Source organism: Spermophilus citellus (genome assembly GCF_964194105.1).
Source record: "Spermophilus citellus genome assembly, chromosome: 17".
Classification (NCBI taxonomy): domain Eukaryota; kingdom Metazoa; phylum Chordata; class Mammalia; order Rodentia; family Sciuridae; genus Spermophilus; species Spermophilus citellus.
The window spans coordinates 14,906,653-14,978,457 of NC_138199.1; the positions used below are offsets into that span (position 1 = coordinate 14,906,653).

Sequence of the window (71,805 nt, forward strand, 5' to 3'; positions counted from 1 at the left end):
TTCTGGTACCAGTACCATGCTGTTTTTGTTACTATTGCTCTGTACTATAGTTTGAAATCTGGTATCGCTATACCACCTGATTCACACTTCCTGCTTAGAATTGTTTTTGCTATTCTGGGTCTTTTATTTTTCCATATGAATTTCACGATTGCTTTATCTATTTCTACAAGAAATGCCATTGGGATTTTGATTGGCATTGCATTAAACCTATAGAGAACTTTTGGTAATATCGCCATTTTGATGATGTTAGTTCTGCCTATCCATGAACAGGGTATATTTTTCCATCTTCTAAGATCTTCTTCTACTTCTCTCTTTAGGGTTCTGTAGATTTCATTGTATAAATCTTTCACCTCTTTTGTTAGGTTGATTCCCAAGTATTTTATTTTTTTTTGAGGATATTGTGAATGGAGTGTTTTTCCTCATTTCCGTTTCAGAAGTTTTGTCGCTGATATACAGAAATGCCTTTGATTTATGTGTGTTGATTTTATATCCTGCCACTTTGCTGAATTCATTTATTAGTTCTAGTAGTTTTTTTGTAGACCCTTTTGGGTCTTCTAGGTATAGAATCATGTCATCTGCAAATAGTGATAATTTAAGTTCTTCTTTTCCTATTTTTATGCCTTTAATTTCTTTTGTCTGTCTAATTGCTCTGGCCAGTGTTTCGAGAACTATATTGAATAGAAGTGGTGATAGGGGGCATCCCTGTCTTGTTCCAGATTTTAGAGGGAATGCCTTCAATTTTTCTCCATTCAGAATGATGCTAGCCTGAGGCTTAGCATAGATAGCTTTTACAATGTCGAGGTAAGTTCCTGTTATCCCTAGTTTTTCTAATGTTTTGAACATAAAGGGATGCTGTACTTTGTCAAATGCTTTTCCTGCATCTATCGAGATGATCATATGGTTCTTATCTTTAAGTCTATTGATGTGGTGAATAACATTTATTGATTCCCGTATATTGAACCATCCTTGCATTCCAGGGATGAATCCTACTTGATCATGGTGCACAATTTTTTTGATGTGTTTTTGTATTCGATTCGCCAGAATTTTATTGAGGATTTTTGCATCTAGGTTCATTAGAGATATTGGTCTGTAGTTTTCTTTCTTTGAGGTGTCTTTGTCTGGTTTCAGAATCAGGGTGATGTTGGGCTCATAGAATGAATTTGGAAGAGCTCCCTCTTTTTCTATTTCCTGAAATAACTTGAAAAGTATTGGTATTAATTCTTCTTTAAAGGTTTTGTAGAACTCCACTGTATACCCATCCGGTCCTGGGCTTTTCTTGGTTGGAAGTCTTTTGATTGCTTCTTCTATTTCATCTATTGATATTGGTCTGTTTAAGTTGTGAGTTTCCTCCTGACTCAGTCTGGGCAAATCATATGACTTAAGGAATTTATAGATGTCTTCACTATCTTCTATTTTATTGGAATATAGGTTTTCAAAATAATTTCTAATTGTTTTCTGTATTTCTGAAGCGTCTGTTGTAATATTGCCTTTTTCATCCCATATGTTAGTAATTTGAGTTCTCTCTCTTCTTCTCTTCATTAGTATGGCTAGGGGTCTGTCGATCTTATTTATTTTTTCAAAGAACCAACTTTTTGTTTTGTTAATTTTTTCAATAGTTTCTTTTGTTTCAATTTCATTGATTTCTGCTCTGATTTTAATTATTTCTTGCCTTCTGCTACATTTGCTGTTGTTTTGCTCTTCCTTTTCTAGGGCTTTGAGATGAAGTGTGAGCTCATTTATTTGTTGATTTTTCCTTTTTTTGAGGAATGACCTCCAGGCGATGAATTTCCCTCTTAAAACTGCTTTCATTGTGTCCCATAGATTCTGATATGTTGTGTCTGTAATTTTCATTATCTCTAAGAATTTTTTGATTTCCTCCTTTATGTCTTCTGTAACCCATTGATCATTCAGTATCGTATTGTTCATTGTCCATGTGATGTAGGATTTTTCCTTCCTTCTTTTATCATTGATTTCCAGTTTCATTCCATTATGATCTGATAAAGTGCATGGTATTATCTCCACCCCTTTATATTTACTGAGGGTTGCCCTATGGCATAATATATGATCTATTTTTGAGAAGGTTCCATGTGCTGCTGAGAAAAAATTTTCATAAAAGTTTTCATGTTAATGCTAATACTTTACAAAGCATTTTAAAATAACTAAGGAACAAGCCAGACATATAATAAAACAATGTCAAAATTGTGTGACCTTTTTACCACAAGTTAATCTTGGAGTCAATCCTAGAGGATCGATACCTAACCATATTTGGCAGATGGACATCACACATTTGCTAGAATTTGGAAAATTAAAATATTTGCATGTTACAGTTGATACTTCTTCTGGATTTTTGATGGGCTCCCTTCATGCTGGAGAAAAAACTAAAGATGTTATAGCTCATTGCTTACAAAATTTTGCCACTGTGGGCGTTCCTTAACAGTTAAAAACAGATAATGGTCCTGGTTATACTTCTACCTCTTTTAAACAATTTTGCTCATCATTTGGTATTACTCATATAACAGGAATCCCATGCAATCCACAAGGACAAGGCATAGTTGAAAGAGCTCATCAAACTATTAAAATGTACTTATTAAAGCAAAAAGAGGGAATTGGAAAGGGGTATATATATCCCCCAAAGATAAACTTAAAATAACCCTTTTTACTCTAAACTTTCTAAATTTGGATTCATCAGGACTTAGTGCTGCAGAAAGACATATGTATCCGAAAAATGTACATAAGCCTAAGGTACTTTGGAAAGATATTCTAACAGGACAATGGAAAGGTCCTGACCCAGTTATTGTCTGGAGTCGGGGTTCCATTTGTGTTTTTCCACAGGGAGAACAGCAGCCGATTTGGATTCCAGAGAGATTAACTAAAGCAATTTCTACAGAAAAAGAAGATGATTTGACTCAAATCCATAACAGCTGATATCCAGAGCTCCAGCTTGGCTATTCTTACATCTGCAACAGTGATTAACCAGGGTGCTTTTTTCAATATCTATTTTATTATTGCATTTTTCCCACATCATAATGTTCTATTTTATTTTTGAGCTCATACAAACCTAGGTTAATGTTTTTCTGATCAGTTTTATTTTTTGACTGTGGAGTTTTTAAACATTGCAATGGAGATTTTACCTAGGTAAAGCTACAAGGCCTTTACTATTGTCTTATGTGTTGTATGTTACGTGTGCACACTTCTGTTTTGTGTTGTATGTCTGCATGTGTGTATGTCCATATTTCATATATGAGGAGCGCTCATGAAAAAATGGATCCAAATTTTTTTTTTATTCATGTGATTTAAATGGTTTAATTTAAATTAGGTAAACAGCTGTTAAGGATTGTTTTTAAAGGAGGTTAACAGATCTGTTTGTTTACTTTCACCTTTCCTTTTCATTATATTTAATAATTCTGTTCAGGATAATGTCTCTTTAGCATCATTGCCAGAATTCCCATCTCCATCCCAGTGCCGGTGAAGACTAAGATAAAACCAAACTACAGCTTCTATGATAGCTATCACAGTAAACTGTATAAACTGATGCATCAATAAATATAACTCAACAAGTAATGCTCAATCAAGGATTTACTTTGGGAGGAAATGGACATATTGATAGACTCCTCTGCTTTGAACTGCTTGCAGAACTTGCCTGGACTATATATCACTTGTATGCATTGTGAAATATCGTTTGGTGCAGCGAATTGTGGTACTGCTGGCATATCTTTGCTTATGGTGTCACCAGTGATGCAATTTTTCCAAAAGAGCCATCAATTGGCTTGGTGTTGTGGCATTTCTGTATCCTCCTCCCTTCTACTAGTGATGGTCTAAAATTTGGGGGCCAACAGACGTGAGGCAAAGAACCTCACCCCCCCACTGGCACCAAGGCTAAATTTGGGGGCCAACAGAGGTGAGGCAAGAACCTCACCCCCCCACTGGTGCATAGGCCTATCCACAAGTATGGCTGAATGCTGGACCCGTAGTCAGTGACGGGTTGATCTAATTGCAGTGGTATCAACCTAGGACAAGAGGCTGACGCCTAGAGGTCAGTTTTCCCATGACGGGTAAGAACCATATGTTGAATTGGACAACCTACCAGGCACGGTCCTTAAGCCACATTGCTTGTTGTTTAATTAATCAGAAGGGGGGAGATGCTGAGGGCCATTGCCAAGTAGGAATGACGCATCGAAATTTCCTTGCCAGCGTACGTACCCCATGTTGCTTAGAGGACATTTGCTGTGACATTGCATGTATGCTTTAGTAAGGTGACCTTGCTCAAGGACCAGGGCAGATCCAGGTTTGGAGCTGATCAGGTTTTAGGGAGTATCCCGTCCTTGGGTTTAGGGAAGTTCCAGGTTTAAGGTGTACCCTGCGGGGGGGGGGGGGGGATAGGGCGTATCCTGCTGCCTCAGGCACACCAGATCCTTGAGTTCCCCTTGAGTTCTCGTGGAATTCAGAAAGTATTTGGGACATGAATTGTGCGGCAGAACTTGGATTTTCCCCAGAACGTGTGTAGAGGCCAGTGTGAGTTTGGGAATAAAGAATTGCTGTTTGAATCTACAAGGTCTGTGGTGGCTCGTGATTCAGTGCCCAGCCAAGACTATGGCAGAGTTTGATATTTGATTATCATTGCAGATATTTCTTTCCATGTTTCTATTCAAACAGAAAATTTCCGATAAATAAAAACTGAAATGGAGAGTGTAGTTGATGTAAAAGATAATCTCAATGACCTGATGGGAAGGTGTCCTGTTTGTTAATTCTAGCTAACCTTGAAGGCATAATTTAAATTATTTAATTGAAGTTTCTGTCTGAAGCTCTTAAACCACTAATTTATCATGTGTTCCTCTTGAAAACCATAACTTGGCTTTAAATGATAGTCTGTTCTCCCAGGTCAATGCTAAGATTCAAACAACTCTGGTCAGCAGTCACTCTTGTACATTTAATTTTTCATTTCTAAGTAGAAATCTCTATCTGAGCAAGTGTTTATATCATTCTCAACCATTTTACTTCTCTTTTCTGCTCATGTCTGCATTTTCCTTCCTTTTTACTTGATGTGTATTTAACTGCACATTATGTTTACCTTCTTATAGCAGTTTAATTTGTATTTGTTGGAAACTAAGTCCTCTTGGGGCCCTAAATGTTGTTGCCTCAAGCATGGTCGAGGAGGCCAGAATCTGCTTTTCAACCTCCCTCTTTAAGGATCACCTTTCTTTTCTTGGTTCTTTAAGTATTCCATAAACTTTACTTCCATGATCTTATGTAACTCCTGTGATGATTCCATGAAGGTGACAAATTATGATGAATTATGACAAATTATGAAATTATGATGTCAGAGTTTGAATAGATGAGATGGACATCATTACCCTAGGTACATGTATGACTGCATATATGGTGTGATGCTTCATTGTGTGCAACCAGAAAAATAAAAACTTGTGCTCCATTTGTGTACAATGAATCACAATGCATTATGCTGTCATATATACCTAATTAGAATAAATAAATAAATATTTTAAAAGATTGAACAATGTAGAATTTGAACATGCCAGTGTTCCACTATGTGTCAGTACTGAACCTATTTTAAAAACCACAGATTATTTTATTGTGGGGGTTCTTCTCACCTCCCCCCACCTCAGAAATAGAACATGCAGCCTTACATTTTTTTTCTGTACCAGGGATCGAACCCAGGAACACTTAACCACTTAGCCACATCCCCAGCACTTTTTATATTTATTTGGAGACAGGGTCTCACTAAGTTTCTTAGGGCCTCATTAAATTACTGAGGCTGGCTCTGAACTTGTGATCCTCCTACTCAGGCTCCTGAGTAGCTGGTATTACAGGCATATGCCACCACACCCCGGCTCAGCCTTACATTTTTCAGTGTGAGCTGTGTGTGTCATTGTCTAAGTTTCCATTCTTGGTTATTAGCTTCCTTGTCCCCTGCAAGTGATGACAACAAAATGTGTCATTTCAACTTCTCTTAAATGGCACTGACCTCCACATCTCTGCAGCCCATTTCATAGTTTTGCCCTCATTTTTCAATAGATATCTTCACTTGATACTTTCTGACACACAAAGTTGAACTCTTTATTATCTACACACATACGCTCTTTGTCCTACATTCCATTTCTTGATTCACATTACCTTCCAAATAGCTACCTAATAAGCTGTGCATGTTTGTGTAATTATGGGTATATGTTCACAAAAAGGATTAACATTCTCAGTCATATGGAAAAGGATCATGTTGGGTTCTCATCTTACACCCTGTACTGTTACAGGATAGGGAGATGGCAAAAAGAGAGCAATGTGGTTGTGGCTATTTCCCTAAATTAGTGTTGCCACATTACATTTAGCTTTCTAAAAACATCATTTTCAAGTGCTGGTGACAACAGACCCAGGTAATTGTTAGCATAATTGCAACCATCTTCCTTTTCCCCCACGCCCACTTTATGAATACTGTTCTTATTCCCAAGATAAAACTTACTGGTCTGGAGACGTGCCAGTCTCCCCCTGTTTTCTCATTGAGAGATGGGAGGCAACTTTCCAGCCCTTGAGATAGGGATGTAGTGATTTCCCTGTTCTCTCCTTGAGAAGATAAAAGGACATGCTGGTTTTCTTGTCCCCCACCCCCCACATTCAGAGAGATAGGGAAACTGCCTGTCTTTGTTTCCAACAAACAAGACTTGCCTTCCACAAGATCAGGGGATACTCACTATGTCAGTCAAAACTAAACCCGCCCCTAGCCCTGGCCATGATTCTAGTAACATTCCAAGCGGGAGTCGCTGCTGCTGTCCCTGCTTACTGCTGCTGTCCCTGCTTACTGCTGCTGTCCCTCTCTCTGTGCAGAGCAGCCTTGTCAGGCTCCTGACAATAAACCCACTTTTTTATCCCAGATGTGTGTATGATTAGTCCTGTGCCACTTTTCTTTCAGTAATAGTGTACTTAATTTGGCTCATGGCTTACTATTTCCTCCAGTTCTTACTCCTTAACATTTGGGGGGACATCAATGAGGCTCTGTGTGCCTGCCATTTTCTCCCCATCCTTTTCAGGAGAAATAGATGTGAATCAGTGCATATTTTACCCTGTGGCTTTGAACTAGTAGAAGATTCCAGCAAATTGATGAACATTTTTCAAAGTTTCGGGGTAATTTGTGGTCCTCTTGAATTCTTACAACTTAGTTATTGATTTCAGGAGTGATCAGGTGATGAGAAATGAATTAATTTCCAATCAATGTCATGTACATAAATTTCTTAAGGATTTTTGGGATACTTTAAAATTATATTCAAAGATAACTTTATATTTTTTCTACTTTATAATTATCTTTACTTTTAATGCTAGAAAAGAAAATACATCCTGAAATAATGTACTATTTATTAATTTTAATTAAACAAATGCTTTCATTATGGTTATATGCAAGTTGAAAATATAATTAAGTTAATATAATTAAGTTAAGCTCTTAGTTTGCATGGTCATATGTATGAAATTTAAAAAATGTAGCTTCTGAGTTTTGCATAAATTTAAATATTTTCTTGTATAAAATATTTTTAAAGATTGTAGTTAATATTTAGTGCTTTAGCCATCTAAAATGCACTTTCATTATGTGAGTAAAGAATTCATTTAGTATTTTACCATGTCAATTATTCCAGTACCATTTTTAGGTACTGCATTCTTCACTACATTTAATTTAAATACCATATTCATCATAAAACAATCCCCCCATAGGACTATTTCTTCAGATACTTCCTCATTTCTTGTAACTTTTTTTCAATTCCTATACAAGTGTATACTTGTATAGGAGTTTTTTTTTAAGATATATATATATATATATTGATATTGCTAGGCATGGAACCAACTTACATTTCCAGGTTTTCAAATAGTTCTTAGAAATTTTACTTATTTTCTCTTTCATGTAAATTTAAGTTTAAGCTTTTTCATTTCCATAAAAAATAATTCCAGTTGGCATTTGGCATGAATTTCATCAAGTGTCCTTGAGAACTGAAGTTGTTCAAATCTCATCAAATTGTAGATAGTTTTGATCATGCTGATTACGAAACCCACCGTCTCATGTAGGCTAGGCAAGTGTAAATTGTAGAATTTTGAATTGATTGGCTTTATTATATCAAAATTCATCTGCAAAAGCTGTTTAAAATGACTATTCTTCTGATGAGAAATTCTTAGACACAGATTCCTTAATACTATTGAATCATGAAGAAATAAAAACCAGAACTTACCAATAATAAGTAGCAAATTAGAACCAATAATAAAAAGCCTCCCATCAAAGAAAAACCTAGAACATAGGTGACTTAACTGTTGGGTTCTACAAAATAGTTGAGAATGATTAATTCCAATTTTCCTTATGTTATTCAAAAAAATTTTTCAAAAGTAATTCTTCCAAACACATCCTATGAGACCAGCATTAACCTGATGCCAAAATCAGTAAGGAATGAAAATCTCATGCTAATATTTTTATGAACATATATGCAAAAACTTCTCAGTAGAATAATACTTTGCTGAATCCAAAACCACATTATAAAGATTTTCATCATGATAAAGTGGGATTAATCCCTGAGATGCAAGAATGGTTCAAAATACAAATCAATAAACATGATACATGACATCAATAGAATGAAAGACACAACCCATGATTATCTCAATAGATATGGAAAATGTATTTGATAAAATTTAAAACCTCCAAAAAACCCTCAAGAAATCCTTCATAGAGGGAATGTACCTCAATATAATAAAGGTCACTTACAATAAGCCAACAACTAAAATTATGGGTACAGCTGAAAGCTTTTGCTCTAAGCTCTGGAAGAAAAGGATGTTCACTTTTACAACTTTTATCCAACATAGTGTTGGAAATTCTGTCCAGAGTAACAGGCAAGAGAAAGAAATAAAGGGCATCCAAAATACAAAAGAGAAGTCAAATTGTTTGTTTGAATGACATGATCTTACATCTTGAAACCCCCCAAATTCCATAAAAACATTAAAATTAACAAATGAGTTTAGCAATTTTTCATGGTACAAAATAAGCATACAATTTTATACCAAAAGTGAATTATATGAATTGGAAATCAAGAAAACAATCCAAATTACAGTAGCTAAAACGTTAACTAAAATACCTATAAATTTAACCAAAGAGGAAAAAAGATCTCTACTATGAAAATTATAAAATATTGTTGAAAGAAACTGAAGAGGACACACACACCCAAAAAAAGAAAGAAAGAAAGAAAGAAAGAAAGAAAGAAAGAAAGAAAGAAAGAAAGAAAGAAAAAAGCATCCCATATTCATGGATTGAAAAATCAATATTTTAAGTGGTCCATACAGTTTGTGATTAAAATACATACATTTAAAAAATAGAAGTCCATAATACCCAAAGTGATATATGGGTTCAGTTTAGTCCTAATTAAAATGTCAATACATTCCATCAATGCAATTTCTACAAAAATACCTATGACATTCTTCACATAACTAGATAAAACAATTCTAAATTGTTTAGAATAAAAGGAATAGCGAGGAAGTGAAAGAATTGCTGGGAGCTTTTGAGAAAGTTCTGGCATTCAGATAGTTGTGGGGTCAGCAGATTTATGAACGGAGGAAAGAAATGGGTTTGAATGCCATCACCTACAGGATACAACTAAGGAAACAAATAAATGAAGAATGGAAGCCCATGCTATAGAGAGCTGAGTTAAAAAAAAAAAGATTGGGTACTCCCCTCTTTTGGAAGTGGGAGAAAATCAAAAGAAACCTTAGAATCATTCTCTGATTTTGCATAGGCTGAACAACTGATTTTCTGGATGACATGGAAAGTCAATGAATTTCCTATTTTGCAATCCCAAACAATGAGTATCTTTTCTACTTCCTTTGAACTGTCATGAGTGTATAATAAAAATATACATGTCAGGAAATTTTGCGAAGTCAAAATACCAAGCAAAAAGACATCCTTTAAAACTGAACCAATCTCAAGCTTCCCTGCCCAGTCCTGGAGAAATAATTTATAGGGTTCCTGCCTTATGTAATTACAGATAAAGACAGAATTATCAGCATTACAAAAAGGGTTAGAAAATGTATTTAGGGTCAGGGAAGGGCAGAAAAATTAACATAGACATGAAAATAAATCAGGGATGTAGGAAAGCTAAGTGATAGAATGATGTCAAAATTTGTGCAGAAAAATTATGTAGGAGATATTAGAAGGAGCCTGGGATTTTGAGATAATTAAATGTTATTGGGCAACGACCTAAGATTATGAAGCACTGTTTAAAAATTATGCCATATTCAAAGCATGTTTGAGACAAGATAACAAAATACAGGGGTATCTTAAGAATGTAAAGAATGGAAATCATAAAACAGTAGCCCTTACCCTGTGCTTTCCCAGGATCACCAAGAAAAGACAAACAGGAAGGCATAGCCAGGTTAACAAGACCTCCTTCCAACTAATCAGCTAAATTTTCTCTTTTTTACCTGTTGAAAAATTAAGTGATATGCTACTTTATCAGAAGTTACCATGATGTGGGAAACAATCTAGAATAATATTTCAATATTAATATCAACAAATTTACTGGATAAAATGATGTAAAAGCCCCAATTATTTCTATCATACACAGAAGGGAATTTTCTTCTGACAAAAGACTCTTCCTAGGGCTCCCTTCATGTCTCTGTTCCTCAGGCTGTAGATGAAGGGGTTCAGCATGGGAGTGACCACCGTGTACATCAGAGACATGACAGTATCTTTCACAGTAGAATTACTAGCTGATGGACATAAGTATAGAATTATGACTGGCCCATAGAACAGCGACACCACAGAGAGGTGGGAGCCACAGGTGGAGAAGGCCTTACGGATACCTTGAGCAGAAGGGACCTTGAAAATGGAGGACACTATCTTTGCATAGGACACAAGAATGAGTAGGAATGGGAAGACAAGGAAGAGTCCTACCACAATAAATATCACCAACTCATTGACATGGGTGTCAGAGCAGGCCAGCTTCAGCATAGCAGACATGTCACAGAAAAAGTGCGGGATTACGTTGTCCACACAAAAAGAGACTTTTGCCATGAGCAGGGTGTGCAACAGGGCATGGAATGTGGTCAGCACCCAGGACAGCACCACCAGGGAGAGACAGAGCTTGGGGCTCATGATGGTGGTGTAGTGCAGGGGGAAGCAGATGGCCACATAGCGGTCATAGGCCATGGCCACAAGGATGAAGTTCCCAAGGTCTCCAAAAAACAGGAAGAAGTATATTTGTGTCAGGCAGCCTGCATAGGGGATGGAGGAGACTTGACTTTGCATGTTCTGTAGCAATTTGGGCATGGTGACAGAGGAAAAGCAGAGGTCAGAGAAGGACAAGTTGCTGAGAAAAATATACATGGGAGTGTGCAGATGGGAGTCCAGGCAAATGAGGGTGATGATGAGGAGATTTCCCAGGACAGTGGTAAGATACATGGCCAGGAACAGGGCATAGAAGATGTTCTGGTACTCTGGCTGTATGGGCAGGCCCAAGAGGAGGAACTCTGAGATGAGAGTTTGGTTTTTTCCCATTATTATTTGTTTCCAATACCTTTAAGAGAAATAAAAAGGCCCTTTAAAAACCCAAGTGAAAATGATCATTTTTTTTCTCATACACAGTGTTTACGTGTTCTACAATAGATGATCCCACCATCACAATAAGTATAACCTTACAAGTGTCTTTAATCTCTATGATCATTTATTACTTTTTCTCATCTTCTTTTGAACATGTTTCAGTAGCCCATTCTTTCCTAAGTACTTATCTGTTAGCTTCTGTCACAAAAGGAGTGTTGGATTTTCTCTTCCCTGCCTGACTGGTCATTCTTCGCAACTGTAATTGGTTTCTCTCTCTCTCTCTCTCTCTCTCTCTCTCTCTCTCTCTCTCTCTCTCTCTTTCTCTCTCATACACACACACACACACACACACACACACACCACTTTTTTTGGGGTAACCTTGATTGATAAAGCTCAGTATGGTTGGGCACAATGGCATGTCTCTGTAATTCATCAGCTCAGGAGGTGAGGCAGGAGGATCACAAGTTCAAAGCCAGCCTCTGCAACTTGGCAAGGTACTAAGCAACCCAGTGAGACCCTGTCTGTACTAAAACATAAAAAATGGGCTGGAGATGTGGTTCAGTGGTTGAGCTCCTCTGGGTTCAATCCCCAGTACCAAACAAACAAATAAAACCCCAATCTGTCTCCAAGACATCAAAAATGCAGAGGAGGAACATTAAAAGATGTGGGGAACTCATTCACTAACTGATATGAATGAGTTCTACTGCTGGGAAGTCCACCCCACTGCTGATGGTGTTTAACAGAACTGCATTAACAGTTTGTACCTTTGGACGACACCATATGTTGGCATCATAAAGGGACAAAACATGAGGAGAAAATCATGTACCTGGTTTCTCAGCCTGTTTCTTACCTTTTGAGTTTGTGGGACTATCTTTGTGTCTAGAAGCTGTGCAGGGATCACAAAACCAGAGATAGCAGCTGCAGACGTTTTCATAGATGATCCACTGAGCTTCCTCTTCTTCGGCCATTAAATCCAATATCCTCACTCTGGGATGCACACAAGAATCATGTAGGGCAATGTTTCTACACTTAACACACATGCAAATTACCTATCATTAAGACATTCGTTCTGGTGCTATAGCTCAGACTCTACACTTTAAATGAACACCCAAGTAGGGGTGTCAATACTGTGATCACTGGACTGCACTTGAGTAGCAAATACACACATTGCCGTTTAACTCAGATTACTGAGCACCTTCAGGTAACTTAACTGGAATCTCTGTGAAGTGGCTTGTGCAAAGCTTTTTAAACCTCCTTAGGTGAATGTAAAATAAAGAAAGGTTAAGAACTGTCACTGCACTGAACCCTGTCTTACAGGCCTGGCATGTCAAAATGCTGTGACCTTTGAGGATTCACTGCACAGTAAGTGACATTAATGAGCAGTGTTATTAATAAAAAGTGTTATAAGGGATGAACTTTAGTCAAAATATTTCTATACTGTGGCAAAGTCTTGGAAGGCAGCTTGATGGAAAAGAGGGAAGTTGTCACACCTGAAAACTTACCTGGCAGAACATCATACAACCTGGCATATTGACAACTTACCCAGGGTGTCTGAGGGTGACTCTGGGGCCCTGACCCAAGATCTTGCTCCCCTTTATTCATTACAAGCATATGAAGTAACGTCCTCTGTAGGCATCACGTGTCTGCCATCCCTTCTCTGCCATTCCTTCTCATGTCTCACCTTCTAGCCATCCATGGGCCCGAGAGGCTTTGCATCCCAGGGGAGTCCAGATTCGGGCCTAACTCATTAGGCACAAAGTAATTATCCAGGATCTCTTCAAGGCAAATTATCAGAGTCCTGGATGGTGACTGATTACAGCCACTGATCACACCCTACTGTACTTTGGGGAAAGGTGGGGATGGAGAGCTCAGGGATGAATGATCAGTCATTGCCCATTTAGGCAATGGACAGGAATCCTGTGCCATTGGAGCCTACATTGGGGACTTGAGGAAAAATAGTTGGATAATCCATAAAAATAAATCAAGTACTAGACTGTGAATCATTTGAAATATCTTAGGAGCATAGCAGTTTATACAAGTGGCATCTGATTGCCCCTTTTTGCATTGCTGTGCAATAAGTAAACCTCACATAATGAAACTTACTTTTTAAGGTTCAAGTGAACCTTCAGGTGAGCATTATATTATGTAGCAAATGCTACATAACAAAGTCTAGGTCATTAACCTCACTTTATCTTACCCTGTGGGCACTCTATCATGATACAGTGTGAAAGGTAGAAGAAGAATAAATATAGTACAATAAGATTTTAGGGGGAGTGACTGGGGTTGTGTCTCATTGGTAGAGTGCTCACCTAGCACATGTGAGGCACTGGGTTGGATCCTCAGCACCACATAAAAAATAATAAAGAAATAAAATAAAGTTATTGTGTCAATATGCAACTAAAAGTAAAAAAATATTTTAGGGAGGGAGGAACAGAGAGAGAAAGATAGAGATCACTAAGAAACTTTTGTTACAGTATATTGTTTCAATTGTTCTAAGTTATGATTAGATATTGTTGTTAATCTTTTCCTGTGCTAATTTACCATGTTTTAATGTTGGCTGTCTGACAAGGGCTCATATATAAAGGCCTAGACTCAGTATTGCAGTATAGGAGTTGCTGTGGTTAAGTGGCAGGAACTTGTGGAAAGTTCTCAGGTCATTGTGGATGATTTGAAATGGATCATGGAATTTCCATTCTAGTTTGAGATACTATTCTTCAGCTGCATGTGCTCTGCCATCCCTATCCCATGAGGTGATCATGCAAGGGCTGACCTGGCCAAGGCTGTACTAGGTCATTTGCCATTCTAACTCCTCAAACTGTGAGCTAAATGAACCTGTTTATAAGTTGACTGTGGTAGATATTTCATTGTACTGGTGGAAAGTTGGTACAGTAGTCTCTTTAATATTTGGTGCTGGAACAATTGGATTTTCATATTAAAAATTTAATTTTAATCTACACCTCACATTCTGTACAACAGTTCACAGAAAATGGATGGTAGATTTTAATGTTTATATGAATGTTGAGGAGATTCCCAATGACATCCTGCTCTGTGGAGCCAGAGATGTCTCAAAGCAAAGGCCATGGTGAGATGGAGCAGGATAGATGTGCAGTGCTTTTACGAGGTAGCTACGGAAGTCAGTTGAGATCACTGCAACACTGATTGGAATAAGTGGCTGAGAAAACTTAGAATAGTGCATTAGAAGTGTGTAGTTCTGAAGGGACATGCTGTTCTGCCAAGGGACATAACCATCCTTTAGGCTATCATTTGACCATTTTCTGTTTCAGATGTGAGCTAATGTGCAAACAGCGGGTTGCTGTTGTGCTTGGGTTAGTTGATATTGATCACCAAGGGGAAACTTTGTTACTCTACACAACTGGAATAGAGAAGGTGGCATCTGAAATCTTGCAGAATTGTTTGGGTACCACTTTACAATTCAAAGTCCATGACAAATATTAATGAAAAGTATAAATCCCAATAAAGGAACACCAATAAAGATTCAGGTCCCTACAATGGAAAGTTGCAATGTGTTACTATGTAAAGATCCTGTAGCAGATGATGGCTAAAGATGAGTGGATGGTGGGAAAGTGAATTATATATGCCAAACCTGGCTTCACATTCAAATACAGGGCCAGAATAATCTTGGCAGTGGGAAGTGACATGACATAGATGGAGGAAGGGACGATGGTCATGCTGGGGCTTCTTAAAGATTTTCATACAAATGAGCCAAATGTGATGCAAAGGTCCATTTTTCAAATCTGCACGAGGAAGGGTTGAACATGTTCAGGTAAGTTTATTTTTTCTTATTCTTGTGATTCTTTATATCTGCATGTGCTTTAATCATAGAAGTCTGATCCTTGTTAAATGCATTTCTTTCTGTCCTAGGGACTGTGGGCAGAAAGATGGGAGAAATAACAGGTTCTGACATCCTTGTAATGTTTCTGAAACATGAATTTCATGGCAGTACTCTACTCAAAGACCACTGTATGATGTATGGATCCCTGTTATCCACAGGATAAAGCCTAGACTCTTAAACTCCTAAGATAGGTTGGGACATTCACAATGTGGTCCCTGATTACTTCATGGTTTCTGCAGCCTTCCACCTTCACCTTCTGAAATGTAGGCTGCAGCTACACAGGTCTCCTGCCCCCTCCACACACAGGCAATGAGAAAGCATCTGTCCTGAGCTGCTCAGCATCTTCACCTTCCCCCAAAGGATGGTCTGGTGTAAACAGAGGCTGTCAGGAGTCACCACTACAGGACTCTGGGAGAATTAGTCTCTGAGAGGTCCTGGCTAATTATTTTGTCTGTAATGAGTTCCTCCAGCCTTGGTACTCCTCTGGGATGCAGAGCTCCTCAGACTTCTGTGTGTAGAAGGGGAAGAATGAGAAGGGATGGTGCAGTTAGGTGAAGACTACAGAGACTGGTACTTCCTGTGTCTCTAATGAATAAAGGGGAAAAGGATCCTGAGTTGGGCCCTGGAGTCACTCTCAGCTACCTGGATGAGTTGGTAGCAGAGTGAATGAACTCTTGTCTGTCTTTCAAATGTGATTGTCTTGAACTCCCAGGTTGTGTGGTGTTCTGCAGAATAATTTTTCAGGTCTGTTAAGTTTCCATCTTTCTGCCTCCCAAGACTTTTTCACATGGTTTTAATACTTTGACTAAAGTTTAACATTTTTATGTTTTATTAATAATAATGTTTATTGCTATAACTTATTGTGCAATAATATCGACAATTCTATCAGTTTGAAATAATAATAGCTCTTTAAGTTTGGGTAGAAAGTTGTAATTTTTAATTCTCCTTCTTCCTCTTCTCCTCTTCCTCCTCTACTCCTCCTCTTTCTTCTTTGCGTTTTTCTTCAGAGATTTAAAAAGCTTTTCACAAACCTCTCTTAGAGATTATTATTCAACTTTATCTGAAGTTGACAGTAATATGTATTTTGATGGCAGTGTATGTACTTGTTACTTATATGCAGTTTATTGACCACAGTATTGCCATTACCTGGATGTTCATTTAATATGTAAAAGTCGAGCAATAGAACCAGAATGAATTTTTTAAAACAAATCCCCAGGTATTTGCATATATATAAGATTTATAAATAGTGCCATATGTGTTTCTTATGTCAGTGCAGGATGTGAATTATGGATTTTACCACAGGAGAAGATCAGAGTTGATTGGGTCAGCAGTGACAATAGCAGGTGATGTCTCCAGTTTGTGATCCCAGCATATACTCCTGACTCAAGAGATCATCCTACTCACTCAGAAGGGACTCAGCATTCTGAGAAACCAGGTGCACAATTTTTCCTATGAGGGACAAGACTTGAGAAACTGCTTCAATAGTCCAGGTGAGATGAGATGCCATTGTAGATAAGGAACTTGGCCTTGTGATAAGAAGTGGATGAAGTAGCAGGAGAACAAAGTGTAGAATATACATGACATGGTATGTTGGAGTTGACAGTAAGAGAAAAGAATGAATGAAACAATTCACGACTTCTGATCTGATGCTGCATTCCTTTTTTAAAATATGAGAGTAGAGGAGGAAGAGAGAGGTACAGAGGAAGTGCAATCTGATGATTTTCATTAGGGACCTGTTGAGCCTAAGGAACCTATGATTCACTGAATGGAAGACAATTGTTATGGGATATAGAAATTTATAGGTTAGGGGCGTCTATACCTGAGTTTTATTTACTGATTATTATTTTTATTTAATTGATTAATTTTTTGAGGTGCTGGGGATTGCATTCAGGCCCTGTGCATGTTGGATGAGCATTTCACCACTGTGCTATATCCCCAGCTTTCATGTCTGAGTTTTAAATACTGATATAAGCCATTGGAGCATGTCAGGTTTATTAGGAGAGTTCCATATAGAGTTATGATAAGATAGGGTTTAGCAAAATCCATGAGGAATATCAACATACAAGTTACTGATAGAACAGGAGCCAATTATGGTTCCCTAGGATTACCAGCCAGGCATGTATGTAAAAAAGTAATGCATTTTGTCTCAGAAACCAATAGGTAAGTGTTTAGGAAAGGATGGAATATTCAAACATGTTACAAAGAAGTTAAGAAAAAGGCATTCATGATTATAGAGATGATGGACAATTGGATTTTAAAGATAATAATTATTGTAATCAAGGTGGGATCAGTTATTGTAGAATGAGTACCAGATGACATATAAGAGAAAAATGTTCATTTATTTGAATTGTTAAGGGACCCAAGTCTTTCTTTTTTAAAATAAGATACAGTAGACAGAGCATGACAGAAAGGAACCAAACTCCCGTCTCAGAATTCCTCCTCCTGGGCCTGCCCATCCAGCCAGAGCACCAGAACCTCTTCTATGCCTTGTTCCTGGCCATGTATCTTACCACCGTCCTGGGGAACCTCATCATCATCACCCTCATTCGCCTGGACTCCCATCTGCACACACCCATGTATTTGCTTCTCGGCAATTTGTCCTTCTCTGACCTCTGCTTTTCCTCTGTGACCATTCCTAAACTGTTGCAGAACATGCAGAGTCAAGTTCCCTCCATCCCCTATGCAGGCTGCCTGACTCAAATGTACTTCTTCCTGTGCTTTGCAGACCTAGAGAGCTTCCTCCTTGTGGCCATGGCTTATGACCGCTATGTGGCCATCTGCTTCCCCCTGCACTACACCACCATCATGAGCCCCAAGCTCTGTCTCTCCCTGGTGGTGCTGTCCTGGGTGCTGACCATGCTCCATGCCCTGTTGCACACTCTGCTTGTGGTCAGATTGTCTTTCTGTTCGGACAACGTGATCCCCCACTTTTTCTGTGAAATATCTGCTTTACTGAAGCTGGCCTGCTCCAACACTCATGTCAATGAATTGGTGATATTTATCATGGGAGGACTTGTTATTGTCACCCCATTTCTACTCATCCTTGGGTCCTATGTACAGATTTTCTCCTCCATCCTCAAGGTTCCTTCTGCTCGTGGTATCCACAAGGCCTTCTCCACCTGTGGCTCCCACCTCTCTGTGGTGTCACTGTTCTATGGGACAATTATTGGTCTCTACTTATGTCCATCAGCTAATAATTCTACTGTGAAAGACACTGTCATGGCTCTGATGTACACGGTGGTCACTCCCATGCTGAACCCTTTCATCTACAGCCTGAGGAATAGAGACATGAAGGGAGCCCTAAGAAGAGTCTTTTGTAAGAAGACAATTCTATTCTCTGTATCATGGTAACTCTTGCAATAGGTACAACAGTTTTGTCCAGTATAAATATTGTGATGTACATTTGAATATTATTGCAGTCCTTTCTTCCCATCCCAAAGTTTTCTGTTCAAATAAAATATCACATCATTTTCCAATGTTAAAAATCTGAAGTGAAAACAAAAGAGCTGAAGTGGAGATGGGTAGTTGATGTAAAGTCTGTTATCAGTAATCTGCCAGGAAGGTTTCCTGCTTGTTAATTCTAGCTGACCCTGGAAGCATAATTTAAATATTTTAATTGAAATTTCTATCTGTTAAATCAATAATTTACCATGTGTTCCTTTTTAAAAAACCATAACTTGTAAAAAAAATTTTAGTTGTTGATTAACACACAGTATCTTTATTTATTTCTATGTGGTGCTGAGGATCAAACCCAGTGCTTCCCACATGCAAAGCAGGTGCTTTACCATTGAGCTACAGCCCCAGCCCCAAAACTATAACTTTTTTTTTAAAGTGATATACTGCTCTTCCAGGTCAATGCCAAGATTCAAACAACTCAGACCAATGCTTGCTCTTCTAAATGGAACTTTTTATACCTGAATAGAAAGTCTTTACTTATCTCTTTCTCAGAAAGTGTTCACATCATTCTAACCTTTTTTTTAAGAGAGAGTAAGAGAGGAGAGAGAGTGAGAGAGAGAGAATTTTTAATATTTATTTTTTAGTTCTCGGCGGACACAACATCTTTGTTGATATGTGGTGCTGAGGATCGAACCCGGGCCGCACGCATGCCAGGCGAATGCACTACCGCTTGAGCCACATCCCCAGCCCCCATTCTAACCTTTATTACTTCTACCTTCTTTCCATGTCTGCATTATTCTTTTGTACCCAATCTGTACTTAAAATAAACTTTCCACTTACTGTGTTATAGCAGTTTAGTTTGTATTTGCTGGAAACGAAGTCCCCTTGAGGCGCTAAGTGCTGTTGAGTCTGTTTTTCTGTGGGGACAAGTGCATGGAGTACTGCATACATGGCATACGTTAAGGGCATCTGAGTGGCAGGCCACTCCCTTTGTGCTAGGCATGTAAGCGGCAGGCTGTTTACCCCGTAGGCACAACCCTGGGCATGAGGCCATGTGTTGTAGTCCCTGTGCTTGCTCCACAGCCCACTCCTCGATTGGTCGCTGCAAGAGCAGTTAGCAGAATTGCATTGATGGCTGCCTGTAATCTGCCTAGCTACTACCTGAGTATATATACATGGTAACTGTGCAATAAAATCAGACCTGCTTCCTGCTTGGTCTCTGGAGGTCTTGGTTAGTGACTCTGCAGCCACACTCTCCTCTACCCTGTTCCATGGACCTCTGCGCTGGATGAGAGAGAGCCCACACACTTTTCAACCTTACTCTTCAAGGATCACTTTTCCCTCCTTGGTTTTACAAGTTATCAATAAACTTTACATTCATGATCTTACTTAACTCTTGTGATGATTCCTTGAAGGAAAGGGAATCTTAATATGGGCCAAAGATTGAAAAATGTGGGATTTGAACATGCCAATGCTCCACTATGTGTCAGTACTGAACCTGTTTAAGATTGCAGGATATTTGATTGTGGGGGTTCTTCTAACCTCTCCCCCACCTCAGAAATAGGATATGCAGCCTCACATTTTCCAATGTGAACTACATGTACATTGTCTGGATTGTTATCATTGGCTCCTGAGTTTTCCTTGTCCCCTGCAAGTGATGACAACCAACTGTATCATTTCAACTTCTCTTAAATGCCACTGACCTCCACATCTCTGCAGCCCAGACCTCCTCCATATCAAAACATAATAGTTTTTATCCTCATTTTTCAATGAATATCTTCACCTGATGATTTCTGAGTCACAGAAATTTGAGCTCCATTCTCTACTCACATATATTCTTTATCCTACATTCTGTTTCTTGATTCACATAACTTCTATGTAGTTACCCAGAAACAAAATAAAATATTGATACATACTTTTACATAAATGTACCTTGAGCTGGGAACAAAAGTGACCAAATTATATTATGCATACATAGCAATGAATCTCACTATTCTATATAATTTAATGCACCTATAAAATAAATGAAAAAACATACATGTACCTTGAAAACAATATGTTAATTGAAATAAGACAGCTGTAAAGACCATATATTGTATAATTCTATTCATATGAAATATTAAGTCTAGGAAAATCATAAAGATAGAATGTTGTTGCAAATTGCTGAGTATTGGTACATATGGAGAAATAAAGAGTAGTTATTAATTGGGGTAATGATTAGGTTTTAAAGTTGTGATGAAGGATGCATCAATCTGGGAAAATACACAAAAATAACTATTTAAATGTACACTTTAAATCACTGAATGAAATAGTATGTATAGTATATGTTAAAAATTTGTGAATAATGTTTTTATAGTTAGAAAATTGGTATACAAGTTACATATTAAATGTTTTTGCATCAATGTTAAATTTCTGGGTCTAATCATGCATGATACAATAACATTGTATAAAATTGCTCTTGTTTGTAGGAGATTCTGAAATCTGGACTAGTTAGTGGTAAGTGTCTTTGTGTCAAAAATTATCAGTAATTGATAAAAGGGTGAGAGATATGTGGAGAGAAATGAGAGAGAAAGGGAAGAACAAAAGAATGGATTGAAACAGATGTGATTCTGCAATCTGTATACGGGGTAAAAATGGGAGTTCATAATCCACTTGAATCAAATGTATGAAATATGATATATCAAGAGCTTTGTAATGTTTTGAACAACTAATAATAATAATAATAATAAGAAAAAGAATGGATTGAGGCGAAGAGATAGACATGATATGAACAAATGAAAATGGCCTGAGGATTTTATAGAGTATTAGAAATAAACACTAATTTGACATTGAGCTAATAACCTTTGCTTTGAATGTCACAGGTTTAAGTTCAGTCATACATACACCTCACTTCTTCAGTGATAATATTTATAGAAACATAATATTTTAAATTCTGTTTTCACTTGAGTTAATAAAAGGATAATTATCATCTTAGTTTTTATCAATTGGAGTGTAAAAATTTAAAACCTCCTGAAAAAATTATTGGTCTAAATGGAGAAAAAAAAGGAACAAAAATAATATCCCAAGGTATAATAGTAGAAAATACTCTTGAAATGAAGAAAGATAGAAAGATAGAATTTTAAATATAGTTTGAAATGATTGAACTGGAGGTTTGGAGGAATAATTCTATAAGCATCAAGGAGGAGATGATATGTGAGAGGTGAAGGAAAGATGGAGTAGACAATCTTCACAAAGATTATTCCACAGGTGGTTTGGAAAATGATATTTCAATGGCAAAGCATATCCACAAAATTTCTTATCTAGTGAATTTACCCTTTAGGTGTAAACACATATACAAAAGAACCGTCTAAAATACATGAGAATATAATAAATATAGCATCCATGAACCATTTCTTTTTCAAATCTACCAAAAAGTTAATCAAAATAAAAATTCAAAACTAAAAAGTCATAATCCTAGAAGAATGGTAGGATGAATTTTGTCTAACATCAGTAACAATGTAAGAAAAAGTATGTTATGGCAAGAAATGAAGAGAGCATTTATAGCAAAGTTGATTTTAAGGTTAATAGCAGTAAATAGCAAAATATCTTGTAGAAAAAAGTTGGTCTCATAGAATAGAAGTTGGGTAGCAGGAATATTTTCTAATGTTGTGTAACACAGTAGGATGACTAAAACAATTAATCATACATTTCAAAATGGCTGGTAGAGCAAATATTGAATGTTCCCAACACAAAGAAATGATAAATGCTTGAGGTAAAGGTTATGTCAATTATCATTATCTAAAATTATTCATTTTATGGTCAATGCACGTACTGAAACATCACACTGTCATGTATTCCATATGTATGCACAATGATCATGCAACAAATTAAAGTTCATTTGTGGGCCAAGCCAAGTGATAAAAGAAAATGTACCTATGAGAAATCATTGGAAAAAATAATGTGAATGTTGAAAACTTTGAGGTAGGAATAGTTAAGTAGGAGACACATAGATCAGTGGAAGAAAATAGAGTCTCAATTGACTTTAGGAAAAGGAGGAAGGGAAATTGAATTTGTTCTCCTTGCATATTACATGATCTTATATATAGAAGACCCCCAAAATTCCACCAAAAAACCCCTACTAGAACTAGTAAATAAATTTAGCAAGTTACAAGATACAGAATCATCAAATAAACATCAGTAGCATTGTATGCAAATAGTGAATTATATAAATTAGAAATCAAGGAAACAATACTATTTATAATAGCCAAAAATGATTAAGTAAAAGACCTATGAATAAATATAACCCAAAATGTGAACTATTTCTATATAAAAATCATAAAACAATTTATGAAAATTGATAAAAGAAATTGAAGATGACATACAAAAAGTGTGATGGTATACCCTGTTCATGCATTGGAATAACTGATATTGTTAAAATGTCCATCTTGCCCCAAGAGATCTATGGATTTAGTGCAATCCCTATCAAAATATCAATGACATGGGGCTGGGGTTGTGGCTCAGTGGTAGAGCACTCACCTAGCATGTGTGATGCCCTGGGTTTGATCCTCAGCACCACAGAAAAACAAATAAATAAAATAAAGGTATTATGTTCAACTATAACTAAAAAATAAATATTAAAAAATCAATGATATTCTTCACATAACTAGAAAAAGTAGTTTTAGGTTTTATATGAGAACAAAAACCCGTAATAGTCAAAGCTATCCTGAGCAAAAAGAAAATAACAGGAGGTATTGCATGACCTGAAAGTTGTAATTAAAATAGCATGGTATTGGCATAGAAACATACATAAATCAACAATACAAAGAGAACCTGGAAGCAAACTCATGCATCTACAACCAACTGATTTTTGATACAAGTCCTAAGAAAACATTGGAGGACCGACAGTGTTTTCAATAAATAGTGCGAGGAAAATTGAATATCCACCTAGATCTCTCTCTCTCTCTCTCTCTCTCTCTCTCTCTCTCTCTCTCTCTCTCTCTCTCTCCTCTCTCTCTCTCCTATCTCTTTACACTCTATCTAGTAAAAACCAACTCAAAACACATTAATAACTTAAAAATAAAAATGAAGCAACTAGAAACAACAGAGAGGAAATGCTTTAGAACATTGGAATGGGCAAGGAATTTTTGCACAAGATCCCCAAAGCACACGAAACAAAAGCAAAAATAAACAAATGGGATTACTTCAAACCAAAAAATTTCTACACTGCAAATAAAAGAATAAAGAGTTAAGAAACAGGCAACACAATGGAAGAAAATATTTGCAAAGTATACTTCTGACAATATTTTTATATACAGAGTATATAAGGAATAAAAAACTTCAATAGCAAAAAACCAAAAACCTGACTGAAAAGGGGGCAATAGAGCTAAACAGACATTTCTCAAAAGAAGACATACCAACATTTGAAAAAATGCTCAACATCACTTATCACCAAGAAAATGCATATCAAAAGCACAATTAGACATCACCTTACTCCAGTAAAAATGGCTACTATCAAAGAACATAACAAGTGCTGGGTGGCAAGGATGTGAAGTAAAGGGAATCCTTGCTCACTGTGGAGGGGAATGTAAATTAGTATAGCTGATATGGAAAAAAATGTTAAAGTTCCTAAATAATTAAAACTAGAACCACCATATTCAGCAATCCCACTCCTGGGTATAGATCTAAGGAAATGAAGTCAGTATGATGAAAAGACATCTGAACTCCCATGTTCCTTGCAGTTCTATTCATAACAGCTAAGAGATGAAAACAACCTTAGGGTCCACCAGGTGATGAATGGGTAAAGAAACTGTAGCATATATACATAATGGAATACAATTCAGACATGAAAGTCCCCTGATCCTTGTAACCCTGCCCCTTTTGGCCTTTTTTTGGATAGAACTTTCTAAAGAACAAGAGTCCCCCAATAAAAGCCCACTTCCAAATGTGCTAACTTTCTCTTGCTCTCCTCTTTGGGGAGCCCAAGGCTGAGAGTTGAGAAGCTATCCTGAAGCTTGTGTAAAGGTAATTTGTGTCTGGGTTTTATTTGGTGTCCCTGAAAATTACAAGTGACCTGAAGTTCAGCTGCCCGTGCAGATCGGGGGCGGCACCCAAAGCCCCCCAAATCATCATAATCTACTTTTGTGAATACACCCCCCACCACTTACACACAGAAGTGGTTTCTCAGGTAACCACATGGGAGGTTGATATCGTTAATCATTGTATGAGGAAAAGGAAAAGGAGAACACTTGTTTGGAACCTAGAGTTTGAGGTTGTGCATTGTGCTAGTTTTTTTTTTTTTTTTTTTTGTCTGTGACCCAAACAAGAAAAACTGTGACTTAATAAGAAAAACTTAGAGGAGGAAAAGTTTATTTTAGCTCACTGTTTTCTAGATTCAGTCCTTGGTTGGCCAACTCCATTGTTTTGGGGCCCAGGGTGACAGTCCCTGGCCAGGTTAATAAAGCTCTCATTGATTCGAACTTGAACTTAAGAGTGTTTTCTGAACATAACAATCAAGTCTTGTCTGGTGAATACCTTACTGTGTTATCATTGGTCTTAAGACAAAGGCAAAGTCACTTTCAAGGGACAAATTGTACTTCATCATTTGACCTGTATCTACCCCCACTGTCTCCTCTGTTCCCACCGTGACCCTTGCATCTCACTCTCCAGCAATGCTGGACCTAAGGTTGCAAATTATTGTCTCTAGCATGTTAGACTCAGTGTTCCCCCAGCCTATCACTTTTTCCCTTCTGCTTCCTCTTTGCCTGGCCCATCCTGATTTATCCTTCAGGGATGTTATATGGCACTTGCTAACACAAACCTTGCTCTTTTCCCCAGATCAGGTGAGTCCTGCTGCAGGTCCCACAGCCTCCTGCACTCATGTCACACCACTTGATGTTCTGATCACTGGTGGGTAGCTGACTTCCCACCAGATTGTAAACTCCATGCAGGAAACTCCATGTCTGCCTCACACCTGCAGCAGGGCAGCCCCTGGCATGGTGTCTGATGAGGCCAAGGCTTCTTCAGTATTTATTGGCTGTCCTTCAGGCTAAGACAGATTCCTTCAACTTTAAAGGCAACAAAGTCCCGTTAAGTTAGAATTACTCTCCTGCTAAATCTTCCCAGAATTAGAATTCACTAGACTTACGCATTTAGCCCTAAATTTTGACATTCTAGTACCAAGGTCACACATGTAATTTTGTATTTACAAAAAATATTAGGGTACATGGAATGTGCTATTCTTTTCAGTGATACCAGTGACTCAAAACAAACATCCTTCTATTTTAATCCATATGATTCCATTGATGTGGGAAAAATAAATATGATGAACATTTTGTAAGGTATCAGGGGAAAGGTGCATTTTTTAAGACTTTGCTTCAATTCTTCTACAGATGTTCACGCCATAAGTGATGGTTAATTGTTATGTATCAAATTGGCTAGACCCTGATACCAAAAAACAGTTCTAAATGTTGCTGCAAAGGTATTTTATGAGATGGACATCATCACCCTAGGTACATGTGTGACTGCACATATGGTGTGACGCTACATCATGTACAACCACAGAAATGTAAAGTTGTGCTGCAATTGTGTACAATGAATCAAAATTTATTATTCTGTCATATATACCTAATTAAAATAAATTAATTAATTTTAAAAATACATTTAAAATTTTAAAAAGTATTAAAATTTAAACCGTTAGACCTTGAGTAAAGTAGATTACCCTCTGTTTTAGGCAGCTTTTTTGCTGCTGTGACTAAAGGACCTGATAACACAATTGTAGAGGAGGAAAAGTTTATTTAGGTGCTCAGTTTCGGAGGTTTAAGTCCACAGGAGGCCAGCTCCTCAAGCTTGAGGCCATTCCTCAAGGCTTGAAGTGAGGTTGAACATTATGGCATAAGAGTGTGGCAGAGGGAAGCAGCTCACATGGTGATCAGAAAGCAGAGAGAGAGAGAGAGAGAGAGAGAGAGGTCTTCACTTGCCAGATACAAATATATATCCAAAGCCACATCCCAATGCCCATCTCCTCCAGCCACACCCTACCATTTCAGTTACCACTCAATTAATCCCTCAAGGGATGAATTCACTGATTGGGTTAAGGCTTTTGTAACACAATGATTTCTTCTCTGAACCTTCTTGCATTGTCTCACATGTGAGCTTTTGGGGGACACCTCACACTCAAACTATAATACCCTCCCTAATGTAATGAGCCTTGTACAGTCATTTGAAGGACTTAACAGAAAAATTTTGAGTCTCTAAAGACATAAATTTCTTCCTCCAGAATATTCTGGACTCAAGACTATAACATTCTCCTCTTTCCAGGGATCCCAGTAGGTGGGCCTGCCCTGCAGATATCAGACTTATTAGTATCCAGGACCATGTGCAATATATCTTTAAAATGAATCCCCCACCCAAACACACACACTTCTGTTTTCTTCTGCACAACCCAAACTGTTAAATAAAACAGAGGAGGCGCATTAAGAGATGTAGGAAGCTCATACCTGAGCTCAGATTGCTGGAACCTTCACTCTGCTGATGGCGTTTAATACAGCTACACCAACAGTTTTTATATGTGGACAAAAGAAAATATCCTCTGAACAAACACTTGCACACTGAGCAACACAACCATAGAAGGCACTACCAGCAGTCACACCGCCTCTGGGAGGGAAGGAAACCCAACCTGACTTCCAAAGGCTCAGATCTCAGCATAGGTCCCAGGTCTAACTGTGCTTTAAAGTCTGAAATTTCCCGTAATTTTCTTATTTCATAAACACCCTTTCTCTTTATATATAGCTATATGCCCCCATATATATATATATATATATATATATATATATATATATATATGTGTGTGTGTGTGTGTGTGTGTGTATGTATATACATACACACACACACAACTTTTTTTTCCTTCTCAAAAATAAAATAGCCATCCCAATCAAGGGAGACTATCAGCAGCATTCAGTGGCTGCAGCAGGAGCCATGCCTTCTTTTAAGGTCAGAGACATGCAGGACAAAGGGAATAATATGCAGCAGGGACAGGGGGAGATTTTTCTTTTTAAGGGAGGAAAGTGATAAGACTGAGCATGAGGCAGCAGATAAACAGGCTTTTTGTGGCTTAAAAAATTGTGGTTAGCTCATGTTGTTTCTGTAGTTCTGAAGATGATGCACAGGGTTTATGACAAGGGATTAGCATTGCTCTGGGATGAGACATTATGGACTCATCCTTGGTAAAGGAGGAAAATTCTGAGGCTACATGAAGCTTGGGCTGGAACTGACTCAAGAGGGACTTGGGAAAGCAGAGGACAGCAAATAAACAGTCATTCAGAGGCTGGATGAGGACACCAGTTCTGTTTTTGAGAAATGGCAAGTCCTTCTCCTTTTGCATTGGAGCGTCTCTGTGGTCCTGGCTACTTGCTGGAATCATCTGGCTAATTTATTTTAAGCTTGACCCTGAACAGGAGCCAGTACAAATATTCAGAGTCAGGAATCTGATCCTCCCTGTCAAAAACCCTGATATTACTTCTTGGGAAGTCAAAGTCCAGGAAGCCAGATGGGTAGGAGGTATGTGACCCTCACCCTATGCTCCAAGTGAGGGCTCCCCTGGCCTTGTCTCCCACACTGTTGATGTCCACCTCCTGGCAGAAGCAAGCCAGCAGCAGAGCTTCATGCAAACACATCCTGCTAGCATCTCTCTGCAACAAAAGGCACTGAGGTCAATGGGGAGCCATGCCCACAGGTTCACTGAGCACATGCCTGGCCAGCTTCACAACAGCAAGGACTCCAAGTTGGCCCAGTTGGAGGATCTCCCTCTGTAATCAATACCACACCTCTGGCAGCACCTGGAGACCCAAGAGTTCCAGGGGGAGGAAGGAGGCCGTGCTGGAGGCCCAGGGGGAACCTAAGGCAGCCAGGCCCTTCTCTGCTGATGACGGAGGCAAGGCTCTAGACAACTTAGTATTTAATTTGAATAAAGAGTACAAAAATCCAACGTCATCCAAATATTATGAAGATTAAAATCTCACCATTTGATTTTATAAATCCTGAAGGAAAAAAATAAGCTTGAAATAGTAAGCTACAAAAATAACGTTGAAACTACTCTTTAGCTTTGAAGACCCTTTTATTGACTTTGGCAAGTTTTATGCCAAATGCAATGCTAGTAGTATTCACATTGTATGTTTTATCATTTTACATGTTTTTGTGTTTGGGATTAGACCCAGAGCTGCATGCATGCTGGGTAGTAAACCACCAATGAGCTATACCTCAGCGCCTAACTTTTTTCTTCCCACTGAGTCAACACAGTTTATTACTGACCTGCACTTTCACTTTCACACAGACTATTTTAAAGAGATATAACAACTGAAGGAGAGAGGGGGGACAGGTACCTCTCAGGAGCTAAGACCCCTAGAACAGCTTTCCTGGAACAGGGCAGGGTAAGGAGCATTAATTAGGCCGCCAATCTCCAGGCACTAGCTCTCCACCTGCACGCTCACAGCAAGCCAGCAGCTCCTCACACAGGAATACACACACACACACGCACACACACACACACTTAATAAAAATAGTATATCATTTTCACAAGGAATGAAAACTTGTCTGGAATATGTACAGCAGATGGCCTGGGGTGTACAGTGCTATGCTGGGACCCCCAGGGATGAGACAGGACAAGGCTGGAGTAGAGGGAGGACTGAAGGGCTCTTGGCCAGGCCACTTTGACCTTGGCAGCCTGGATGCCCAGGATGGACAGTAGGGCAATATCTACCTGGTCAGGCAACACAGGCCCTTCCAGTCAACCCCCACCCACTGGCCTGTGCCCTAAGGTCTCCTTCCCACCATTCCTTCCTGAGGTAGGGAAGACCCCAGGGCTCCTCCTGCTGTTCTCTATATTCCCCATTACATCTGGGGGAGTCCCCTGAACCCCTGTACTCAATGGACAGTAGCCCAGTGCAACGATGCCACAGGATGATCTTGTAGGAAGTGAGGCAGCTGAGGCCATAAATAGCTCTGAGGCAACTGTCTTGGGCCCAGATGGTCCCTCGGTCATGGTCATGGGAGCCAGGAGAGAGGAGGGAAAGGGACTAGCGGGGGGTGTTAAACTACAAGGGCCACCCTAGGTTTAGCATGGGGGTACTTCCTGCAGCAATAGCACCCTCCCTCCTAATTAGGACTGGCTTCTAGCCAGAGGCCTTTGGAAAATATTCACACTAGGAGTGGGGACTTGGTCCAGGCCAGAGGTGAGGAGGAAGTCCTGATCCTTGCTTCTTTATCCCAAGCAGCCTCTATTCCTAATTAGTCAAAAGTGGCCTCTAAATGGTTCCTGGGGGTAGAGATGGAAGGAATAGGTCCAGATGGGATGGAAAATGATGATGAACTCTGAGGTTACAAACATTAAAAAAAAGGCAATATAGTCTTTTTCTAGGGAAGTGGGTCAAAAACTGTTCTAGCTTCTAAGAAAGCAGTCTTAGAGGCTAAGGGGCAGTAAGGATTCTACCAACCAGGTAGGGCCCTTCTGCTCCTAGCTGCCCCTACCCGCTGCCAGCCTTCATAGGACAGATTTTAGGGAAAATGTGTAGACTTCAAGGCCAAGAGAACTGAGGTATGCAGGAAGGTGGCTGTCATAGAAGCCTGGTAGATCTAGAAAACTAACTGCAGGGACCCAGGTATAGGCCCAAGCCAGTGATGGATGGTGGGTGTGGCCTGCATGTAATGGTTCTCCTGGTGGCCATGCTGGTTGGACACAGGGATGTGGTGGGGCGGGGTGGAGTGGGAGGGAGGGTGAGTGGGTGGTCAGTGTCTGGTCATTTCCAACTGAACAGCCAGACCCACAGAATCATGCCAGCCACAGTCATGCCCATCAGGAAACAATGGTTGAAGCACTCCTGACCCTTCTAGCTCTTCACTGCCACATTATTCCCATAGAGTTCCACAAAATGTCCCAGCCGCCATTCTCCTGGATCCAAGTCTCTAGGTGATCATTCAGGTAAATGGCCATCCAACTTGCGATCTGACTCACCAATACCTGCATCTCCTTGTCTATGCATTCCACACACTATGTTCCCTGAAGGACAAAAAAGCCACAATGTGACCCCAGTTTACCTCATCCTGGAAGAGTTAATTCACTACCTGTTCAAAGCTCTGATGTCCCCAGAGTGATGTGGAGCTGGGACATCACGTCACTGAATGCCTTCCACCACCATAGTTCAAACTTATCACCTGCCTCCCTTAGTGCTTGCTTCACTCCTGCCATGGGGTCACCTCAGGGGCATCCAAACTCCTGTTGGGGCCAGTGGCTCCACTCACCATGGGGCTGTCCATCAGATGCCAGGATGGATTTCCATTGATGGCAATGGTGGGCTCCGCCTCTGATTCAGTCCCTTCTGGGGCTTCAATCTTATTCTCTTCCACATCACTAAACTGACTCCAGCTGTATTCTTTCTGGGAAAGCTTGTAGGACAGAAAGTCAATCACTAGCTCCTGGTTGCTCTGAGCCACTTTAAAGATAGAGATTGGCTCAATCAGTCCAGTGTCCAAAACATCTGCTCACTCACTGTGTCTGATCTCTGCTTAATGATTCTCTTCTAAGATTCAAAGCCAAGATAAAGTTCTGAGAGGACGGGCTGTTCTTTGTTGAATTCCTCGTCCAGACTCTACTCCACAGTGCCCGCCCACTGCTCTGGGTCTGCCCCTGTGCTGCCACCTATCAGTTGCACAGCATGTCCTCTCCAAGATGGAGGAGGCATGTAAGGTTGCCACCGCCAACGCACTATGTTCCCCCTAGACATGTTTCTCTGCAATGCTTTCTGGCTTTCTCTTGCAGCCTGATTTCTGAACTCAACAGGAGACTTTAAAAATGGTAAATGGCTAGTTTCCCCTTAATGGAAACACATGAGGATGATGGCAATGTTAAATTCAAATTTGTAACTTAAAAACAAACAGCATTGACAAAGATGTGACGATCAAACACATGTATGTATGCCTTTGGGTTTACTCATGCACAGTCTTGCTAATGAGGACCAGGGCCAGAGCAGGCAGCAACTTCGCTGCAAATCTCTGAGCCAGCCTCAGCCTTGGTGCTCCTTACCCCAGCAGCTAGGTCAGAGGCCACATGAACTTCCCTTAAGCAGGAACTGCAGGTGCCTTGGGCAGTGTGGGACAACCCTTTTCTGAACATTATTCTGCTTTCAGGAACTTAGCCCAGACCTGCTAAAGGAATATGCTACAACACTTGACCTAAATAAAGGTTTTGAAGGTGGTGAATACGAGAAACTAAAGATGAGTCAAAGCCAGAGAAAGAACATATAGTTCTAAAACCTTTTACTCTTTTCCTTTTGCTGGCTGGTGTGAGAAGTTCTGGTTTGGTAACAAAAGAGGCAACTATTTGGTCAGTGAAAGGCCTGCAGCTTGAGAGATGCCAATGTTGTCCATCTCATGAGTTCTGATCCTTGGCGGAGTCTGTTGGGGGACACAGCATGGGAAGTGGGCAGGAGTCAACCCCCCCCCCCACAGACACTTGTCCATGGAAGAGACTTTGTGCCACGTCTGGAACATCTGGGTGGGTACAAATACACCCACCAGAGGTGTCCTGAGAAAAAGTATCTGCTACAAAATAATAATTATTAATAAAAACAAATCTGAGAGCATTAGGAGGAGAGGAAGCAAGACCAGTTACCCAGGTTTGCCCTGGGATTCTCTTAAAGCCTCCTCCAATTTCTGTCTAAACTTGTCATACTTCTTCTTGCTGGATTTTGTCCTGTTCCTCCTTTTCCAAGATCCTTAGGAAGTTCTGGAACTCAGGGATGGAGAATGTGTCCCACTCCCTCCTCCAGTTTCATTCTCCTTTAGCACAAAGTTGAGGACATCTGTGTCTGGCCAGCAAGGAGGCACAGATAGAGGGAGCAGTCAGCAACAAAGAGTTTCTAGAAGAGCACTTGACCATCCTTGTGTATTTGCTTAAAAAGTACAAACTTTGGGGGATTTTCCACAACCATAAACCTCTTGAGGAGCCTGTGATTGTGCTGCTGATGGGCAGCTACTAGATGACATCCAGTGGCATATAGAAAGATGTCTGCTTGCCCGCCATCGCCCCAGGTTCACTTCCTTGATGGACTGGGTCCTGATCCCAGCAGGCACTGCCATGGACCGCAGAAGTTTCAAATGCACTTTGATGAAACCCGTGTAGGTGCCACATTTGCTCAGCTTCATGTCCAGGCAGTTCTCCAGGCTGTTGTGGCTGTTGATCTGCTTGATCTCCTGCAGTGTAGGCAGAGGAGATTCCCGAGATTCCCTCCTCCACCATCTTACAGATGTCTGCTCTTCCCATTCCTTAAAAAGGTCCTCTTGGCCATGAAGAAGCAATCTTCCAACTCCTCCTCTAGGCTGCAGTACTTCTTGCTGCTCTCCACCCGCGTCTGGACCAGCTGGCTAGCTCGCTCAACCCAGCGGCGCCATCTCCTCTGTTTTTGAAGAATTTGTCGAATAAATTCTCCAGAGCAGCTGCACAATTTTACATCCCCACCAGCAATGTATGGGAGTTCCAATTCCTCCACATTCTTATCAATATTTTTTTTCCATTTTTAAAAGCTAAAATCAACCTAGTGTACAACTAGCATTTTGGAAAGCATTCCTTGAAACTTTTTAAGATCTGTAGAGGATGACTGATGACGCTGAACATCTTTTCATGGACACGGGGCCACATGGGGCCTTTTTATACATCTCCTTTGGAGAAATATTCGTTGAGTTCCTTTGCACATTTTAATTGGGCCTTTTGTCTTTATCACTTAGTTGTGAGAATTCTTTATACATTTCTACATATTAATACTCTTACAAACTGATATGCAAATGTTTTCTCCCACTTGTAGGTTGTTTATTAACTTTTCAGATAGTGTTTGTTGATACATATATGCTTTTTATTCATCTATTCTTGCTTCTGTTGTGAGTTTTTTTTTCTGTTTTGTTATTGTTGTTTGTTTTGTTTTGGTCATAACCACAGAACCACAGCTAAATCCACCTTCATGAAGATTACTCTTATATTCTAGAAGTTTCATAGTCTTAGCTCTCATATTTAAATCTTTCAGTAATTTATGTGTTACTGTTTGTATGTCTTCTTTTGAGAAATATCTATTTCAGGGCCCTGGCCCATTTCTTAAGGGGATTATCTATTTTCTTTCAATAGAGTTTGTGTTCCTTAAATATATTGGATATTAATCTCTTATCAAATGCATGACTTGCTAACAAAGAATATTTGTATATTTTATTTTTCTTTATTTCTTTCATTGGTGCTTTGTATTTTTTGCTCCTATAGATCTTTGATGTATTTTTGTTAGATTTATAACAAAATATTACACTTTACAGGGATGAGAATAAAAATGACATTTTGTTTTTAATATAAAATTCCACATGCTCATTGTTACAGTGCAGGAAATCAATTGACTCATGTATATTAGCTTGGATCATACAATCTTCCTATAACCCATTTGTTAGTTATGGAGTTATTTTGTGAACTTTTTTTGGTTTAATATACTTAGAGGACCATGTCAGCATCAGACACAGACAGTTTTATTTCTGCTTTTCCAATCTATCACTATTTGTTTTTTCCCTCTTATCACATTAGCCGCGATTTCTAGTACTATGTGGAAAAGCAGAGATGATACGCAACATGCTTGCCTTTTTTATGATTTTAGGGAGAATGAATTAAGTTTCCCACCATTAAGTATATCAGCTGTAGGTTATTTGGTAGCCATTCTTTCTGAAGTTGAGGTTCTTCCTAGCTCTACCTAACTTACCAGGTTTTTATTTTTCACGAATGGGTACTGGATTTTGACAAGTGATTTTCTCTACATTTAATGATTTGATCATATGATTTTTTTTCTATAGGTTGTGATGTGATGGACTTTACATTATTGATTTTTGAATGTTGAACCAGCCTCATATATCACTTGGATAGATTTCACTTGGTCGTGGTTTATAATTCTTTTTATACATGATTGTATTTCATTTGCTAATATTTTTGGTTGAGAATTTTTACATCTGTATTCATGAAAGATATTTGACTGTACTTTTCTTGTAATGTCTTTATTGGGTTTTGGTATTATAGTAATTCTATTCTCATAGAATGAATTAAGAAGTATTCCCTCTTCTTCTTTATTCCAAAGAGGTTCTACAGAATTGGTATCATTTTCTCCTTAAATGTTGGTAGAATATACCCAAATATATACTATTTGGGTTTGGCACTTTCTCTTTTAGAAGGTAATTACTTATTGGCTCAAGTTCCTTGATTGGTACAGGCCTATTCTGATCATCTATTTCTTCCTGGGTGCACTTGTGAGTTTTTTTTTTTCAAGGAATTGGTCTCTTGCATCTAGATTAGTGAATTGATGGTAATATAGTTGTTCACAATATTATTTTATTCCTGATGTAAGTATTTATGTCATTTCTCTCTATCTCTTCCTTTCTCTCTCTTAGTCTGACTAGAGGCATCTTAATTTCATAGATCTTTTCAAAGAAGCAGGTTTTAGTTTCACTGGTTTTTTTTTTATTGATTTCCTGTTTCAATTATGTTGATTTCTATTCTCATTCTATTATTTATTTAATTCTGTTTAATTTAAATTTAATTTACTCTTCTTTTTCTAACTTGATAAAATAGAAGTACGGACAATCATCTTTAGATCTTTTTTACTTTCAAATACATGCATTTAATGCCATAAGTTTTTCTCTAGGTAACTGCTTTTGTTGCATCCTGGTAATTTTTATAAGATGCACTTTCCTTTTCATTGAGTTCACAGTAATTTTAAGGATTATTTGAGAATTGAAAAATTGACCCTTTTATTATTATGTAATGAGAAAGGGCAAAAAAGAACATGACAATTACTTCTGGAATTTTTCATTAAATATTGTAGGCCTATGGTTTAGTGGAAGTAACTGAAATCAGGAAAAATGAGAACATGGATAAGTGGAACTATTGTGTCTCAAAACTACAAAACACTGATTAAAGAAACAAAAGATGTAAGAAATGGAAATGCATACTATGGTCTGGACTGGAAGACTCAATATTCTTAAGATGTTGACTCATCAAAAACTTCTCTCAGGATTCAGCAAAATTCCAATCATAATTCTAACAAGATTCTTTTGTGTACAAAATGATGATCTTACTATAGAATTTATTCGAGAAGGCAAAGCTAGAAATTAAAATCAGTTTTGAAAGAGAAGAGCAAAATAGAAAGTTTCGCATTTCTTATTTCTAATCTATTAAGTGACAATGACAAAGTAAGTGTGATATTAAAGAAAAGATAGAAACATATATCACTATTGAGAATCATAATAGCATAAAATGCAGAACTAGATTCACTCTTATATCCTCCATTGATTTTTTTTTTAAAGAGAGAGTGAGAGAGGAGAGAGAGAGAGAGAGAATTTTTTTTTTAATATTTATTTTTTAGTTCTTGGCGGACACAACATCTTTGTTGGTATGTGGTGCTGAGGATCGAACCCGGGCCGCACGCATGCCAGGCGAGCGCACTACCGCTTGAGCCACATCCCCAGTCCCTCCATTGATTTTTAATACTGTAAGCAAGGCAACTCAGTAGAATATAGCCTTCAACAAATGATGCTGGAAAAATCAGATTTCTCATGCTAAAGAAACAAAACAACAACAAAACCCTTTACTCCATTCCTCTCATTCTCTAAAATAATTAACTTAAAATGCATCATAGACCTTGTTATTTGTGTATGAGGAGAGTTCCCATGATATCTTTCTCTGGAGTCATAAAAGTCCCAGAGACAGGTGCAGTGGCACACACCTGTAATCCCAGCATCTTGGGAGGCTGAGGCATGAAGATTCTGAGTTCAAAGCCAGCCTCAGCAACTTAGTGAGGCATTAAGCAACTCAATGAGACTGTATCTCTAAATAAAATACAAAAAAAGGGCTGGGGATATGGTTCAGTGGTTGAGTGTCCCTGAGTTCAATCCTAGTACCAAAATAAAATAAAAAGTCCCAGAACAAAAATTAAGGAGCAGGTGGAGAAGGATTGAAGGAAGGTGATGTCAAGTTGCATCCACTCAAGCTGGTTGAAGCCAGTGCAGAGCTGGTTCCTGCAGCTGTGGCTGAATGAAGAGATGAGACTGATGAACCTAAAATGGTGTATCAAAATATGTATTTCTTAGTGAATGTGCTCTTCTGCCAGGGATGTAACAACTGTTTAACTGATTTGGAAATTGGAAATACAGTACATTCTCTTTCTCTGTATTTTGTTTTTTGGCTAAACCAATGCACAAAGAGCAGAGGCAATTAATACTGATACCAAGGAAAAGGTTATTTGTACACAACTAGAGTGGGGAGGACTGAGTCTGAAAGCCTGGGGTAATTTTTGGGTATCACATCCTATTTTCATGTCCAGAGATAAATGTTAATAAAATCTATAACAACCTAATACAGGCAAGACTATAGAGGATGCAGATTCCTTAGGAATGAAGTTTGCACCGTATCACCATGCACAGAACTTAATTTAGTTGGTGACTTCCAAGTTCTGGGGCCATACAGAGCAGGCAGTTGAAGAAGGGAATATAAATGATGGTATGGCCTTGTAATCAATTTCAGGAACATAGAACATGACATTAGGAAGTTATCTGATATATATGAAGAGTATTTGGGATGGTGTTAATGATGGGTGCTATGAAGGTTTTCCTAGAGACTTAAGGAGGCAAAAGTAAGTAAATAATGTGGAATCTGGACTTCTTTTTCTAACTTGACATGAGAAAGTATTGGACATGATGTGGAGGTGTTCATCGTTTTTTTTTTTAATTCCTGTTCTTTCCTTATATAGGCATATATGAGCAGGCTGCACCAGCACAGAACTCCTGCCCATTCCCCAAGCAGCCAGTGATTAAGCATCCATCCCTGAGCTTGTTTCCATCCTCAGTGTTCCCCAAAGTATAGTCAGGTGTGATCTATGGCTATAATCACTCACTGCGGCAGGACTCTTAGAGAATTGTCCTAGTGAGATGTGAGTAATTATTTTGTTTATAATTAGTTATCCCAGGATCTGAAGTCCATCAGGAGCCGGTTCTCTATGGTGCAGCAATGAGTAGCAAGAGATATGAGCTGGGGTGGTGTAATACAGATTATGACTATAGAGGTTTTTATTTCACATGCCCACAATGAATGAGGGGAGTTGGATCTTAGGTCAGGGTCTTGAGGTCACTCTCAGAAATCCTAGGTAAATCAAGAAGGGTGGTGCTTATTTCACCTGTAGTGTCTTTTCAATTTGAAGGTATAGTTTTTCCAGGTTATGCGTTCTCTAGGATGTTTTTTTTTTTAATGGGATGGCTTATCTGTTCTGTACCCCTCTGTCTCTCACATCTTCCCAACATTCTATAAGTATTTTGTCTAATGTCTGCAAGTTGAATTGTTAATGATAACATTCATAAATATCAATGTGCAGTATATCTTATGATACAACGACAAGATTATATCATTTCAACATAATGACAGCTCTGTGAGCTAGGTAGGCTTTAATGCAATAGGCTTTAAATGCAATTGCTTTCTTTTAAAATCATCTATAAAGAATTAACATTTTTTTGGACAGCCCCCCTCTTAAGACATTGTGATTAAATTTTTCTGAGAGGATCCAGTAATCTGCAATTTAAAGAAAATGTTTGTCCTTCCTATTTCTGTTCAACCCATCTATCAAAGCATTGATTTTCTGTGGGTATTAAGTAAAAATATAAAACCTGAACCATGAAGTCAGAATAAGTATTTTAACATTATGCCCAAGTGAGTTGCATGTACACTAAAGTCCAGAAGCACTGCCCTCGCTGATTCCTATGTGCACCCCGCACTGAGAATTCCTGATTTCATGGGTCAGGGAGATATGAAGGTTAATCCATACTCAGCACAGCAGCTGAAAGTGATGCCTCTTGTTTGTGACTCCTAGTCACACTCTTGACATTTGGGATGGAATTTCCTCAGTTACAAGGAAAGAAAAATTGTGAGAAACCAGGTATATGATTTGAAGTAGAGATTTTCTTCCCATTGCAATGCCAGCAAATAATGTTCAAGTGTAAAAACTGCTAATGCAGCAGAATTAAACACCACTAGCAGGGTGAAAATCCCAGTGGTTGGCTTCCATTATGTCTTTTTAGTTAAGGAGCTCCTTACGTCTCTTAATGCCCCTCCTCTGATTTATTTGTCAGATTTGGGGTACAATGGGCTATATAAGAGTCAGAATTTTCCAGAAATCAGAACCAGACCATTTACACAGATAAATATTTGTAGATAAAGAGGAAGGGGTAGAGAAGAACCGGGATAAAGAGTGAGAGAGAGATTCATTTTAAGAAATTAACTGTCATGATCATGGGACTGGCAGGTCTGAAATCTACAGGGCAGGTCAGTAGAGCAGATGCCCAGTAGTGTTGATGCTACCATCTTGGGTCTGAAGACAAACTGGAGTAGAACCCTTTTCTCTTCAGCAGACTTTCCTTTTAAGGCAAGACCCACCCTCTCTGAAGGGTGATTTGTTTTATTGATTTGAATGCTAATCATAATACAATGCCTTCCCAGTACCATCTAGATTGGTGTTTGACCCAAACAAGGTGGTGTGGTTTGGATCTGGAATGGCCATCTGGAATGGTCTCATGTGTTCAGAGGTGGGGCTTTGGGGAAGTGATTGGATCATAAGGCCTCTGAGTTCATCAGTGGATTAATTCACTGAGGATGGAATGGACAGCAGGGAGGTGGGACCTAGATGGAGGAAGCAGGTCACTGGAGACAAGCCCTGGAAGGGGTTTATCTCTGGGCCCTTCCCTCCCTCCTTACTCTCTTTCTGCATCCTGGCTGCCATGAGCTGAGCAGCTTTCCTTCACCACACCCTTACATCATTTTGATCTGCCTCACCTCAGGCCTAGAGCAACAGAGCCAGACATCCATGGACGGAAACCCCAAACTGTGAACCCAAAGAAACTTTCCACCTTTAAGTTGCTTATGTCAGGGACTTTGGTCATAGTGATGAAAATCTAACTAAGCCTTACACATTAGGTACCAGGGCCTAGCCAAGTTGAAAGGAAATGAAACTAACCATCACATGGGCTATGGATAGTGGAGGAAGAACTCAGTTAAGGGCTTGAAGGTAGAATTGTTTTTGTTTCCCCCATAATTTCTAAAATTACCATCATGTTCATTTTTCCCCACACTAATATCAATGACATAAGGTGAAATGAAGCTTAAAAGACTTTTAGACCAGATGCTGTGGTTGTAGCTCAGTGGCAGAGTGCTGGCCTTGCATGTGTGAGGCCCTGGGTTTGATTCTCAGCACCACATAAAAATAAACAAAGAACAATGAAGGTATTGTGTCCATATACACCTAATAAATAAATAAGTAAGACTAGAAACCTCCTAGGTTCCTAGGGTCTTAAAAAAAAAGGGGGAGTTTTAGACCAACTCAATACAAAGTAGTGAAATGAGCAGTAGATCTGATGTACCCTGATGTTTTCCATGTTTGCAAAATTACATCCATGACGTTTATAATAGAGTGTCAAAATGCATAGCTAAATGATAAAGAAGTGAGTTCTTGTTCTGGAAACAATTGACAGTAGCAGCAATTTTAATTTGATAGAGTTTTGCTGTCTTTAAAGGTGAAGGAATGCGTGCCTCAGCCTGAAAGGCAGTCAGTCAGTATTTATGGGACACTGACCACGTCAGGCTCCAGGCCAGGGGCTGCCCTGCTGCAGTCTGAGGCACACATGACTTTTCTTCATGGAGTTCATAATCAATGGGAAGTCAGCTATCAACCAGGGATCAGGGCACTCAGTGCCATGAGATGAGTCCAGGATGCTCTGGAAACTGTATCATGATACAAGGAAGGTTTAGCTTAGCAAGTGCCACGTAATACCTCTGAAAGAGGAGGGGGTAGGCCAGGTGAAGAGGGAGGCAAGGAAAGCAGGTGGGAGGCAGGAGAAACAGAAAGTGCAAAACACTGGAGCCTAGAAATGAAGGCTTCATCCCAGTACTGCAGACAGGGAAGGCAAGAGGCATCGTGCAGCCAGGAGAGGCTGAGGAAGTGGGAAAGGATCAAGTAATGAAGTGTCATTTGCACTCCTGAAGGGAACTTTGCCTTTTTCTTAAGAGCACTGAGAATCTATCACTGGATGTAACCAGAAGAGAATTTCATCTTATAATGTCACAGTGCAAAAGAAAGTATTTGGAGGAGAAGGGTATTGAAGCTTAGAAGCAGGAATTTAAGAGGCAATTTGCACAGTTCAAGTGACATAGGAGGTCAGCTTGTCTAAGGTAGTGATGTTTGGAACAAAGAGTGGATGAATTCAGAATGCAGTGCAGACTCTGTAGGACTTGCTGGATTGGATATAGATGGTGAGAGAAATGAGTGAGTGAAATAAAACTCTCAGGTTTCTGAGTTTGAGCCTGAATTCCTTTTACTTAATATGAGAGACAGGAGGACAGGGTTGGGAAAGGAGCAGGCAGAGATCATGAATTTCACTTGGGCTCTGTTTTGCTTACTATGCCTGTGGTACATTCAAGGGAAGATAATCATTAAGTCTTAAAATAGGGTTCTGTAGGATAGAAAGAGGTCAACACCTGAGTTTTAAATGATATTTGAAACTTTGAAGTACATGAGTTTTCTTGGGAGTATATGTTGAATTAGAAGGCTGCAAAGTTGAGAAAAATTCCTAAAGAGCATGACCATGTCAGAAACTGAAAAAGCAGGACCCATTTATAATCACTGAGGGTGACTGGCCTGTCAGAAAAGCAAAAACAAAACAAAACAAAACCACATCAATACATTTTGTGTGTCATAAATGTTTACAAAAGAATGGAATATTATACCATGTTAAAAAGAAGTGAAGCAAGTGTCATGTCTTTTTTTAAAGATTATCATTATACACATTTATGATATAAGATGGTAATTATTGCAAAGAGTGAAATAAAGATTTTTTGATAGATCCCTAACAGGTTTTATACCATAGAAGTATGTAATTTTATTTGAGTTTCTAAAGGACTGAATTATTTTCTCTTTAAGAAACTGGAGACAGAGCATGACAGGAAGGAACCAAACTCTCATCTCAGAGTTTCTCCTCCTAGGCCTGCCCATCCAGCCAGAGCACCAAAACCTCTTCTATGCCTTGTTCCTGGCCATGTATCTTACCTCTGTCCTAGGGAAGGTCCTCCGCATCATCTTCATTCGCCTAGACTCCCATCTGCACACGCCTATGTATTTGTTTCTCAGCAACTTGTCTTTTTCTGACCTCTGCTTTTCCTCTGTGACCATTCCTAAACTGTTGCAGAACATGCAGATTCAAATTCCCTCCATCCCCTATGCAGGCTGCCTGACTCAAATGTACTTCCTCCTGTTTTTCGGAGACCTGGAGAGCTTCCTCCTTGTGGCCATGACCTATGACTACTATGTGGCCACCTACTTCCCCCTGCACTACAGCCCCAAGCTCTGTCTCTCCCTGGTGGTGCTGTCCTGGGTGCTGACCATGCTCCATGCCCTGTTGCACATTCTGCTCATGGCAAGACTGTTTTTTTTTTTTTTTTTTTTTTTGTGATGCTGGGAATTGAGCCCAGGGCCTTGTGCATGTGCAGCAAGCACTGTACCAACTGAGCTATATCCCCACCTTAGACCATCTTTTTTTGTGTGGACAACATGATCCCCCACTTTTTCTGTGACTTGTCTGCTGTGCTGAAGCTGGCCTGCTCTGACACCCATGTCAATGAGCTGGTGATATTTATCATGGGAGGACCCGTTGTTGTCTTCCCATTCCTACTCATTATTGGGTCCTATGCACGAATTTTCTCCTCCATCCTCAAGGTCCCTTCTTCTTGTGGTATTCACAAGGCCTTCTCCACATGTGGCTCCCACATTTCTGTGGTTTTACTGTTCTTTGGGACAATTATTGGCCTCTATTTATGTCCATCAACTAATAATTCTACTGTGAAAGAGACCATCATGGCTCTGATGTACACGGTGGTGACTCCCATGCTGAACCCCTTCATCTACAGCCTGAGGAACAGAGACATGAAGGGAGCCCTAGGAAGAGTTGTTTGTAAGAAGAAAAATCTCTTCTGTGTTTGATGGAAACACTTGTGATTTTCATATCATTTTTTTCCAGTGATATTAATATTGGAATATTATTCCAGAGTTTTCCCCTCACCTTGGGAACCTTTGTTGACGTAGCACACTCACTACACAGTGGTTCAATATGTAAAAGAGAGGAAGCTTAGCTGAGCAGTTCACCTAGGGAAGGGGGTCTTGGTGATCCGGATTTGCCTTTCTTTGTCTTCCCAAGTGATCCTGGGAAAGCCAGGTGTAAGAATTACTGTTTGATGTGATGTTCATGCCTAACATCCTTAGTTATCCCAGGATCTTATAATTTTATCTAGAACTCTGCTTTGTCTCTGGTGTCATTTTTAAATAGTTCTCTATAATCTTAGGTTAATATTAAATAAGATACAAAAATCTCAGCCTTGTGGGTGAGAGCCCCTTGCCCTCCAGTGCTCCCCCAATGTCTCTTACATATGCTCTCCTGCAGACATTTTCACATAATTTTATCTTGAAGCCTTCTTCCCTCCCTCTCCTGGATTTATTTTCATGTTTAACATGTTCTGACTTGACCTAAACATAAATGGATCTTTCTTTTTTTCCTTAAAATTGATATTTTATTTTTGCTACAATATTTCATTTTGTACATACCCTGATGATTACCTAACATGAAACTTTATCATTATTTTCCCCCAGTAATAGGAAGAGTAACTAGAGGTTCGTTAAAATTTTTAGTTTGTAAGAACACCTCTCTTCTATTTGGTATTTTGGACTTTGACAATGTATTTTCTGTTTTTTTTCCCTACTCTCATGACAATTCAATGGGAATAGAAAAAATAGCATTGTTGTTTTACAGGCTTAAATTAAAGTTCAACATTTTCTTATATCACAAAGAGGGCCAGTTTGAACCTGTGTAAAATCACAGACCATCTGATTCTACAGTTTCTTCTCATTCTTCTCCCACTTCTGAAAGAGAAAGAGTATCCATTTTTAATTTCCTTCCTTCCTTCCTTCCTCCCTCCCTCCTTCCCTTTTTTTGGTACTGAAGTGCTTACCACTGAGCTATATCCCTAGTCCTCTGTATTTTTAATTTTGAGTAGGGTCTCTCTAGGTTGCTGAGGCTAGCCTCAAATTTGCTATCCTCCTGTCTCAGTATCCCAAGTTATTGTACCACCAACAATGCAGTTATCTTTCTCAAACTCTTGGCAGCACTGGTCCTTGATCTGTTTGTTTCCTTCATGCTCAGCAGTACTCAGTCTCTTCTGGATAATGAGGGTGAGGGCCCCTTGCTCAACTGTTCAGTTTCCTCTTGATCCTATGGTGAGCTCCCCTCACCCACCATTGCTCAGGATTCTCTGAGTTCTAGGTTCTATTGTTTCACCAGAGTAGAAACCCACTGGGATCTGTGGATAAGGAGCAATTCCTACCTTGACAGGACATTGTGAAATATGGCAAAGGACCATTTCCTACCATCATGGAGTACTTCCTGAGACCTGTGAGAAACCACACTGTCCCACCATCACTGTGGTGCTGCCTGAGATATTGCCCTAAAGGATATTCTCTCAAAGAATCTGTGTTGTGTGAGCTCCCCTTGCCCACCAGCACGCAGTCTCCTCAGTGTCCTGAGTATGAGTACCCTCTTGCTCAGTGATGAGTCTCCTCTGTGTCTTGTGGGTGAGAGCCCCTCGCCCTCCAGTGGGTGAGCGCTCTTTGCCCACCAGTGCTAAAGCACCTCTGTGTCCAGGGACCTCACCCCAGTGTGTCTTCATTGCAGTTGGTTCTTGGTTGCCTACTAGTGAGCACCACCCTCTCTCTAGTGTTACTTCCTTATGAGAATATGGTGGGTGTGTTTCCTGCAGTTCCCTGGGCACCTTTGATCTTTGTTGTTGAGTGCATATTTCCTTTCTTGCCTGTCCCTCGAAGAGTTTGTTGTGTGTTTTGTTTTGGGCTCTTGAGATGCTGGGAGTTTGAATTTCTTGGCTGCCTCTCGTGTGCTGCAGGAGTACTCTCAACTCGCGGTGGTCCTTCATCACCCCAGCTTGTGATGATTCCTGGAGACATCTGGCTGTCCTGGTTGGGTTGTTCTGTCCTCTTACTTAGTAGATAGATCTGTAGCTGCTGACAGGCTTTCTGCAGGGTGCCTTTCTGCACTGTGCCAGACAGAGATGGCTGTCCTGAGGTTCAGAAGCCCTGAGACAGAGATTTCCTGTACCCACCCTGAGCCTCCTTCTGACCAGGCTGCCTCCTTCTCAGGGTCATCCCTGGGAAAGGCTGGGAGCAGGGTTCTGCCCTCCTCCCAGGCTCTCTTTTTGTCCCTTCTGGGCTCTTATTCACTGATGACAGCCACAGTCAGCTTCATGGTCCACCTTCTCAGTCACCTGGACTCTTTCCCAGGTTGGTCAGCTCTTCCCTAGAGGAAGTGTTGGGGATTGAGAGTGGGTTCTTCTTCCCTGTCTTTAGTCCAGATTTTTGGGGACATACTCACCGTGTTCTTCTCTGTACCCAGTGGGAGGAGCAGCACTGAGGGGAGGAACAAGAGCTCCAGACCCAGCAGATCCACACATCTGGGTCTCCCAGCTTCGTTCCTATAGATGGCACTGCTTCTATGGGACAGGTGGAGGCAGATCAGCATCTTCCTTTGTTTTGGCCAAATGGAGATTGAATTCATTTTTTTCTTTCTATACTGTCTTTTCTTATTTGTGATGTTGGTGAGTGCCCCTATCCAGTCAGCAGAGGCTCTAGATTGTTGGGCCCCGGGGATAAAAAAATGTCATCCCGAAGCTTGCTCCCCTGCTGAAACTCCCAAGGGTTCCCAGCCAACTGACCTTGGGCCCCTCACTGAGGTGCTGACCATGTCCCCTGCACAATTAGAGGCTATGACCAGCCTGGGCCTGTGGTATCCCAGCTTCCAGTGTCTCTTCAGTCCCCTCTTGGACTCCCCATCTTTCTTCCCTGTTCCCCCCTGTGCCAGGCCCCTTCAGCAAGTCCTCCTAAGGGCATGGAGCCCCCACCTTCCCAGACCACCCTCAAGCAGCTCCTGAGCTTCAGGGCAGGTCACTGGGGCATAGTCAGGGCTGGAGTGAGAGTCCAGAGAGGAGGGCCTCTGAGCCTCACTCTGGAGGCCCACCCTATGGTTAATATCCCCCTCCCTAGTTTTGCATTCAAAGAGGCAACAGCTGGAGTACATCTCACTGGAGAAATGTGAAGGACATGGGGCAAATTCCTTCAATGGAAAGCCCCTGGAATCTGGGTCAACAGAAGGAAAGGTGAGGGGTGGAGGGAGTCCATAGCTTGAGGGCATGGGGAAACTGAGTTGTGTGGTGTGGCTGCTGTCCTGTGGATACCCAGGTGTGGCCGAGGGATGGGCAGCAGGAGGGCTGGGCCCAGACCCCTCAGTGTATCGCTAGATGCAGCTAGGGCAGGAGGGGCTCAGGAGGGCCCAGGAGGGTGAGCCCCAGGAGAGTGCAAGCCCCTCCTCCAGGTCCCAAGGCCTCTACGGCCACCCCATACGGCACAGGAAACATAATCAGCAGCTGCAGGACACAAGGACACATGTGCACAGAACTTTCCATATACTGGCTGAATAATGAACCACAAAAGAGCTTTAATAACATTCAAAGTATGGTGTGGATGGGCAGTGTGTGTGTGATGTGTGCATGTCATGTGTGTGCTGTGTTTGTGTGTGGATAGTTGGGTGCTGTGCATGTTATGTGTGGTTTGTACAGCACAGTTTGGACAGGATGGTGTGTTTCTTGGTATTTGAGTTGTCATACTGTGTGTTGAGTGGGGATATGTGACTATGTGTGTTGGGTTGTGTGATGTGCAAGGAGGTGTGTGTGCATCTGGTATGTGTGTGTGTAGTTTTGTCCGTCAATTCTAGTGTGATTGTTCCTTTGCAGAGCCAGACCCTCAGGGTCAAGGTGCCACCTACCCTGTGTTGGTGAGTGGCAGTTATGTTAATGACAGTGATCCCTTTGTCCACAGAACAGCCTGTGGCAGACAAGGGACTCCTGAGATTGATATATAAGGCAAGGCCCAAGTGTCCATCATAGAATTCCTGTGTCAAGATGGCAGGTGGCTAGCGGGCCTGGTGCCCAGCAGGATCGTGGTTTCCCGTGGCCTCATGGAGGACTTCATCAATTTTCTCTGGGTTATTGTCTCCAAATATGCTACAAGCCCAACAAGCCAGTAGGAAGCATTTGGGAAGCAAGTTGGTAACTGGACCAGCACACAACCCAGCCTCAAGCTCACATGTCTTGGGCTCAATAATGCAGATGAAGCAATCAAAGAAACTCTGCTCATTTGGCCACTTGTAGAAATTGTCAAGCAGTTGAAAGGGGAAGAGGAGGTGTTTATCCAGTAAGGCAGGATGAGTCCATGAAATGTGCAGTGCAATGTGAAGTGGAAATCCTGTTTCAGACCAAGGGAGGAAACACTTATGTGATGAGGAATGAAGGTGAAGGAGCTCAGAAGCTGGACAAAGTGGACAGGGCCATGGTGCAGCTTCACAGAAGGTCACAGGGAGGAGGAACAGACCCTCCTTTCAGATGAACTCAGGCCAAAGCACCCCAGCTCTGCACATTTTTGGTTCTGAGGTTTTGACCGTGGGTTGTATGCATTGGCCCATAGGTATGTGTTTATGGAGTACTCTGTGTGCACTCATTATTTGGGTCTTCAGGGAACGTCTGTCTGCTAGATGCTAGACAGTGGTCCTTTCCCCACAGGGCCCTGCCCTGGCCATTTGCCCTGTGCCTCCAGAGCCATGCACTGCTGCCTGCCACTCCCTATGGCTCTCTCCCAGCAGCCCTGGAGCATTCTTCTTCAGGGCTCCATCCCTCAGCAGTGCCCTGGCCAGGCCTGTGTGCCATGTTCAATCAGAACACAGCCACAGAGCTGGCACCATCGCCCTCCTAGCCATGTTGGGCCTCCCTGGGCTTCTGCACCAGCTCCCAGCCCAAGGAGTGGGACTGAGCCTCCTTATGGGTGTTCTGGAGGCTATGGGGGAGCCAGACAGTGGAAGTTGGAGGGGGAGAGGGAGAGAATGTGAGCGCAGAGCAAATGGGGGCTGGGGGACAGGAAATGCAGGCTGCAGGGGAGGAGGCTCCCAGTGAGGGTGCTGACTTGAGGGTGTGAAGACAGGAGGAGCTTCCAGCTCCACCCTGCTGCTAAGACTTTGGAAAAACAGAGCTTTCCTGTGTTGACAGCACCTTTTCTGCCCTGAGTCTGACAGGATGCTCGACACACCTCATGTCATGAACCATCTGCCTCCAGTCTGTAAGGGAACAGTGATCGCCTCAGTTTCCAAATGGCAAAGGATGCTCAAGGGGTTTATGTGACTTTGCCAGTGGTACCTAAGCAACAAGGGGCAGGGCATGTACCAGAACCCAGGCCCATCTGCCCCTGGGCCCATACTCTGTGTGGTACTAGCAGCACCCTCCAGGGGAGGACACAGTCAGGAGCTGGTCAAGGAGGGGCCAGGTCCTGTCCTGTTGCCTGTGAGGATGTTCTGCCTGGGTGTTCCAGTAAGATGACAGGTGCTGTCTACCAAGCAGTTGTCCCCGAGGGAGCACTGTGAGTTGGTGGGGTCATTCAGACTTGGACTTATCTAGATTTAAGTCAATTCTAGGAGCACATAGAAGCCTGTTTCTACAGAGCAGAGTAAAGTACAAAGCCAAAGTTGTCAAGGTGAAAACCAAAGCCTAGACCAAGTCCAGGGTTGAGCTGAGCCAGGTCAAGACAAAACCAAATGCCAAGATAAAGACCAGGGCAACCTTGTCCTAGACACACCTGAGCCGAGCTCAGCTGACAGCTGTGACAGGCAGCAGGACCAGGCGTGCTGAGGCAGGGACAGGTGTGGTGGTGCTGGGTACTTGCTTCCTCCACAGGCAGGTCTGGGATCATCCTGAACTCTGATGCTGGCTCTTGGCACATCAGTGTGTGGATCTTTAAAAAAAAAAAAAAAATATATATATATATATATATATATATATATATATATATATATGTATTTCTTGATGTGTGATACCTGGAAGGGAAACCAGGGGCACTCTGCCAGACTTTTTTTTCTTTTTAATTTCAACACAGGATCTCACAAAGTCATCCAGGAAGGCCACAAACATGTGATCCTCCTGCCTCAGCCTCCTGGTAGCTGGCATTAAGGCGTGGCCACTGCACCAGGCTCTATGGATGTTTTGACCCTGTGACCACACTCAATGGAAGACTTGTGCACACAGCAGGGTGAATTCCCACATCTCTTCTGGAGTGATCTACTGGCAGATTCTGGGAGTCTCCTGAGTTTCTAAAGGACAGTCAGGGGTGGGGTAATTTTAGTGTTTGGCAGGGAATGCAGCTGCAGAATATACCCCTGACTAGGGCTGAGATGATGGGTCCAGTCCATGAATGAAAGGGACAGATTGATGGGGACCTTAACTAGAAAAAAGGATCTGACACACATGGTTTGAGGAATGACACAAACCTGAAAAGTGCATCTTTCTGCCCCTGCAGGGAAGAATAGGTTGTAGGGAAAGGTAAATAAAAACATATGCCATCCTCCAGATGCAAAGGCAGTGTTGGCTCTTTGGAAAATCCAGACTACAGATGTCCCCTGCCAGCTGTGACAATGGCCTTGCTCAGCCCTGCCGAGTGGAAAGAAGGTGAAGGTCTCATCCAGCCCTGGTCAGAGGTGGAGTGGAGGCATCTGCTAAGTACCTTCCAAGTCAGCTTCAGGAGCGGAATGTGTAACGCCTCCATCTTCCTGCTCACAGACCCCAGAGATGCCCGCCTGGGCTGAGGTCTCCTGTGTGTCTCCATGCAGGCCACCGCTTCCTCCTGCTCTCACCTTCTCCACCTTCCCCAAGGTTTCCACAGTGTCATGTGCTGTTTTGTAACACAATAAAGATAGAATTTAATTGCAGATGGAATGTTTTCCCAAAGATCCTTAGTGTGAGTTAGAAGCTAGGGTTACCTGGTCACTGTTGTGATGCTTAATTGACCCCACAGCTGGGGCATCCAGGAACCTGCCCCTGATCTCAGACAGTCTCCCAGCAAGAACTGCAGGATCCACACTTTTGATGGGGGGAGGATGAGGCAGAGGAGATGAGGGACCCCTTAGCTCTACCATTGGAGGAAGGGTCTAGATTTTGGGACCACACTTAGGTGCATGTACCCCAAGGGTAAATGAGGAGAGGTTCAGGGCTCAAATAGCAAAGTTCTCCATGCATGCAGCATTGGGAGGGTGGGGAATAAGGTAGATCTGAGCACCTCTTTTGAGCCCCATATCGTCCCAGATGTCCCCAGGGACCTTCATGGTGGACAGTCCCAGAGCCCTGGAAAGAAGTGGAGGCGCATAAGGTGAAAGGGGGTCCTGGTAACTTGGACAGAACAGTGACAGCAGCCAGGGAACCTGGAATCTGGGGCTGGGCAAGGGGGCAAATGCTGACCAGGGCCCCTTCTCCACTGCAAGCCCTCCTGGTGCTGCTCCTGATGGACCCCAGGCAAGTGCTTCACGACTCCAAGTAAAAGCTTAGCCCAGGAACTACTCTTTCTAAGCCTGTTTTGTTGCTCAAATTTGGCTCAGAAAGGGTCTTTTGACACTGACTCTTAACTTCTGGTCAAGGAGGGACTGGGACCTGTCCCTGATGAGGGGCTAGATCAGACCAAGACAAGTCCATTCTAGCGACTTAGGCCCAGACCACTTGATGGACAATCAGTAATGTCTTCAGAAAAGATTATTTGGAGACAGGGGCATTGTCAGAATGAAGATGGGCAGGTGCCAACCCTACCCAAAGGAGGCATTGCCAAGGCTTCAGAGCAGGTTTCCCAAGTTTTCCACTAGGTGGAAGCAGTGAGCATCTTTGCAGGTTGGCTCTTTTCACTCACAAGCTCAGGGTGCCCTTGAGGGGATCTCAATAAAGGGCCAGAAGACAGGGAGCCCCACAACCCTCAAGACTGCAGGATGGACAAGACGGAGAGACTGAGACAAGGCCCAATAAAAATCAGAAAATTTCAAAGAAATTCCATATTGCCCTTTTCCCTGCCATTTCCTACCAACATCCCAGCTCACTGCAGTCAACTGTCCCATGCCCAGGATGGAAGCTTTGGCCAGATCAAAGCCCTGGCCCAGGAAGGAATATAGGGCTGGAGGGAACTGATCATGTCCCCAGCAGGGTCCCCTGGGCCTACACAACTGATCTCCCAGCTTTGTTCCTGTGGATGGCAGTGCTTCTGCAGGACAGAAGAGGAAGATCAGATTCTCCCTCTGTCTCCTGGCTTCCTTCCTGCAGATGGAAGGACAGGCAGAGGCAGATCAGCTTCATGCTCCATTTTGGCCAAATTGTGATTCAGTTCATTTTTCTGTTTTATATTGTCTTCTCTGACACTGGTGAACGCCCCAATCAGTCAGCAGGGACTCCAGATTCTTGGGTCCAGAAGTACAAAAGTTCCTCCCCAGTGCCTGCTCCCCTTCTAGGGCTCCCAAAGGTCCCCAGTCTACAGACCCTGGGCCCCTCACTGAGGTGCTGTCCATGTCCCCTGCACAGCAGGTGTGGCTATGTGCAGCCTGGGCCTGCGATGTCCCAGCTTCCAGGGTCTCTTTAGCCCCCTCCTGAACTCCCTACCTTTCATCCCTTCTCCCCCTATAACAGGCCCCCAAAGCATGTCCCCCTAAGGACATGGATCCCCCATTTGCCCAGACCACCCCAAGCAGCTCCTGGGCTTTGGGGCAGGTCGCTGAGGCACAGTTAGAGTTGGAGAGAGAGTCCAGAGAGGAGGGCCTCTGAGCTCACCCTGGAGGCCCACCCCATGGTTAATATTCCCCACTCCAGTTCTGCATTCCGGGGGGAGGCATGAGCATTGGAGAAATGTGAAGGACACCAGGCAAAGTCCTTGGGTGAGAAGTCCCTGGCATCTGGACCAGCAAAAGGAAAGGCCACTTGGGTGATGGGTGGAGGGAGCCCACAGCTCTAGAGCATGGGGATACTGAGTTGTGTGGTGTGGCTTCGGTCCTGTGGGTGCCCAGGTGTGTCCTTGGCTGACGCTGGGTCCTGATCCCTCAGTGTATCACCAGAGGCAGCTGGGATTGGGGGGGGGCTCAGCAGGGCCCAGGAGGGTGAGCCCCAGGGGCACATGAGCCCCTCCTCTAGGACCCAAGGCCCCCCATGGCCACACCACATGGCCCTGAAACCTGATGTGCAGCCGCAGGACACAGAGACACACGTGCACAGACCTTTCCAAACACTGATCATATAATGAGCCACAAAAAAGCTTTAATAATGTTCAAAGAATGGTATAGTTGTGTAGTATAATGTTTATATACGTGGTGTGTGTGCAGTGTGTGTGTGCTGTTTGCATGTCGCGTGTGTGCTGGGTTTGTGTGTGGATAGTTGGGTGCTGTGCATGTCGTGTGTTGTTTGTGTAGCACAGTTTGGACAGGATGATGTGTTTTGTGGCATGTGAGTTGTAGTACTGTGTGTTGAGTGGGTGTGTGTGACATGTGTATTGGGTTGTGTGATGTGTAAGGAGGTGTGTGTTTGCCTGATGTGTGACTCTGTGTTTTGTCCATGAATTCCAGGGACACTATGCCTTTGCACAGTCAGACCCTCAGATCAAGCTGAGCAGAGCTGGTGCCACCCATCCTGCTGGCGAATGGCAGTTATGGTGATGGCAATGATCCTGTGTCTACAGGACATCATGTGGCAGACAAGAAATGCCCCTGAGACTGACATATAAGGCAAAGCCCAAGTGTCCATCACAGAATTCCATGGCAGTCGGTTGGTGGGGCCAGTGCCCAGCAAGAGTGTGGCTTCCAGTGGCCTCTTGGAGGACTTTACCAATTTGCTCTTGGTTCTTGTCTCCTGAATATTGAAGAATAAGATCCACAGACAATCATAAAAGGGAAGAGTAAAAGGATCAGGATTTACTTAAGGGAGAAGTGACAGATTCACCATGTGAGAGGAGGCCTGATAGCAGAAAAACCCATTTTGGTGTGCCAACTTAGGAGTTTATACATGGTTCTGGGTAGAGCATGGAGCAAAAGCTATGTTAAACACTCAGAATCAAAGCCACTGTCTTCCTTTCCATTCAGGTTCACCCCCACAGGTCCTCCTATAACTTCCATCTGGGTTCACCCCCACCATCTGGTTTTCCACCTCTGGGATAAAGGAGTTGGCTGGACTGTTCCATAGGACAGTCCAGCCCACAGGGGAGCCTCAGGTCTTTTACATTTGAATTAGGCCTTGATGGTGTTCATTAATGTCTACCCTTAGCCTCCAGGTGTGCTTACTGTGACTGAAGAAGACTAATAGCGATATTCTTACACAGTGTTACCACTGTTCATGTGCTTGCTTAGAACTCTTTAAAGGAAAAGAAGACTTATCCATATGGGTTCTTTCCATTGTTCTTACTTGTACCTACCCTTCACTCCCTTCAGAGGAGTCGGGGATGCAATCTACTTGATTGGCTAATTTTAGAATTAGGGTGGGCAAAAGGAAAGGGCTGCGATTGGATCCAATAAGGGCTGAATACCAAACTGTGAAAAAGAGCCACTAGACTTTCTATTTCTCACACTCGGGGCATCTTCCAGTGGATGACCCTGCCTCATCCTCCTGGGGCTGGGGCCAGAGGCTGCCCAGATTCCTGTTACAGAAGACTTAAAGGGTCTTTCAATGTGGACTCCCAGAGTGACCCTAGGGAGATGGAAGGTAGAGCTCTAACCAAGAGGAAGCTGCCAGGTAGGGTCACAGGGGGTGTCCCTGGGGCTGGGTGACAGCCCTCTGGAGCTATGGGGGCTGACAATGGCTCACAGGGTAGGGGTAGCTAGGTTTTTCCTGCTCTCTGTTGATTGGTTAATTTGAACAATTTGGGTGGACAAAGGGGCATAGGACTGCCCCTAGTTGTCCTGTACTGGGCCCTGGGGCTATTAGGGCAGAGCTTTGTGTTAACAGGAGGAGGAAAGTGGTTGGGGACTGAACTTAACTGCTGCTCAAAGACCACACTGGAGTCTCAAGATTATACCCAGACAACGAATAAACAATAATAAAAAACCCAGCTCCCTACTCAGGCCAGGGTGCTGAGTGCATGGTGAGGGTCGGGCAGCTGACATTCAAATGCACCTGCAGCCAGTGGGGCAAGGGTCTGAGCTGGAAAGGTTCCAGGTTCCCTCAGTCACAGTGTCTCCACCCCATGTCCAGTCTCCCTGCAGTGCCTGCCTTGCAGCTGCATTGGGCCTTCAGGCTGGTGAGCCCCTTGTTGGAAATACCCTGTGCTGCAAGAAATCAGGCACTGCTCAAGTTACTCAGCAAGGCAGACATTACTTCTGCAGAAGGATATGCTCTGGAACAGTTCAGTGAGAAAGCAACCTGGGTGGGCAGGCTGCCTCTTTTTATCCCTAAGGCAGCACTGCCCCTTGCTCTGATAAGAAGCCCTCAGGACCTACCATCTATGTGATTGGCTCACTTTAAAACTGTGGAAAAGGGAAGGGCTGTAGTTAAAATGGCAGCAACTGGCTCTTACACCAGGCTAGCTAAATACTCATTCTGAAAATGGGCCACAGGACTTTGTGTTTCTCCCACCTTCACACCCATCCTCCCTGCCTGTCAACCCCTGCACAGTCTCACTGTCCCTTTGAAGGGTAGTGCGACTTAGCGAGCACTGGCCCACTGGCTGAGTGACTGTCCTCGCAGGCACTGCCCCCACTTTCCAAGTTTCTGAACTTCTGCTTGAGCAAAGGTGACCCCCTTTGGGACAGTTACTGGGGTCACTGCCAATGTTACCATAGCAACCACCAACGCCTTCTGGCCACACAGTCCCTGTTCCTCTGGCTGGTGCAGTCTCCCTGGCCAGGCATGGGGGCTGGCAAACTCAAACCCCATTTACCACCCACATTGGCCCTGGATGAGGCCGGTTCCTGGATGGAAATGGGCTGGCCGGGTGTGCCACAGGCGTGGAGAGCATCCGCCTTACAGGGGTGTCCAACCATTGAGTCGCATCCCCAGGCTTTTTTATTTTGAGAGAAGGTCTCGATTGGTTGTACAGGCTGGCCAGAACTTGAGATCTTTCTGCCTCAGCCTCCCTGGTGGCTGGGATCAGAAGCATGGCCAGGAGGAAGAGGCTCAAGAGCAGAGGCATTCCCTCAAGCTAGCTCCCTGCCGGTCGGGGTCCGAAGCCTGGGGGAGGGAGCTGCAAGCCGCCCTGTCTTCATCCCTTGTGCGTGACGCCGTCCCTTTTGCACCCCAGTCTCATTGTGAATCCTGAGAGGGCTCCACAGTAGACAGCAGCCCTCGGCGGCGTCCAGAGGGGAGCAGGGAGGTGGGTCGCCGCGTGCCGCTGCCTAGCTCCCCCTAAAGGTTCCGAAGGAAACCTCGCGCGCGCCCCCAACCGTCGAGAAGGAAACCTCGCAGGCCAGAGGACAGATGGTTCAGGAAGGAAACCTCCCGGGCCAGGTTGGCGACGCCAAGGCAAGTTGTGGGTTTATCTTTACTACTATTTATTTATTTATTATTAAGTTGAAATGGAAAACAAGAGAATTTTAAGAGAACGTCCTGTTTTTTTATTTTAAAAATATAATTTTTATTTTTTTCTAATTAGTTATGCATGACAGTAGAACGTACTTTGATATATCATACATAAATGGAGTCTGATTTCACATTCTTCTGTTTGCACATGATGTAGAATCCCACAGGTATTATAGTCATATATGTACATAGGGTAATAATGTTGATTCAGTCTACTGTCCTTCCTACCCCCAGACCCCTGCCCTTCTGTCATTTTTGACAAACCCTTACACTACTGGTCAGGACAAGATGCTGAGGATTCTTTAAAAAGCCATCAGTCGTTGAGTGGCTCTGGCCTGTGATCCCTGCACCTTGCATGGCTGAGGAGGAAGATCACAAGTTTTAGAGTAGCCTGGGCAACTTCAAGACCCTGTCTCAAAATAAAATAAAAATAGCTCTGTAACCCAACAGTCAGTGCCCCTGGGTTCAATCCTCAGTACTACTAAATGAATTGATTAAATAAATTAAATGAAAATAAATAAAGGGGAAAATCTTTGGAGCTGAGTTGGTGGCAGTGCTGCCAGAACAAAGAGAATGTTGAGCCCCACAAGTGGCTGCAGGACCCCTGTGGGCTCAGGACACTTGAGGTAGGAAGCCCAGGCCTCTGGGCAAGCCCAGCTTCAGAAACCTCCCCAGAACCTGGAAATGCAAAGGGGTTACCCAGGGCTGGAGGCCAGAGGCTGCCTGGACCTGTGTTTCGGGGTTCTGGGCTGAAAGCAGCAGCCCCTGGGATGCACAGTCGGGGGATGTGTCCAGTCCCTGCCTGCTGGCAGAAGTGCCAGACCAGTTACACCAAAGTGTGGTCTTGTGCTAGGGGTGCTCCTGGGGTGCCAGGAGGAAGAAGGTGAGAATGGGATTGGGGTTGAGGAATCTCTGGGGTGACAGAAGGCTCTTTCATGGTCGCTTATCGGGAAGCAACCCCAGGGAGCCAGATGTGACAGGCACGGAATAGCAGAGCTGGCCCACAGGACTAGTTAGAGCCCTGGAGAGGGATGACATGTGGACAGCCTCAGGAATCTGGAGACATAAAAGAATAAGTTGCTCTGAACAAGGTTCCCAGGCGTAACGCTAGGGCAGTCCCTGGGTCAGTGGCCAGAGCCTGCCTGCCCCCCACTTGAGATGTGATGCTTGCTCCAACACACCCCTGCTGTTGAGGTCCCCATTGCCATGATCATGGGGCCTTCACAAGAACTGAGCTGAGGCAGGTGCCATGGTTTTCCACCTTCAAAACTGAGCTAATTGGCCTCCTCTTTTCATAAAGTTAGCTGCACTTGGCATTTTGTGCAGTGATCCAAGTCTGCCTAACACGCAGCTGACATTCATGCTCAGTTCCGCAGGCTCATAGTCCAAGGTCATGGCACTGGCAGACTTGGTGTCTGGAGAGGGCCACTTTCTGGTTGGCAGACATCACCTCTGGCTGTGCTCTCACATGGCAGAAGCTGTGCTCCTTGGGCCTCTTTCAGGAGAGCAATGACGCCACCCATAGAGCCTCTGCCCCCCTGACCGAATCCTCTCTCCAGTGCTCCACAAATTTCAACATTCAATTGGGGGAGGAGGTCAGCAAGCATTAAGGCCATGTAGTTCCTCCCAAAGTACACATCCTTCTCGAACATGTAGAATTCATTTGTTCTCTTCCAGTAGCCCCAAACACCAATTTAGGATGAACAGGTTTTCAGGAAATGGATGGGGACTGAGGGAAAAAAAAAGTCTTAGAAATTTTCTAACTTTAAATGGGCACCATTACAGTCCCCCCCGCTCCCCATTCCCATCTGTTCCTCAGTCTTGAGGGCTCTGGAGTGCCATCATCTGACTGGCCATTTGCTGCTGGGCTGCAGTGGGAACCCTATCAAGGCACCTGGGGCAGAGCAGATGTTTCTTCCTGAACACAGAGCACTGTCACAAACTGCAGAGCAGGAGGCAAGAAGGAGCCCAGGTGCAGAGGTGCCCAGGAAGCCCAGTGACTGTGCCTGGTGCAGGATGCCTCAGGACTCTGGGCTGACACCAGTGACTCCATTTTGACTCTGACAATTTCCTCCTCTTGAGGGGCTTTCTCAGAAGACTTTGCTGATCTTCCACCAGGTGGTTTGGTCCCTCAGTGCCGAGGTGGATTTGCCTCATCCTTGGTCTGATCTGGTCCCATATCAGAGGGGAAGTCAGTGTGGAAAGGCCCTTTGGGTCTAACTTGGGTGACAGAGTTAGAAGGAGTGGTTTTTAGGCTGAACCTACCTGGAACCCATCATCAAGTTACATTACAGGAGCTGTCCATGGTCCTGTAAGGCGATGCAGACGCTATTACTCAAGAGTTTTGTCCCTGTGAAAAAACACCGGAGAAATCGAATTACAAGAGGAAGGGTTATTTTGGCTCATGTTTCCAGAGTTTCAGTCCATGGTCACTGGCTCTATTGACTCTGGGCCCCAGGTAGAACATCATGACGGGAAGCTCCTGGCAGAGGAAAGCTGCTGGCTTCTTGGGGGCTGGGAAGGAGAGGGAGAGGGAGGGACTGGGGATGAGATCACCCTTCTTCTCCCTAAGCCCCTCATCCTTCCTCCCCACCTTCCAGTATTGTCCTCCAAGATGACCCAGTAAAGGACTGATCCGTCAGCGAGGTCAGAGTTGTCTTGATCTGATCACTTCCCCCAAGCCCCACTCTGAACACTGCTGCCCTGAGGACCAAGACTTCAACACAGGACTTTGAGGGGACAGTTCAGTTGCAAAGACTCTAATGTCTACCATGTGCACACTCCAGATGGACCAGTGCCATGTGCAGGTGCAAATGCTGGTCACTCACCATCACCAACAACAGCACACAACAGATTTGGGTGTGAAAAGCTAAAGATTTTTGTTTTTTGTTGGTCCTGGAGATTGAGCTGCATCCCCAACTCTTTTCGTTTTTATTTTGATACAGGGTCTCACTAAGTTGCTAAGGTTGTCCTTAAATTCACAATCCTCCTGCCTCAGCCTCCCGAGTTGCTGGGATCACAGGCGTGTGCCACCTGGCCTAGCTTAAGATTTTTATTTTTGAATCCTGCAAGAAGTTCCTGAAACACCAAATGGATTTTAAAAAGTACATTTTAAAGAATCTAATGTAAGCAAAGGAGTGATAGAAATAGAGCAGCAGCTGACATTTTGCAGAGAAGTCCCTGCCGTCCCTGCTGGCATTGAGCCACATAGTAAAGGGTTCTCAACAGGCAGGAAGGGCCAGAGCTGCTGCCTCTATTAGAATAGCCTTCGTTAGCCCATCTACCACAAAGCAAAATATGTTTCCCTCAAACTGACTGCTACCTAAAATAGAAGGTGGCTATTTTAAAGCTTAAGTATTGAAAGAGTTGTCCTTATACAAATTATTGACTTCCAGATATTTTAAAATGGATGACAAAAATGATCCTTAAATATCTTAAAACTTCATTGCTCAAAGTCCACTGAAGTATGTCTCCATATGAGATTGCTTTCTAATTAAAGTTTTTTTTCTAGATACTTACATTGTTCCTCTAGAATAGTAATTCTCAAAAGATCAGATACTCCTTGATGACATCAGTGTTTTTCTATACCAAGAATCTGTGAACCACATGGAACAGACCCAAAATGCAGTGCCTTTTAAGAGACTTCATGAATCTGAGTACTTGATTCATACTTGCAGAGGATGGCTTAGTATTTTAACTCACTTATAAATTATTTGGATGTTTTATTCCTATTATATATATTTATAAACACTTATCCCATTTATCCTCACCAAATTTATTATTATTATTATTATTATTATTATTATTATTATTGTTATTATTATTATTATTTAGTTTGGGGTTTGAATTCAGGGACACTCAACCATTGAGCCACATCCCCAGCCCTATTTTGTATTTTATTTAGAGTCAGAGTCTCACTGTGTTCCTTAGCACCTTGCTAAGTTTCTGAAGCTGACTTCGAACTCACAGTCCTCCCTCAGCCTCCTGAACTGCTGGGATTATAGGCATGTGCCAAAGCGACTGGCCACCAGATTTATTTTTAAGTTATTTCTTGATTACCTTCTCATGAAATTTTGAGATGCCAGAGAAGCATTGTTAATACTTTAACCTAAAACCCTAAAAATTGCTGTAGTAATACTGAATGGCAGGAAACCCCTGGCCCCAAACAAAAACAAAACAAAACAAACGTGTTTCAGTTTTGAAGTCGACTTTATTGTCTCTGACAAATCTAAATTAACCCATTTGTCAGAGATCTTGCTAGGTTAAGATTTTAGCCATGAGTCAAAGCACCATGTATGTAAGTACCAAGTCTATACACAGGCAGTTAGATCTGAGTCGTGCTGTGATCTGCTGAAACAAGCTGAGGTCACGTGGTTGTATGATTTAATTTTAGGATGCTATGTGCAAGTCTTTATCAAAGTCTTCCATGCCCAAACAGTATGAGAGTTAATTTATTTCCTTCCTTCCTTCCTTCCTTCCTTCCTTCCTTCCTTCCTTCCTTCCTTCCTTCCTTCCTTTTCAGAGTGACGATTTATTTAGGAAAGCAGATTCATATTCAAGGGTGCAGGCTAGTTAATTTGAGGATTGGTGGGCAGTCCCCTAAGTAACTTTGAAAAAGTGGAGCTTACCAGCAAAGGAGCAGAGAGGGCCCTAGAGCCAAAAGCTTCCTTTGAAACAAAACAGATGTATAATTTTAGTGTGCAAAACCAAAGGATGAATTTATCACTAAAATCCTCCAAACCCATAAGTCCAAAAGGCAAAAGCGAGGCAGCTGTGGACATCCTAGTGAAGTTGCTCTGGGACTTCTGGGCAGTCTGCTCAGGTGGGTTCTGATTCAGTGCTGCGGTTTCTGGCAGAGGCTGATCTGGTGGCTGAGCTGTGGTCCCTGCAGCCAAACCACTGTCCCTGCCCATCCCCATGGGGCCCAGACACCTCAGGGCTCCTTTAAAACCACAGCCCCCTGGGGAAGTCTGTGGCGGGGGTGAAAGTTGGTAATAAGGACATGTCCCAGCCCTGTAGCCCTGGGGACACTGGGGCTGGCCTGTGGGGGAGAGACAGGCTCTGCCTGGTCACAAGTGCCCCTGGCTGAGGAGCTTGAGGACTATGAGAGATCCCGGGCCTGTGGTGGGACTTTCTTCCCACCCTTCAATGAGACCACACAGGAGCCTATGGGACTCCTGTCGGGGTCAGAAGACCCAGTGCAGCATGGCAGTCTGCATGTGCCTGGGGAGGGCTGGAGAAGGGGAGAAGAGAAAGGGGAGACCCAGGCTTCCCGGGGCTGAGCACAGAGGAAACAAGGTTTAGAGACCAGGCGTGGGGTCCCTATTTAGAAAGCAGCAGGCAGAGATGCCCCTGGCACCAGCAGGAGCTAGATGGGAAACTGAGGCTCTCAAACTCCACAGTTACACTGTGACCCCAAACTCCTGATGCCCAGGACAGCACCCCCAATGGAATCATTCAATTCAAGGGACAAGAATCAGAAACTGAATTTGGCCAGGGCTCTTCAGGTCTCTGACTTGAACCAATGGGGGCAGAGGTCATTAAGTCCAATGAAACGTTAGACTAGAGGACAGTCAGTCTTGAGGGTACTGACACCCTCTCCAATGAGCTGTGCCTGCGCCTCCCCCACCCATTATGACATCAATAACATCCTGGATACAGAGGAGAGAGGGTGGGCTGAGCTCCAACAGACTACCTGGAGACACTTCTCAGACCACCAGGGGAGAGGACACAGTGAGGCACAGGAATGTGGAGGGCACCACCCTGGAGACTTGGAGCAAGGTGGAGAGCTCCTCCTGGCAAACACCTGGCTTTTGGCCTTTGGTGAGGCCCGGCAGGCAGGCTTGTGCTCAAAACCTGTGACCCCAAGAACACTGTTAGGGGATGTCAACTCCAAGGGCACCCAGGATCTGGATCCATCCTGCCAGACACATGCTCTCATGCCAGGGCCCAGTCTCCTCTGAGCCCTAAGGCCACCTGGCGCCTGGCGAGTGAACTGTGTGGCTGGGGTCTTTCTCTCCCAGGCTGGGACACCCTCTTTGGCCTGAGGTTTGAAGAGTCCCTGTGGAGGACACCACCCTGGAGACTTGGAGCAAGGTGGAGAGCTCCTCCTGGCAAACACCTGGCTTTTGGCCTTTGGTGCCGCCCTGCAGGCAGGCTTGTGCTCAAAACTTGCGACCCCAAGAACACTGTTAGGGGATCTCAACTCCAAGGGCACCCAGGACCCGGATCCATCCCGCCGGACACACCATTTTCTGGCCTTTGGGCCCAGGGGGCTGCGCTCCTGTGCATGACCCCAACCTGCCCAGGATTGCGGAGGTCCCTGGCACCAGTGGATGCGGGGCCAATTTCCAAGGCCTGTGGGGATCTCCTGGGACACGCCACCGGGCGCTCTCTGGGCCCCAGGGAAGAACCCTGTGGGACCCTTGGATCCGGAGCAACACCCACCTGGGCAGGAGCGGGGGAGACTTGGCAGAGGACATCTGCCCACCATCCTGGAGGACCTGATGAGACCCGTGAGAAGGGCACCACTGTCCCACCCTGGCCCAGGTAAGGGAGACTTGGGGCTGAGGGCATCTCCGCAAAAGGGGCCCAGGACTCTGAGGCCTGTAGGTGAGCGCCCCTCGCCCAGGGGCACTCATTCTCCAGGGTTGCTGCGGGTGAGCTCCCTCAGCCCCCCAGCGCTCAGGCTGCTCAGGGTTCTAGGGGTGAGCGCCCCTGGCCCAGCAGTGTTCCTGGTGGATCAGAGTGTGGAGGGGAGCCGTCCTGGCCCTCGGGCGGGGGGAGGGCTCAGGCTACCTTAGTTTTGGGGGGTGAGCACCCCTCCCTTCGGCAGTGCTGGGCCTGGCCTGCTGGCTGTGGGTGAGCACCCCAGGCGGCCTGCAGTCCCCAGGGCGCTCTGGGCCCTGCAGGTGAGCGCCCCTCACCCTGCCTTGCTCAGTGTGCTCTGAGGTCTGCTGGTGCTCGCATGGTGGCCCCTGCCCCAGCTCCCTGGGGTCCAAGCCCTGTTCCGTTTCCCCAGGATCCTGCTTGGGAAGGCCCCTGGGTCCCTGGCATTCATTCTGCCCTGCGTCCTGCGGGTGAGCGCCCCTTGCCCACAGTACCCAGTGTCCTCAGGGTATTGTGGGTGAGCTGCCTGCCTTCTGGGGGGGGGGCCCAGCAGGCTTCCTTGTCCTCCAGGGGCTGCGGTTGAGCGCCCCTCGCCCGCGGGTCTTCTGTGTGCCCGGACCTCTGGGGTTAGCCCCCCAGGCGAGCCAGGGACCAGTGACCTCTGGGGCCCGCGGGTGAGTGCCCCTCACCCGCTGGTCCCCAGTGTCCCCTGTGTCTCCAGGCTGAGCGCCCCTGGCTCAGTCCACTCGGGGTCCTGAGGAGTGAGCGCCCCTCGCCCAGCAATGCCCAGTGGGTCTCCTCTGGGGCCCCTGGGTGGTGCCCCTCCCTCCCCAGTACTCAGTCTGCCCTGGGCCCTGTGGGTGAGCGCCCCTCGCCTGCCAGGGCTCAGTGTCCTCTGGGCCTGTGGGGGAGTTCCCCTGTCCTGCCAGAGCCCACTCTCCTCTAAGCCCAAAGGCCACCTGGCGCCTGGGGAGTGAACTGTGTGGCTGGGGTGTTTCTCTCTCTGGCTGGGACACCCTCTTTGGTCTGAGGGTTGAAGAGTCCCTGTGGAGGGCGCCATCCTGTAGACTTGGAGCAAGGTGGAGAGCTCCTCCTGGCAAACACCTGGCTTTTGGCCTTTGGTGCTGCCCTGCAGGCAGGCTTGTGCTCAAAACCTGCGACCCCAAGAACACTGTTATTGGATGTGAACTCCAAGGTCACCCAGGATCTGGATCAATCCCGCCAGACACATGCTCTCATGCCAGGGCCCAGTCTCCTCTGAGCCCTAAGGCCACCTGGCTCCTGGGGAGTGAACTGAGTGGTTGGGGTCTTTCTCTCCCAGGCTGGGACACCCTCTTTGGTCTGAGGGTTGAAGAGTCCCTGTGGAGGGCGCCATCCTGGATACTTGGAGCAAGGTGGAGAGATCCTCCTGGCAAACACCTGGCTTTTGGCCTTTGGTGCCGCCCTGCAGGCAGGCTTGTGCTCAAAACTTGCGACCCCAAGAAGAGTGTTAGCGGATCTCAACTCCAAGGGCACCCAGGACCCAGATACATCCCGCCAGACACACCATTTTTTGGCCTTTGGGCCCAGGGGGCTGCGCTCCTGTGCATGACCCCAACCTGCCTGGGATTGCGTAGGTCCCTGGCACCAGTGGATGCGGGGCCAATTTCCAAGGCCTGTGGGGATCTCCTGGGATGCGCCACCGGGCGCTGTCTGGGCCCCAGGGAAGAACCCTGTGGGACCCTTGGATCCAGAGCAACGCCCACCTGGGCAGGAGCAGGGGAGACTTGGCAGAGGACATCTCCCCACCATCGTGGAGGACCTGATGAGACCCATGAGAAGGGCACCACTGTCCCACCCTGGCCCAGGTAAGGGATACTTGGGGCTGAGGGCATCTCCGCAAAAGGGGCCCAGGACTCTGAGGCCTGTGGGTGAGCGCCCCTCGCCCAGGGGCACTCATTCTCCAGGGTTGCTGCGGGTGAGCTCCCTCAGCCCCCCAGCGCTCAGGCTGCTCAGGGTTCTGGAGGTGAGTGCCCCTGGCCCAGCAGTGCTCCTGGCGGATCAGAGTGTGTAGGGGAGCTGTCCTGGCCCTCGGGCGGGGGGAGGGCTCAGGCTTCCTTAGTTTTGGAGGGTGAGCACCCCTCCCTTCGGCAGTGCTGGGCCTGGCCTGCTGGCTGTGGGTGAGCACCCCAGGCGGCCTGCAGTCCCCAGGGCGCTCTGGGCCCTGCTGGTGAGCGCCCTTTGCCCTGACTTGCTCAGTGTGCTCTGGGGTCTGCTGGTGCGCACATGGTGGCCCCTGCCCCAACTCCCCAGGGTCCCAGCCCTGTTCCCTTTCCCCAGGGTCCTGCTTGGGAGGGCCCCTGGATCCCTGGCATTCATTCTGCACTGCATCCTGCGGGTGAGCGCCCCTCGCCCACAGTACCCAGTGTCCTCAGGGTCTTGTGGGTGAGCTGCCTGCCTTCTGGGGGGCCCCAGCAGCTTTCCTTGTCCTCCGGGGCCTGCGGTTGAGCGCCCCTCGCCCGCGGGTCCTCTGTGTGTCCGGACCTCTGGGGTTAGCCCCCCAGGCGAGCCAGGGACCAGTGACCTCTGGGGCCCGCGGGTGAGCGCCCCTCACCCGCTGGTCCCCAGTGTCCTCTGTGTCCCCAGGCTGAGCGCCCCTGGCTCAGTCCACTCTGGGTCCTGAGGGGTGAGCGCCCCTCGCCCAGCAGTGCCCAGTGGGTCTCCTCTGGGGCCCGTGGGTGGTGCCCCTCCCTCGCCAGTGCTCAGTCTGCCCTGGGCCCTGTGTGTGAGCGCTCCTCGCCTGCCAGGGCTCGGTGTGTTCTGGGCTTATGGGGGAGTTCCCCTCTAACACCAGAGCCCACTTTCCTCTAAGCCCTAAGGCCACCTGGCACCTGGGGAGTGAACTGTGTGGCTGGGGTGTTTCTCTCCCTGGCTGGGACACCCTCTTTGGTCTGAGGGTTGAAGAGTCCCTGTGGAGGGCGCCATCCTGTAGACTTGGAGCAAGGTGGAGAGCTCCTCCTGGCAAACACCTGGCTTTTGGCCTTTGGTGCTGCCCTGCAGGCAGGCTTGTGCCCAAAACCTGCGACCCCAAGAACACTGTTAGGGGATGTCAACTCCAAGGGCACGCAGGATCTGGATCCATCCCGCTGGACACATGCTCTCCTGCCAGTTCCCAGTCTCCTCTGAGCCCTAAGGCCACCTGGCGCCTGGCGAGTGAACTGTGTGGCTGGGGTCTTTCTCTCCCAGGCTGGGACACCCTCTTTGGCCTGAGGGTTGAAGAGTCCCTCTGGAGGATGCCACCCTGGAGACTTGGAGCAAGGTGGAGAGCTCCTCCTGGCAAACACCTGGCTTTTGGCCTTTGGTGCCGCCCTGCAGGCAGGCTTGTGCTCAAAACCTGCGACCCCAAGAACACTGTTAGGGGATGTGAACTCCAAGGGAACCCAGGATCTGGATCCATCCCATTGGACACATGCTCTCATGCCAGGGCCCAGTCTCCTCTGAGCCCTAAGGCCACCTGGTGCCTGGGGAGTGAACTGAGTGTCTGGGGTCTTTCTCTCCCAGGCTGGGACACCCTATTTGGTCTGAGGGTTGAAGATTCCCTGTGGAGGCGCCACCCTGGAGACTTGGAGCAAGGTGGAGAGCTCCTCCTGGCAAACACCTGGCTTTTGGCCTTTGGTGCGGCCCTGCAGGCATGGTTGTCCTCAAACCTGCAACCCCAAGAACACTGTTAGGGGATCTCAACTCCAAGGGCACCCAGGACCCAGATCTATCCCGCCGGACACACCATTTTCTGGCCTTTGGGCCCAGGGGGCTGTGCTCCTGTGCATGACCCCAACCTGCCTGGGATTGCGTAGGTCCCTGGCACCAGTGGATGCGGGGCCAATTTCCAAGGCCTGTTGGGATCTCCTGGGACGTGCCACCGGGCGCTGTCTGGGCCCCAGGGAAGAACCCTGTGGGACCCTTGCATCCAGAGCAACGCCCACCTGGGCAGGAGCGGGGGAGACTTGGCAGAGGACATCTCCCCACCATCGTGGAGGACCTGATGAGACCCATGAGAAGGGCACCACTGTCCCACCCTGGCCCAGGTAAGGGATACTTGGGGCTGAGGGCATCTCCGCAAAAGGGGCCCAGGACTCTGAGGCCTGTGGGTGAGCGCCCCTCGCCCAGGGGCACTCATTCTCCAGGGTTGCTGCGGGTGAGCTCCCTCAGCCCCCCAGTGCTCAGGCTGCTTGGGGTTCTGGGGGTGAGCGCCCCTGGCCCAGCAGTGCTCCTGGCGGATCAGAGTGTGGAGGGGAGCCATCCTGGCTCTCGGGCGGGGGGAGGGCTCAGGCTACCTTAGTTTTGGGGGGTGAGCACCCCTCCCTTCGGCAGTGCTGGGCCTGGCCTGCTGGCTGTGGGTGAGCACCCCAGGCGGCCTGCAGTCCCCAGGGCGCTCTGGGCCCTGTTGGTGAGCGCCCCTCGCCCTGCCTTGCTCAGTGTGCTCTGGGGTCTGCTGGTGTGCACATGTTGGCCCCCGCCCCAACTCACCGGCTCCAAGCCCTGTTCCCTTTCCCCAGGGTCCTGCTTGGGAGGGCCGCTTGGTCCCTGGCATTCGTTCTGCACTGCGTCCTGCGGGTGAACGCCCCTCGTCCGCCAGTGCCCAGGTTCCTCAGGGTCCTTTGGGTGAGCCGCCTGCCTTGTGTGGGGGCTCAGCATGCTTCCTTGTTCTCTGGGGCCTTCGGGTGAGCGCCCCTCACCTGCTGGTCCCCAGTGTCCTCTGTGTCCCCAGGCAGAGCGCCCCTGGCTCAGTCCCCTCTGAGTCCTGAGGGGTGCGTGCCCCTCTCTCAGCAGTGCTCAGTGGGTCTTCTCTGAGGTCTGTGGGTGAGCGCCCCTTGCCTGCCAGTGTCCTCCTCTGTCTTCATCCCAGGTCCTCTTCTTTACTGGGCTCTCATTCACTCTGGTCTGCCTTCTCAGTCACCTGGACACTCTGGTGACAGCCACTGTTAGCTTCATGGTTTGCCTACTCAGCCACCTGGACTCTTTTGAGTATTTCCTTTTTTGGTTTTTTTTTTTTCTGTGGTTTCTTTTGGGCTCTTGAGATTCTGGGAGTTTGAATTTCTTGGCTGCCTATGGTGCGGTGCATTGCTGCTCTAAATGTGTAGCTGACCTTCATGGCCCCAGCGTGTGATGTTTGCTGGAGACATTTGGCTGTCCTGGGTGTTCCTTCCTGGAGGAAGTGTTGGGGTTTGAGAGTGGGTTCTCCTTTGCCATCTTGAGTCCAGCATTTTGGGGACATGCTCGCCATGTTCTGCTCTATACCCAGTGAGAGGAGCAGCACTGAGGGGAGCAACAAGAGCTCCAGGCCTAGCAGGTGAGTGGGGAAAGGATCTGAGTGGGGTGGGCCTGGGCCCTGCGTTGTCCTGGGCCTCACCCAGTGGTGTGCCATGTCCCTTAACCCTCCTGGGACTTCAGAGGTCACCAGTGGGCCCCTCCCTGCACCCTACCTGTGGTTCCATTGGATGTGGATCAGCAGGCTTTCTGAAGAGCACTTGTGGACTCATTATTAACTTCACTGGTACATGCACTTCACAAGTCATCTTAAAATAAACCTATCTTGATTGTAAATTCCACAGATCAAGGGCTTTTCACCAAATGCTTCAGTTCTGGCTGGACTTTTGTATCTGTAGCCAGCTGATAGTTGCCACAGAACCACCATAGACGAGATCAATCTCATAGCAAATGCTTCACTGCTATCTGATTCAAGAGAGAATTTGCTTGTGGTGTTCAGTGGCTGATATTGAGTGTAGATCTGACAAGAATGTTGGTTGATAATTTCATTTATACATAAGACAAAAACAAAGTAAGCAGAACATTCATGTGCATTGCATTACTTTGTGTAGGGCAAAGGGGTGTTCTTGGTTGAATGGATGCTAGTGTTGAGTACTGGATGTGTAGTTCCACACACTTTTGTAGCTATTCACAATGGAATAGCTACAGACATAAACATTCCTGCATTATTAACCTTTTCTCCATCTCATCATTAAATTGAAACAATTATCAAAACAGCAAACCATCCTGCAACAGGTGGTGATTGCCGATTTTCCTTTTGTAGATGCCTCATGCGACCCGTACTCTGCATGGACAGGAAGGGACCTGGAGTAGAGCACGCCATGTTTGCAACTGAAAAAGACTCAGGTGATAGCAAGACTCGGTGGAGGGATCCCCAGGTCGTAAGCCATAAGAATAGCAGGGAACAGGAGACCCAGAGTCTGGTCCTAGCAGCATAGGGTGGGCTGAAATGTGCAAGCATGAGCCCTGCCATGGCTGTGCATGGCTTCTACACGCATGTTCCCATGCACAAGGAAATATGCACATGGCATTGAGGGAGGATGCAGCAGAGCTGGCGGGGTTTGGGGCCACAGGGCCAGCTCTGTCCTAGAGCCCAGCTGTGAAGGCTAATACCCTTTTGCTGTCTCCCCTGCTTCCATCCAGCTTCCAGGGCTGCTCTCCCTCCCCAGGCTTCTCCTGGCCCTCTGGTCCCTCCAAATGACTCCTCCTGGAGCCTCCACCACTGCTTCCCTCTAGAAGAACCCAAACCAAAGATCACAGCTTGGCTTGGGCTCTGTAGGGCTCCTCTGAATCTGAAGTTAGAGTTTAAGAAAACCATATATACCTTCATTCAGAGCAACCAACAGGGACTTTCAGGAGAAAAAGAAACCGCTGAAAACTGAGAGATTGGGCAAATGCATTCACCTTAATAGGGCTTTAGGATCTGGCACTCAGAAACATAAATAAAAGCAAAGCCACCCTTCTGATTAGCAAAGACATTTCTTAAAATGAAAATATCAAGTGTCACTGAGGATGAGTTGAAATGGATATTTCCAAATAAACTACAGGCCAAGAAGAGAGTAGGAAGTATGTGGAAAGTAAGTTCATAACTGGAACAGCACACAACCCAGCCTCAACACACATGCCTTGGGCTCAATAATGCAGATGGAACAATCAGAAGGAACTCTGGCTCACTTGTCCACTTCTAGAAATTGTAAAGCACTTGAAAGGGGCAGGAGGAAGTGTTTATCCAGTAAGGCAGGATGTGCCCATGAAATGGACAGTGCAATGTGATAAGAAAATTCTGTTTCAGACCAAGGGAGGAAACTCCATGTGATGAAGAGTGAAGGTGAAGGAGCTGAGAAGCTGGACAGAGTGGGCAGAACATGGTGCAGCTGCACAGAAGGCCACAGGGAGCAGGAATAGACCCAGCTGTAAGATGGTCTCAGGACAAGGCACCCCCTCTCTGCACAGTTCTGGTTCTGAAGTTTTGCCCTTGGAGTTGTGTCCCTTGGTCCACAGGTACGTGTCTGTGGAATATGATGCGTGCATTCATTAGCTGGTCTTGGGGAAGGTCTATTTGTCTACTAGATCGTATATAGCAGCTTTTCCCACACAGGCCTCTGCCATGGCTGCTTGCCCTGTGCCTCCAGAGCCCTGCACTGCTGCCTGCCAGTCTCGAAGCTCTCGCCCTGGAGCATTCTTTTTTTTTTCTTTTTTTTTGAGAGAGAGAGAGAGAGAGAGAGAGAGAGAGAGAGAGAGAGAGAGAGAGAGAAAGAGAGAGAGAGAGAGAAAGAGAATTTTTAATATTTATTTTTTAGTTTTTGGTGGACACAACATCTTTATTTTATTTTTATGTGGTGCTGAGGATCGAACCCAGTGCCCCGCACATGCCAGGCAAGCGCACCACCGCTTGAGCCACATCCCCAGACCAACCCCCTGGAGCATTCTTGTGCAAGCTTCATTCCTCAGCCAGACCTGCAGGCCATCCTCAAGAAGGGCACAGCCACAGAGCTGGCACCATCACCCTCCAGAATAAGCAGGGCCCTCTCTTGAGCTGTAGGACTGGCCTCTGCCCCAGCACCCAGCTCAAGGCGTGGGACTGAGCCTCCTTTTGCAGGAAGAGAGAGGCAGTAGAATTGGAGGGGAACAGGGAGAGGATGTGAGCACAGAGCAAGTCGGCTGTGTGGGAGCAGGAACTGAGGGCCACTGGGAAGGGACTTCATAGGTCTGGTCCGACTTGAAAAGGCACAAGGGTAGGAAGAGCTTCTGGCTCCATCCTGGGGTAAAACCAGGGAGTAAAGAGGTTTCCTAAGTTGAGAGCTTTTTTCCTGCCCTGAGTCAGCAGGATGCTGGACACAACTGATGTCATGGACCACCTGCCTCATGTCTGTAAGGGAGCAGGGATCCCCTCAGTTTCCAAACGGCAAAGGTGCTCAGAGGATTGATGTGACTTTGTCAGTGGAACCCAAGCAAAGAGGGGCAGAGCAGGTACCAGAATCCAGGCCCATCTGCCCCTGGGCCCATGCTCTGTGTGGTACTAGTAGCACCTTCCAGGGAAGGATGCAGACAGGGGCCGGTTAAGGAGAGGCTGAGTCCTGTCCTGTGGCCTATGAGGCTGTTCTGCCTGACTGTTCCAGTGAGATGACAGGTGCTTTACCAAGCAGCTGTCCCCAAGGGAGCTCCATGGGTTGGGGGGCTGATTCAGAGACTTGGACATACCTAGACTGAAGTTAAATCTAGGAGCACACAGAAGCCTGTGTAAACAGAGTAGGATAAGTCACAAGGCCAAGGTTCCATACAAGACTAAAAGCCTAGACCAAGTCCAGGCTGAGCTGAGCCAGGTCAAGACAAAACAAATGCCAAGATAAAGACCAGGGCAACCCCATCCTAGACACACCTGAGCCAAGCTCAGCTGACAGCGGACAGGCACCAGGACCAGGCGTGCTGAGGCAGAGACAGGTGTGGTGTGCTGGGTACTCGCTTCCTCCACAGGCAGGTCTGGGATCATCCTGGATCCTCATGCTGGCTGTTGGCACATCAGTGTGTGGATGCAGATTGTGCTCCTGACCAGGCCTGAGATGAAGGGTCTAGTCCATAGATGAAAGGGACAGACTGATGGGGGGACTATAACTAGAGAAAAGATCTGATCCACATGGCTTGAGGGATGACACTGATCTGAGAGGTTCTTATTTCTGCCCTTCCAGGGAAAAAGTGGCTGTAGTGACAGGTAACACAAGCCATCTTCACATGGAAAGGCAGCCTTGGCCCTTTTGGAAAATCCGACTGCAGATGTCCCCTGCCCTCTAAGACAATGGCCTTGCTCAGCCCTGCCATGTGGAAAGGACACGAAGGCCAATGCAGCCCTGGTCAGAGGTGGAGTGAAGGCGTCTTCCAAGTGCCTCCTGATCAGCTTCAACAGCAGAGTGCTCAAGGTTTGGCTGCTCTGCTGGCCTCCATCTCCCTGCTCACAGACTGCAGAGATGCCCACCTGGCTCCGGGGCTGAGGTCTTCTGTGCGTCTCCATGCAGGCCACCACTTCCTCCTGCTCTCACCTTCTCCACCTTCCCCAATGACGTGTGCTGTTTTGTAACACAATAAAGATAGAATTTAATTGCAGATAAAATGTTTTCCCAAAGACCCTGAGTGTGAGTTTGTAGCCATGGTCACTGGGTCACTGTGCTGATGCCTCATTGACCCCACATCTGGGGCCTCCGGGAGCCTGTTCCTGATCACAGATGGACTCCCAGCTGGAGCCGCTGAATCCACACTTTTAAGGGGGAGGATGAGGCACAGGAGGTGCAGGAGCTCTGAGCTCTACCATTAGAGAAAGTGTCTGGGTTTTGGCATCACAATCAGGTGTAGGTAGCCCAAGGGTGAATGAGGAGAGAGTGAGGGCTCAGATGGCAAAGTTCTCCATGCACCCAGGGTTGGGAGGATGGGGAATGAGATGGGAGGTGGGTCTGAGCACCTGCTATGAGCCCCATGTCCTCAAAGACTTCCTCAGTGACCTTCATGGTGGACACCCACAGAGCCCTGGAGAGAAGTAGGGTCCTGGGAACTTGCACA

At 44.6% G+C, this 71,805-nt stretch overlaps 3 protein-coding genes and 2 pseudogenes across 5 annotated transcripts; 2 read left to right on the forward strand and 3 right to left on the reverse strand.

Moving 5' to 3' along the window:
* Positions 1-10,579: 10,579 nt before the first annotated feature.
* On the reverse strand, positions 10,580-11,521 carry LOC308636407 (olfactory receptor 1; the record flags this gene model as incomplete). Its single annotated transcript, XM_081271816.1, has 1 exon — positions 10,580-11,521. The coding sequence occupies one exon, from the start codon at positions 11,519-11,521 to the stop codon at positions 10,580-10,582; it is 942 nt and encodes a 313-aa protein (XP_081127942.1).
* Positions 11,522-17,816: 6,295 nt separating this feature from the next.
* On the forward strand, positions 17,817-18,767 carry LOC308636455 (olfactory receptor-like protein DTMT; the record flags this gene model as incomplete). Its single annotated transcript, XM_081271955.1, has 1 exon — positions 17,817-18,767. The coding sequence occupies one exon, from the start codon at positions 17,817-17,819 to the stop codon at positions 18,765-18,767; it is 951 nt and encodes a 316-aa protein (XP_081128081.1).
* An 11,813-nt stretch (positions 18,768-30,580) lies between these two features.
* Positions 30,581-31,564, reverse strand: LOC308635465 (bcl-2-like protein 1; annotated as a pseudogene). The gene is made up of 2 exons: positions 31,480-31,564; positions 30,581-31,273 (listed from the first exon to the last, which is right to left on the reverse strand). The product of its transcript is annotated as a bcl-2-like protein 1 (transcript).
* Positions 31,565-32,447: 883 nt separating this feature from the next.
* LOC308635467 (ras association domain-containing protein 5-like) lies at positions 32,448-40,288 on the reverse strand (annotated as a pseudogene). The gene is made up of 2 exons: positions 40,283-40,288; positions 32,448-33,235 (listed from the first exon to the last, which is right to left on the reverse strand). The product of its transcript is annotated as a ras association domain-containing protein 5-like (transcript).
* Positions 40,289-41,825: 1,537 nt separating this feature from the next.
* On the forward strand, positions 41,826-42,865 carry LOC308636609 (olfactory receptor 1E2-like; the record flags this gene model as incomplete). The annotated part of the gene is made up of 2 exons (XM_081272189.1): positions 41,826-42,305; positions 42,413-42,865. The coding sequence occupies 2 exons, from the start codon at positions 41,826-41,828 to the stop codon at positions 42,863-42,865; spliced, it is 933 nt and encodes a 310-aa protein (XP_081128315.1).
* Between the last annotated feature and the right edge of the window lie 28,940 nt (positions 42,866-71,805).